The 72,089-nt window shown below is 42.5% G+C and overlaps 1 protein-coding gene across 1 annotated transcript; it reads right to left on the bottom strand.

Moving 5' to 3' along the window:
- Window positions 1–23,955: 23,955 nt before the first annotated feature.
- LOC124789422 (mucin-5AC-like) lies at window positions 23,956–39,787 on the bottom strand. The gene is made up of 2 exons (XM_047256767.1): window positions 37,543–39,787; window positions 23,956–24,346 (listed from the first exon to the last, which is right to left on the bottom strand). The coding sequence occupies exon 1, from the start codon at window positions 39,385–39,387 to the stop codon at window positions 37,567–37,569; it is 1,821 nt and encodes a 606-aa protein (XP_047112723.1). The 5' UTR covers window positions 39,388–39,787; the 3' UTR covers window positions 23,956–24,346; window positions 37,543–37,566.
- Between the last annotated feature and the right edge of the window lie 32,302 nt (window positions 39,788–72,089).

The following is a 72,089-nucleotide window of genomic DNA, read 5'->3' on the forward strand; positions in this document are numbered from 1 at the left end:
GGCGTCTCGTGCGCAGAACGATAGAGAATCTCATAATTATAATTGGCCAGGATAAGCACTAATAGTTGGAGTTTTGTGCAGTCTGGATGGGCACAGGATTCGCAAGGCGGAATAAACTTGTGACAGGCTTGTGGTCCGTTAGCAGGAAGAGTTTTCGTCCATAAAGACACTGATGAAATAGCAAACGATATGGACGATTGCCAAGGCCTCCCTCTCTAGTTAACCGTGATGTATCCGCGCAACTGGGCGCTCTGTGGCGCCATTCTTGTGGGACAGCACAACTCCAGCGCTGTAGGAGGAGGCATCCATCGTGAGGACCATAGGTTTTGCAGGATCAGAGGGGACTGAACTTCGGTCGTTATGCAAGTCTGTAAAGCCTTTCCTTGCTCAGGTGACTAGATTCCCTCCGGGGTGTTTTCTCGAGGAGAGCACATACGTGTGAGACGGTCTGAGCAGCGTACAGGTATGAGGCGAAGATAATACGAGATCTTGGCGAGAACAGCCTGTAGTTTGGCGAGATTCTTCAGGGAAGGGTAAACACTGTGGGAGTCAGTAACATAATCTACGTGTTCGATTTTTGTACAGACCAAGTTGCATTTCTTCTGGTTGCATCTGAGGCCTGTTTTGGTGAGGGTTTGGAACACACATTCCAGCATCTGGAGATGCTCCTCTGGAGTACTGCCTGGGATAAAGATGTCATCCAGATATTTGGAGCAGGAAGGCAACTGCGACGTCACTTGCTCTGAAAAACGTTGGGAGATGGTTGGAGAAGAAGCGCTGCCAATGGGTAGACGCTGATATTAGAACAATCCGATATGATTGCTGATGACGAGCTAGGATTTCACTGCATCATCCAAGAGAGGTTTATCTTCGAGAAGAGCTTGCCCCCTTGTAATGTGTCCATTAACTGTTTGGGGCGAGGGAGAGGATACGATTCCGTGACAGAATGGGCACTGATGATGGACTAAAAATCGGCTCAAAGGCGTTGGGTTTTCCTGCTGTGACGAGGGGCGACACCCATTGATCGGTGTAGACCGGCGTGATAAGACCTAGATACTGCATATGCCTCAACTCTGCCGCTCCGTCCTCCTGAATGGCACGGAAGACCTCTCGAGCTTTGACAAACCGCCGGTGGGGAGTATCTTTCAAATTAATGTGGATGGAAAAATATTTCGCCACATCCCCAGTCATCAAAAAGCTGACAGTATTTGTCATAAAGCTTTATGGCGCTGTTTTGCAGAAATGGGAACTGATCGTTGCTACATAATCTGAAATTAGGAGGCCGAAGATATCAAATGCGTCGGGGCCAGGAATCTTAGGTTGTGTAAGAGTGAACTACCGTAACTGGAGTTGTGTTATACACTAAAGAGCCAAAGAAACTGGTGCACCTGCCTAATATCATGTAGGGCCCAAGCAAGCACAAAGAAGTACCGCAAACGACGTGTCATGGACTCGACTAATGTCTGAGGTAGTGCTGGAGGGAACTGACACCGTGAATCCTGCAGGGCTGTCCATAAATCTGTAAGAATATACAGGGAGTGGAGATCTCCGCTGAACAGCACGCTGCTAGGCATCCCAGACATGCTAAATAATGTCCATGTCTGGGGAGTTTGGTGGCCAGCGGAAGTGTTTAAACTCAGAAGAGTGTTCATGGAGCCACTCTGTAACAATTCTGGGGTGTCGCATTGTCCTACTGGGATTGCCCAAGTCCGTCGGAATGCACAATGGACATGAGTGGATGCAGGTGATCTTACAGGATGCTTACGTGTCACCTATCAGAATTGCGTCTAGACGTATCAGGGGTCCCGTATCACTTAAACTGAACACGCCCCATACCATTACAGAGCCTCCTCCAGCTTCAACAGTTCACTGCTGACATGCAGGGTCCGTGGATTCATGCGGTTGTGCGGATAAATCATCGTCAACTAGAGAAGGAGGCTTTGGCAGTCACCCATGACATTTACTGTTTCATCGGTGTCGTTATGGAAGAAAACTTTTTCCTGCTAACGGACTACAAGCCTCTTACAAGATTATTCCACCTTGTAAATCTTGTGCCCATCCAGACAGCGCAAAAACTCCAACGATGAGTGCTTACCCCGGGCAACTATAATTATGAGATTCTCTAGCGTTCCGCGGCATGCCACGCCAATATGGATACTTGATCCCATCTTATTGTCGGATCAGATGCGGAATTCGATTCTTCTAAAGAATCTGGCTTTCAGATTGACCATATCGACGAAGCTACAGCGGTTACCTTTCCGACTGACCATCATCGAATTACCATCGCCATGGAGCAAGATGGCACCCGCCAACTCCTCCGCCAGTTCATTCAGGCAGTGAGTCTCTTTGGCGTTGGTTTTTCCCGTGGCACATCTTTTCGGTCCAAAATGTGCTCATACACACACAAAACAAACAGACCTGTGTATTATTCCTAGTATCCCTGCAGCAGTAGGTGTTCGAATTATTTCCTAAGGGACTTTGGGGCATCGTCCATATGAAACAATTGACCAGGCATCACTGCATGTGGCTGGCTATGGACAAGGTCATTGGCCACACGCACTGATAGGAATACTTTGAGAATCTTTCCGCTCCTCACCAACAGTTTTTTGAGTGATACCGACCAAGCGCCCCTGGCAATGAATTCACATCTAATTCAGGGGACCATTTTGGGCATCGTAGATGCTTAACGTCGTGGACTTGCTACCAACTTTCCTCTTGTAATCTCTTTGAATTCAACAACATCGACCGGCATGATTCGAGTTTTAGCAACTATTTTCCATTTAGAAGTATTACCAACTAACACTGTACCTGAGAGTGGCTCACGACTGACTTCAAAAGAATTCGTAGATTTCTGTAAGGCCAACAACATCACCCACGTCTGATCAGCACCTTTCTCACCACAGTTTGACGTTGCAACAGAACCATGTTCCTGTCTTCAAATCACAAATATCGAAGTCAAGGCAGCCCACTTCAAGGAAAATTCTGTGCTTCTGTTCTTATCGACATAAGATTTGACGCCTCTGCGAGATTAGTCACCAGCTGAACTTCTGCATGGCAGGTCTCATTAGGCTATACCGCATGTTCTACATCCATCACATTCCCATGTGCTCCTCCAGTCCCCTCAAAATTCCAAGCCAATGCCATGTTGTATTGCGTGTGGGTGTAGAAACCTTTGTTGCGATGGGTCAGGACGCTTTCATCATGGACACGAGAATCAGCTGCGCTCTCGCACTGTCGCCGATCCTGTTGCCTACCTTTCTGTTTCAGAGCATGCTCAGGTAGTTGGTGCCTCCCCCAGCAGTTATCCATGGAGGATTTTGTACCAGGTGCCCGGCATTGCCACATCACGATCACCAGCACCTCAGCCGAAGCCCTTCTAGTCTGGGTCACCTCAGCAACAGCCACCACTCCCTCCATTGCTGAAATCCCAGCCGTCATAGCGCTAGCATCGTAGCCTCTGTCGTCGCAGCCCGCAGTGCCATTGGCCTATGGTAACCATAATGCACGCTGCACCTCCTACTGTCCCAACCGCTGCCACTGTCTTCTTCGCTGTCGTTTACGGAGACGCCCATGTACCTGGACTCACCTATGCCATCTGGACATTGCTCACACCAGGAAGCATATGAGGTGCATTCTGCCTCAAGTTTTCATGCAGTTTTTCCTGGAGCCTACATAATGAATGCTGGAATACAGATCAGCCATATCTAGACTCAGCTCCTGGACTGACCGTTGCTTTGCTGCCAACAGGGGACCTCCTACCATGGCCTGACCTCTCACAGTACACTACCATCGTGAGACATTTTTATGGGGAGGGGAGGGAGAGTGTGGTGTCATCAATGCCTGCACCATGGCACTGTCGCCTGGTGGCCACAGGTCACATGTCACACTGGCCATGGCCACCCACCCATAGTGAGACGTTTTTATGGGCAGGGGGTGGGAGAGTGTGGTATCATCAAAGCAATGGTCACTTACCCATGGTGAGACATTTTTTTATGGGGAGGGGGTGGGAGAGTGTGATATCATCGATGCCTGCACCATGGCACTGTCACCTGGTGGCCACAGGTCACATGTCACACTGGCCATGGCCACCCACTTATGGTGAGACATTTTTTTTATGGAGAGGGGGTGGGAGAGTGTGGTATCATCAAAGCCATGGCCACTCACCCATGGTGAGACATTTTTTATGGGGAGGGGTGGGAGAGTGTGGTGTCATCAATGCCTGCACCATGGCACTGTCGCCTGGTGGCCACAGGTCACATGTCACACTGGCCATGGCCACCCACCCATGGTGAGACGTTTTTATGGGGAGGGGGTGGGAGAGTGTGGTATCATAAAAGCCATGGCCACTCACCCATGGTGAGACATTTTTTTATGGGGAGGGGGTGGGAGAGTGTGGTATCATCGATGCCTGCACCATGGCACTGTCACCTGGTGGCCACAGGTCACATGTCACACTGCCCATGGCCACTCCCCCCCTCCCCCCACCATGGTGAGACTTTTTTATGGGCAGGGTTGGGAGAGTGTGGTGTCATCAATGCCTGCGCCATGGCACTGTCACCTGGTGGCCACAGGACACATGTCACACTGGCCATGGCCACTCACCCCCTCCCCCCACCATGGTGAGACTTTTTTATGGGCGGGGTTGGGAGAGTGTGGTGTCATCAATGCCTGCGCCATGGCACTGTCACCTGGTGGCCACAGGACACATGTCACACTGGCCATGGCCACTCACCCAGTGTGAGACGTTTTTATGGGGAAGGGGATGGTGAGTGTGGTATCATCAATGCCTGCACCATGGCACCATCGCCTCTACGCCACAGGTCACATGTCACACCGGCCATGGCTGGCCATTACTGGCTCTTGTACAGCGTCACACAGCTAGACAGCACAGGCACGGCCCATGCATACAGTTACCTCCTGGTCAGTGTACCCTCATCAAATAGCTGCAGATAGTAACTTATCAATCGGCCGATGCCATGCCATTGTAGATTCATCGGCAGTGGGCATATTCCTACGCCGCCAGGGCACCTCACGCAGCAGTCTCTTCTTGTACTTCACTACCGCAGATACCTAGACGCCACACCATTCGGTTCACCATCATCCAGATTTCGAGTAAGGTTTTAATTGGACTATTCAGGGATTTCTACTAATTGGCAGACCAGACACCATATTCATCCACAGACTTTGCTGATTGCTGTCCCAGTAACAGCACTAGTTCGGTCATTGAACATTGGTATTAGTCAGTTTCCTATCTTCACTTGTAGAGGAATAAACAGTAATGATTACTCACTCCTTCCATTCCTAGTTGTTCCGGCATTTACAGAAAGGATAAGGATACATTTAGTTAACTCTCAGACTTTTGTCATTCTTGCAAACTGCTGGTAATAATTATATATACAAGGATAAAAGAAAAAAATGGAGATCCACTTTACGAAGATCAATTTTGCTTCTTGAATGCAAATGATACCATGGTATCGTAGAAGCAATTTTGGCATTGTGATTAGTGATGCAAAGCAGACTGAAGAAATATCAGGATATCTTCGTAACATTTATGGAACTAGAGAGAGCTTACCACAATGTGAGGTGAAAGTCGAATTTCCTAATTGTTGCAAGATTGGGACTAATGTATAGAAAAGACGAGTAATAGAGAACACTTAGAAAACGCGTATGTGAGCTATGAAAGTCTTTCACAGCAAGGAAAACAAATGAATGTTAAGAAGGGGTAAGGTAGGTTTTAAGCTTATCACGACAGTTGTTTAACGTGTACGTCGAAGAATCAATTACGGAAGTTTGAAAGGAAAATTTTCCGTTGTTAAGGTCTGGAGAGGACACAGCCCTTCTTGTCGGATGAGAAGAAGACTACATAACAAAAGTGTTTAATATTTCTAGAGTTAATGATCCTAAAACTCAATAAAGCTATTTTGCCATTACAGAAAGCTTCAAAGAATTCGCAAGTGTGTTCATGTGTGGGAATGTGAAATTATGATTTCTAGTTTTTTAAACAATTGTGCAAAATAGTGAGCGAGCACGTGGTGGGTAGGCAGAGGTCATATATCAGATCGGGGATTGCGATGATGATGGTTGTGTCCTGCATGAGGACAGTCGATGTAACAAGTCACAAGGACACTCACTAGGCATTGTGACTACGTCCACCAAGCTACCGCATGAGCTGGAGGAAACGATGATGATGATGTTTGGTTTGTCGGGTGCTCAACTGCGCGGTTATCAGCGCCCATACAAATTCACAAGATTTATTTATTTTATTTATTTACACGTCAAGTTCCGTAGGACCAAATTGAGAAGCAAATCTCCAAGGTCATGGAAAATGTCAGTGCATGAAATTACAACATAAAAGTAATAACAGATAAAAATAAATGTTCATAAACCCGAAAAAAGTCAGACCATAAGTGTAAGTAAACGCTATCAGCAATACAATAAGAATCAGTCTAATTTTTCAAGGAACTCCTCGACAGAATAGAAGGAGTGACCCATGAGGAAACTCTTCAGTTTCGATTTGAAAGCGCGTGGATTACTGCTAAGATTTTTGAATTCGAGTGGCAGCTTATTGAAAATGGATGCAGCAGTATACTGCACACCTTTTTGCACAAGAGTTAAGGAAGTCCGATCCAAATGCAGGTTTGATTTCTGCCGAGTATTAACTGAGTGAAAGCTGCTTATTCTTGGGATTAAACTAATATTCGTAACAAGAAACGACATTAAGAAATATACATATTGAGAGGCCAATGTCAAAATAGCCAGACTCGTGAACAGAGGTCGAGAAGAGGTTCGTGAACCCACTTATTGCCCGAACCGCCCGTTTCTGAGGCAAAAATATCCTTTTAGAATGGGAAGAGTTATTCCAAAATATAATACCATACGACATAAGCAAATTAAAATAAGCAAAGTAGACTAATTTTCGTGTCGAAGTATCACTCACATCTGATACCGTTCGAATAGTGAAAATGGCAGTATGAAGTCTTTGAACAAGATCCTGGACGTGGGCTTTCCACGATAGCTTACTATTTATCTGAACACTTAGAAATTTGGACTGTTCAGCTTCACTTATCATATGCCCATTCTGTGAAATTAAAACGTCAGGTTTTGTTGAATTGTGTGTTAGAAACTGTAAGAACTGAGACTTACTGTGATTTAACGTTAGTTTATTTTCTACAAGCCATGAACTGAGGTCATGTACTGCACTATTTGAAACCGAGTCAATGTTGCACACAACAGCCTTTACGACCAAGTTAGTGTCATCAGCAAACAGAAATATTTTAGTCACCCGTAACACTAGAGGGCATATCATTTATACAAATAAGGAACAGAAGTAGCTCCAACACTGATCCTTGGTACACCTCCCACTTGACAGTACCCCACTTAGATCCCACATCACAGCCGTTACCAACATTGTGAATAATGACCTTTTCCTGCCTGTTGCTAAAGTAAGAGATCAACAAATTGTGAGCTATTCCCTGTATTCCGCAATGGTCCAACTTCTGGAGCAATATTTTGTGATCAACACAATCAAATGCGTTAGTTAAATCAAAAATATGCCAAACGTTCGAAACTTTTTGTTTAGTCCATCCAGCACCTCACAGAGAAAAGAGAATTTAGCATTTTCAGTTGTTAAACGACTTCTAAAGCCGAACTGTACATTTGATAGCAAGTCGTATGATATAAACCGATCAATTATGCTTACGTACATAGCCTTTCCAATAACTTTTGCAAACACTGATGGCATAGAAATAGGTCTAAAATTATCTACATTATCCCCTTCTCTCTTTTTATAAAGTGGCTTTACTAGTGAGTACTTTAATCGCTCAGGAAACTGACCATTCCTAAAGGAAAAATTAGAAATATGGCTAAATACAGAGCTAACATGTGCAGCACAGTACTTTAATATTCTGCTAGATACTCCATCATAACCATGAGAGTCCTCAGTCTTCAGTGATACAATTATTGACTCAATCTACCTCTTGTCTGTATCACAGAGGAGTATTTCAGACATCAATCTCAGAAAGGCATTTGCTGTTCAATCTCACCACTTTCATGAATGATTATGAAATGATGAAAAAAACACAAACACCCAGTCATCTCGAGGCAGGTGAAAATCACGGACCCTGGCGAGAATCGAACCCGGGACCCCGTGCCGCGTGACCGCGAGACCACGAGCTGCGTACTGGAAGATACTCATAACACGCGACTATATATAACAAGGTCGGGGCCAGTGAGATTTCACTGCATGTTTTTATCTCGCTGCGTTTACTTAATTAGAGCACTGAGCACTGGTTACACTCGCTAGGAATCAATTGTCGAATATATACTAACTTCGCTGTTCGTAGTTTATGGACCTGGCATTCAGCTAAGAATACCTTAGCTATTTCTGTTGGCTACCACACAGGTCCTGATAAGTGTGGTCACCTCTGTAGAGGCTGATTTTTTTCCATCATTTACAAACTCTAGAGATTGATCGATGAAAAGATACGGAACAAAAAAGGTCTAATGAACTTACTTCCTGAAATGCATGGTTTCATGCTAGAGACCATTTATTCAGTCAAACATTTTTACAGAAACTGCGGACTAATACGCGCTATACTCGGCAGCCACAGTCACAGTGTGTGTTGAAAATGGTTTACATGTACCTCAACGTTGCGTGTACAAGCAGTAGAATTTTCTGTCTCACTCGTTCTCATCGGTCTGGTTGCATCCGAAGAGTGTCAAAGGCAGCATGAATACGGTGCTCCATTGTCTCCACATTTGGATGGGCTCTGCGTACATAATACTTTTGAAATGGCCGCATAACCAGAAATCGAACGGGTTGAGATCCGGTGAACGTGCGGGCCATGCAACTGGACCGCCTCGTCCGATCCATCGACCAGGCAAGACACGATTGAGATGGGTCCGGACGATAATGGGAAGGTAGGCTCGAGTTCCATCATGTAGGACCCACATAATCCTTCGTATCATCAACGGCACTTCTTCCAACAGGGGAGGCAAAGTCACCTGCAAGGAACGCCAAAAATTCGGGCCTGTTAGGCGACGTGGAAGGAAGACAGGTCCCGAAATACCGTCGCAATTTATCCCGGCCCGCACATTCCAGCTGCACCGATGCTGATGATTCACTATCACCACACCATGGGTATTCTGCACACCAGCCCAGGATGGCTGTAATGAAAGTTGAAGATACCACTCTACGTAAAGGTGACCTCATCTGTGAACAGGATGGATAACTCAAACCCCGGAATCGTGGTTGCCTGGTGAAGAAACCAGTGACAAAACCACTCTCGATGTGGAAAGTCTGTCGCTAGATAGCCCCGCACACGCTGTAAGTGCTAAAGATAGTAACAACCGTCATAGAAAATGTTCCACACGGTCGTCTGGCTTGGCCTATACTGGCGGGCCAACTGCCAGGTACTGACACGGCGGTCGACTTCTGCAGTGTTAATCACATTTTCCTCCAAGTCCAGTGTCCGAACATTTCGGGTAAGTCTTTCATGATTCCCTGGTTCCTCAAAAGACCCTGTCCCAGACCAACGGCGAAAATACTGTTGCAAACATTGAATGCTGTGGGTGCTGTTGGTGTAACCTTGCTGCCCGCCGCCCGTTCTCGTTTGCCTTTCGTTAAGTAAACACCATGTCGGCTAGCTCTCGATTCGAATACGGAACCACTGTGTACAACGCTTTATCACATCCACTATAAAGTGAGTCAGCAAGAGAAGTGAACCGAACATCACATTACCAATTACTATGGCAGGAGAGGGCGCTAGCGCATGACGTATGAGGAACAGTACCACCTTCTAGGAAGTAACCATGCATATTGTAATTCTGGCTGCAAGGTACAGCGCGTGGTAGAACGCAGCGTCTGTAACAAAGTATGATTGAATATACGATCTGTACCATGGAAACCACGCATTTCCGGACGTAAGTTTATTAGGCATTTTTTGTTCCGTATCCTATCGATCAATCCCTAGAGTTTGTACAAGGTGGAAAAAACCAGCTTGCAGATCCCGATAAAAATTGTAGCACAGCTAGAAACACACTAAAGCTGCTTAGCGCCTATTGCTATCCAGTTTGTATTGGAAAGTACACTGTACACTGTGACCCATTTATTTGGTGTTACAATATGCAGTTGTCAATAAAGACCCTTGCTATTAACAGGTTGTTGCCAACAATAGCAAATTGAATTGCCCACTTCGCTAGTTTAATGCAGCAGACACGGAACGCCCAGTGCATCAACAATGTCAGACATAGAATGTCTACTTCTACACCTAATTTCGTAGTCTGCATACCACCGTGAAGTGCGTGACAGAGGGTGCTCAACAATCATGGTAGCACTTGTCAGGGTTACTTCACATTCTATTCAAGTATTGAGCGTGGGAAGAGTGACTGCTTATATTCCTCTGTTCGTGCTGTAATATTCTATAATTTGGTCTTCAAGATCCGTATAGGAGCGATATGTAGGAGGCTGAAAAATATCTCTAGATTCTTTGCTTAATTTCGATAGTGTCCTATGGCCAAGCTGTCAAACCTTGACCATCAAATATCTGCTGAAGGCCATGAAGAAGAACACTTGCACATCACGTGGCCCCTATCCATAGCGTCATAAGCCACATCCTCTTCACGTGACAAGGCATACCTCTAACTAGCACCACAAACAAGTGTGACACGAAGCCACGGCACTCTCCTATAATTACAATTCGGTATTTTGGTGATCATTAAAATGAAGCAGCAAATCATACTGTAACCCCAGAATAGCCATCTTGGCTGTGCTCGAAAGTTTGCGAACGACAAGAATTTTTTGCGCCATGTTCAAAAGTAGTTCTCCGAAAAATAACGTAAATAGTGCAATGTGTAGTATTTCTATATCCAAAATACGTGAGGAAAACACGCACATACAAAATACATCAAACTGACCAAACTCTATTTTAGGAAGGGCAGAAGAAGGTATTTTGATGATATCTTTATTACCGTGTATCACATAAACAACATATTTTTGTTTCACACAAGGCGAACTCTCTAATATGAAATGTTTATTTGTAACACAGCTCGACCAAAGGTGGTGATGAAACAAAACAGATATGAAAAGTCAGTATCTCAAAATTACAATCCTTGCTACGAAAATAAAACTATTTTTCATAATAAGCAATGATTTTAAGTACAACATAGCATGCATACACATAGGTTGCTTATTGTGTAAATGAAATGATCGTATGACATTTTTGGTTGGGAGACCCAGTCTTCCGCTGACTGCAAGTCTTACATGTCGATAATGATGAGGACAACGCAACATCCAGTCCCCGAGTGGATAAATCTCTGGCGTGGCCGCTATTCTAATCCAGGGCCCCTGTATGGCAGTGAGCTGCAATGACTACTCAGCTACGGAGATAGATTGCTTCCTGTATGCACAGGAATAATTACAGTTCTGTGATCATGAACAAAAATTCAAACTTTGCTCCTAAATGAAATTGTAGTATTTCTCAAAAGGTCTGAGATTTAGAGCACAACACTCAAGTGACGCTACGGTTGTAACTTAATTGTCTATAAGACTGCGAAAAATACGCGATGTTTGTATATTGCCACTATTAATAAGACTTGCAGGCTAGGCAGCATTTGTTGATGGCCAAAATTTGTTTGTTGTACCACAATTTGCACGGACAATGAATCCTCAAATTAAATATTTCCAAATACAAATTGCCTGTATCATTTATTACGATTCACATGGCTCGCTTATTTTAACTGTTGAAGTGTGTTAGAGGATGATAGTGGTTTGATCTTTGTACCATCCATTAACATTACGTATTAAATGCATCAAACTACATAAAAGTTGACTTCTCATGGTCAGCTTTCACTGTATTTCTACAGGGAAAACTCTAATCCTTGCATGTTGGAGAATTTTAAAGTCTGATATGTGCTGAAGCAAAATCTTTTGCGGTACCACTTGAAGTTAGTCCAAAGACGGTAACTGCAATTGCGAAATAAATAATTTCTACAGTGAATGGCAAATATAATTTGTGTTAGAAAAACATAAAAACTGCATCGAAAAACGCCGGTGGTGTAACTCACAGCTCTAAGTGCACCTTCAGACTAGAATTACCCAAGTAAGCAATGTCATTGCTACATATTGGCACTGATAACATCTCAATGTCACAAGGAGGGTTTCATCTAGTTCGCCATTCATCCATACGTCTTCCGACCGTGAATAGTTTTCAGTACTTCCTAGTTTCTACAATTCAAGTGGTCTTACAGCAAGTGACGTAACTTGAAAGTGTGTGTGCCAGAACTTAACGGTGGATGTCAGCTAGTGGATCTCAAAACTGTGTTATTACACTAGTTGGTGGCAGTGCGTTTGTACGGCGTGTGTCAGATACTGAGGATGTCAGCCACCAGGGTGATAGCTGTTGGGAAGCTGTCAGCTACACACTTAAACTGTAAAAAGTCACTCGAAGGTGTAACAGCTTGGTCCAAGACTGTAAGGATATGCCCAGAAACTGTAACATATTGCCACCATTACTCACCTCCCCCAACTATTATTGGGTGGGGCAGCGACGGTCTGCTTTGGGTCGCATTTTATTGTTTTGAAGCAAGCTACTACATTTTCAGAGATGGTTCGTACAGTTTCAGAGGAAATTGTTACAGTTTCGGTATCAGGTGGCTCTCAAGTAGCTGACAATCCCATAGCTGAAACCTCCAATACTTCACATCTCCACATCCCCAACAGCTGACACCCAGCAGCTGAGACCCCCTAGTAGCTGAAACGCCTCCCCTCCCCCCTATGTCTTGTGTAAAACATATTACATCGTTCAGATCGTTCCCATTCCCCCTCGATAGTGGGTAGGAAACTAAAACAGCTCTCTAGTCGCTATTTGTGGAAGTATCACAGTTTTCGATTGCGAAACGAGGTGGTTGCACGTGCGCACTCTCTCGGGCATTTGGGACTTTCCGATATTTGTTCGGTGTACGGTGTTGACTATCTCTCACACAATCCACCATTCACGTCTCGGTTATCTTACTGTCTGCGGACGGGCAGTCCTGATACGTCTGTAGATGTTGCTCGAGTAAGTTTCCAGTTAAAACATGTCCGGGAATTGTCCGTTATTTCGAGGAAGATAATGCAAAATTGCTGCATGAAGAATGTGAAGAAATCGAGAAACAAATTATTCTCGGAAGGGCTGGCTCAGCGTAGAAAAGTCAAAACAACTTTCGGTGAAATTAAATACAAAGCATGCAACGGTGATTCCATTGTTAAATGCAGAGGAGACGGTGGATGGGTAGAAATAGTACATTGAAGGTCTCTATGAGGAGGACGATTCGTCCGATGTGATAGAAGAAGAATCAGGAGTAGATTTAGAAGAGATAGGGGATCCAGTATTACAATCAGAATTTTAACGAGCTTTGTATAGCTTAAGATCAAATAAGGCAGAAGGGATAGCTAACGCTGCATCGGAGATTCTAAAATGGATGGGGAAAGTGGCAACAAAACGACTACTCACTTTGGCTTATAGAGTGTATGGATGTGACGATATACCACCTGACTTTCGGAAAAACATCATCTACACAGTTCCGAAGATAGGAAGAGCTGGCAAGTGCGAGAATTATCGCACAATCATCTTAACAGCCCATGTATCCAAGGTGCTAACAAGAATATACAAAAGAATGGAAAATAAAGATGAGAATGTGTTTGATGACGATCAGTTTGGCTTTAGGAAATGTAAAGGCGCCAGAGAGACAATTCTGGCGCTCCGACTGATAATGGAAAGAACACTGTAGAAAAATCAAGGCACATTCATTGGATTTGTTGATCTGGAAAAAACGTTCGACAGTGTCAAATGGAGCAAGATGTTCGAAATGGTGAGAAAAATAGGTGTATACTATAGAAAAAGACGTGTAATATACAACATATACCCAGAGCCAAGATGGAATAATAAGTGTGGCAGACGAAGAACGAAGGCCTCGGATTAAAAGGGTATACGGCAGGTTTGTAGTCTTTCGCCTATACTGTTCAATCTATACATCGAATAACCAATGACCGAAATAAAAGAAAAGGCGCAAGAGAGTAATTAAAATACAAGGCGAGAGGATATCAATGACAAGATTCACTGATGTCATTGCTATCCTCCTGCTGATAGTGAAGATGAATTACAGGATAGGATCTGTTGAACGGAGTTACTATAGATGGAGAGCAAATCGAGGAAAGACGAAAGTAATAGGAAGTAGCAGAAATGAGAACAGCGATAAACTTAACATCGCAGTTGATGACCACAAAGTAGGTGAAGTTAAGGAATTCTGCTACCTGCAGCAAAACAACGCATTATAGAATGACCAAGGAGAACATCAAAAACATACTAGCACTGGAGACAAGGGCATTCCTGACCAAGAGAAGTCTACTAGTATCAATCATAGTGCTTCATTTGAGGAAGGTATTTCTGAGAATGTGCATTTGGAGCACAGTATTATTTGGTAGTGAAACATGGACTGCGGGAAAAACCGTACAGAAGAGAATGGAAGCATCTGAGATATGGTATTACAGACGGGAGTTGAAAATTACGTGGTCTGATAAGGTAAGGAATTAAGATGTTGCCTGCAGAATCGGCGAGGAACTGACTATATGGAAAACACGACAAGAAGAAGGAACAGAATGATAGGAGATCTGCTGAGAATTAGTGAATGACTTCCATGGTACTAGAGAGAGCTGTGGAGGGTAAGACTGTTGTGGAAGTCAGAGATTGGAATACGTCCAGCAAATAATTGAGGACACAGATTGCAAGTGCAACTCTGAGATAGAGTGGTTGGCACAAAAGAGGAATTCCTGATGGACTGCAGAAGACTGTCGACTAAAAAAAGGTTATGGCACATACATGTCGCCACAGATTTGTCATATGCTAGTCACAAACATTGTGACACTGGCAGTCACCATGTCAGGTTGCCACCATTGCCCCAGTAGCATCCAACAAGCAGCTGCAGCATGTGCTGCTGTTTTATTGTAACACGGTGGGCAAATTTTTACAGTTCTGTTGCAACATGGAAGGCAACATGTTACAGTTTCCCTGTAACTTGCAGGGGAGCTTAATAGAGTTCAGCTTGTTTAGTCGACTTCATGATTGACTTACTGATGTTTACACATGTGCACTGGTGCAGTCTCCGAGTATCTTATATTTCCGGAGTCGCAATAAATGCATGTGCAGGGTAACAACAGTAACCATGTCAGCTGACTATCAGTGCTCCAATGTTCTATCCAAAAATACGTACGCAGTGACAATGGAAAATGGTTACACTGGAAATTGCTGAAAGACGGGTCAATTGATTACAATGTTGTGGTAACGATGAGGGCTACTTATTACAGTTTTGCTGTAACATAGGCAGTTTGCTGCAGCAGGAGGATTGCTTGTTACTTCTTTTGCTATATAACATGGGGCACCTCTTTACAATTGTAATGTAACATAGAGGGATATCTCAGTGGCTGATATCTCTATTAGTTGACACCCACTAGTAGGTCCCCGCTCCCCCTCGTCATCCCGGAGTTGACACCCTTGCGTAGGTACAAAATGAGGATTATTGTTTTACCAACTACCGAGTTTCACTTTCTTTCCATGATCACTGATCTACCCACTTCTGGCTGCTATGCAAGGTCATACAAACTGCTGGTGGGAGTGTCATCTTGTACAATACAGTTTTAACAATTTTTCGACCAAGCTCGAGCACAGCTCGTACCACAATGCTCTGTTGTAAAGACTGTACTCGAATACAGCTCAGACTGCGATTTTCTCAATGGGCGATCCATCTATCGCTCAAAAACTGGGCTCAGTTCATATGAGAACAATGTATAGACGTCTCGCTACCTGTCCCTTCTGTAATCAATTTTTAGTATTCTGATTTGATCCATTATAAATGGTTCTGAAAGTCTGCGACAGTGAAAACAATAGGTTTGTTTATAAATAACTCATCTGCTACCAGTCACGATTTTCTTTATTCTATTTTTCGCACGAGACGTTTCGAGAAATGATTGCCATTTTCAAGTGCGTTTTTGTTTTTGTTATGTCATTCCTATGTGATGTCGATGTGTGAGATTATGCTTCATTTCGTTGACTTTACTGCAATATATAAGAAAACACGCGATTTTTAGTTGGTTGTCGATCTTTTTGTGAAGTTAGTGACGAAATTTAACAGAATTTGTACTTACAGTCCCCTTATAGTCCATTTGTGCAGAGGCTCACACACGCTAAACATCACACGCAACTTGTTGTACACTTTTAAACATCGAAAACATTTTACATAAACAAAACAGTTACACAGATTCTCCTACAAGTAGTCAACAGAGTCTCCTACAGAGTATGATATGCTTTTGTACAGAGGTTATTTATCTTAACATATTGGATCATAATTTACTTATTTCCATTTTACAATTGTGCTTATTTCTATGTGTTACTATTTTTATTTAAGTATACTATCGAAACATCTGAAGAAATTCACTGTTTCACTTTCAAGTTTTTCGTTTAATATTTTATCTTCATATTTTCTGTAATGTGAATATATCTCCAGTTCTTCTACCAAATTCATTGTATGTCCTTTATTTAGTCGGTGGAGTACTTTGACATTTTGATCTATTTTTAAAAATGGGTGTCCTGTATTATGTACATGTGTTGTATGGCTGGTGTAGTGTGTCTGTTGTGTGTGTGGGCTTTTATGTGTTCTGTGTACCTGGTGTTGAAATTTCGGCCTGTTTGTCCTAGGTAGGACATGGAGAATTCCTGGAATGTAACCTTGAATATTCCAGAGTCTGCGTATGGATCATGGTTACACTTTATATTGTGTATTAGTTTTTGTTGTAGTTTATTAGATGTAGAAAACCCAATTTTTACTTTGTGATGTTTGAAAATATTTACAACCTTCTGTGATACATTGCCAATGTATGGGATACTAGATATACATTTGTTTTTCTCTTTTTCTTCTGTAGTGTAATTTGTACCTAGGTCTTTCTTCACTTTGGCTAGAATCGTGTCAATCATGGATACCCATTGGCAACTGCAATCTTTTTCACTGTGTTTATTTCTTCTTGCATGTTTTCTTGGTTTAGTGGTATTTTAGTTGCCCTATGTAGCATTGTCCTGTATGCTGCCTGTTTATGGATATTTGGGTGACATGAGGTTGCAGGGATTGTGTTGTCATTCATTGTGTTTTTCCTATGAATTCTGAACGTGCATTTGTTGTTGTGTCTTGTAATATTTAGGTCCAGAAAGTTGATGCTTTCATTTTTCTCATGTTCCACTGTAAATTTGGTTTTCTCATGTAGATTATTGAAGTAATTTAGAATCTCTGTGATGTCTTTGGTATCCCCTTTCACTAACAGTCGTGTGTCATCTACATACCTCCTATGAAATTCAATTTTCTTTAGGTAAGGTTCTTGGCTGTTAAATAATTTTTGTTGTAAGTGATTTATGTATATGTCAGCTATGGTACCAGATATACATGACCCCATTGCTAGGCCATATGGCTGTTTATATATGTTGCCATTAAAAGTGAAGTAGTTGTAACTTAGGGTTAGCTGAAGGAGTTCCATAAATTCAACAGTTTCTGTGTATGAAAGTTTCTTGTGTTTCATAAGGTTCTTTTGTTTGGAAATAAACATTAGCAAACACAACAGCTGCTGTCACGAATGGCTGAACCAACATGTGACTACGTTGACGTAATTTCGTGTGTGTACTCATCACATTTTTAGTTTCTTGTAATACTGCTGCAAATACGTCACGTTTTTGAATGAGCACGAAATTTCAGAAACTCAAGAGAAAGAAATTGCTCAATAATTCATCACGACTTTTTTTGAAGGGTAATTACACATTCTGTCATCATTATTTTAAAATTTGTACTCTATCAAAAAAGTAAAGCGCGAGGTGTGATTAAAAAGTAACGGTAATTTTTAATGTCACGGGCTTTATACATTCGTTTTCAATTTTTTTTATCTTTTTGGTGTACATGTTCCTGGTGTAGGTTTGCATTTTCATCTGTTTTAGATATTTAGTCTACTGTTGGCGATCGAAAAAGTTATACATATTTTCGAATTTTTGCTTCAGAAAAATTTTGCTTGAAAAATGGAGTAAAGTGTGGCACCGTACTCAAAGTGTTGACTGCGGCTTTTGGTGAAACTACTATGAGTAAGATAGAAGTTTACAGGTGGTGTAAACGTTTCGAAGGAAACTACCACTATTGCGACAAAAATCAGTCGCAAAAATTCTATCAAGACACTGCTCTCTATAACTCGTCAGTGCTCGTTCGTGTTCTTTTGGCAAAAAAACAAAATCGTTATGTTACCTTAGCCATAATTTTCGCCGGACTTGTCCCCTGTGACTTCTTTCTATTCCAGAGCATGAAGACAACCATGGAAGGAAGTCGTTCTCCCACCACTAATGAGATAAAACAGAATCGCTAAAGAAGTTGGACGCCATAACGAAAAGAGAGTTCCAGAAGGACTTCCGAGATTGGAAAAAGCGCAGCCGTAAGTGCATCACATCTGAGGAGGGTTTCTTTTAAGAGGACAAAGTTGTTGTTACTAAATAAATAAAGATTCTTAAAGAAATTAAAAAATTCCAGTTTTTTTTATCACATATCGTATATATGAAAAATAAATCGTGAAGCTTGGTCTTTTTTAGTATGTATTACTCATTAATATGCATCAATTACATACACGCCAGTAACGCTTCAAATGATGGCATAAATGGCTGGTTCTCTAGGCCCAAAATTCTACTAAGTGGTTGTCTTCAGAGTGTTAAGATCCAGTAACTGACGCACCCAGTGGATGATGCAGCCAGCAGCTGTTGGGTAACTGAGTACACCTTGAAAAGTTGTTGAAACTAGGCAGATGGAAGCACAGCAACCCTTATTTCGAAGCAATGTGAAACGCAAAGATACAGCATACAGATTTGAGATTGAGTTTCCTTGATGACTTATACCTAAAACTGTGGATCCCGCTGCTATCATGTTCCTCAGAAATTTGGAAAGTAATTTTGATACTTGTGTCATAAAGACATGACTTACCGATTAATGGAATTTTTTGCCTGTTTGAAGTTTTTGGCTCAGCATTACCGTGTATTATATAAGGTGAATATTCGCGGCAGGTAGCCTGTTATTGTTGCTGCACCACAGTCTTAGCCATCATTCAGTTTTTTCTTCTGTTTGCACGGAAAATGTTCATATGAAATGCACTCCATGCTGCTTCTACAACCAGAATTTATCTTTTGCTTATCAACTTTTGTTGTAATACAGGAGGGCAGGTATTCTTCTACTTGCGTGTTATAGAGCTTGAGGCGCCTGAACACAGATGGAAGCACAATATGCACTGAAATAATATAAGCGTTGCAGAAGGGTTATCACCATCCAGTATTGAACGCGAGATGTGTCAACAACAAATCTGGAGCAACGATGTTGCTTTATCAGAAAGACTGCAAAATACATCTGCTTTCAAGATGTTTGACTATCAGTGTTGGTGAACTTGTCTTTCTCAGCAATGCTATCAAGTGGATGATATATTGTAAAAGAATGTACCAAATTTATTTTAAAAAATCGTGATATGAATCAATATATTTTTTTTCTTATGTATCTAGCAGAGTGGCATTGTGTATAAAATATTAGCTCCTACTCACACAATGTCACGCTATGGAACTATAAGAGAAATTAATATTTGCTCTCCAAAAGCAGGGTTATTGTGGTTTCATGTTTCATTCATAAGAGGTTTGATTCTCACATACAAATTCATTACTTTTGGTTTTGATCTACACTCTTTTTCAGAAATGAATGCGAAAATAATGCACTTATTTGAGAAGTAGTGCTTTAAAGATACTGTACACTTTCTTGCATTTTAATTGTGTGATATGTATGAATGTATTTATTGACTGAACTCTTTCTGTTCAGGTATGACAAACTGGTTGGTTGTTACATTAAGGACATATTATTCATACCGTATACAGTTTGCTCATGAACTGCAGTTCAGTGCCATTTCGATTTTATTAATGCAGACAAACCAGACAAAAATTGGCTGTTTAGTGGAGTTATCTCAAATAAGTATTCAGATTGTGAAAACCCCTCTGTTTGCAATAAACGAAAAGTTTTGAAGATGATGATGAAATGTATTTTCACCGCGTGTGACACAATTAAATGCCAAACGATCTGTGCTCCAAGCCAAATTTCGCAGTAATTTATTATACTAACATGTAAAAAAGTTTAATAACAATAAAATTGTCATGTGTAGTATTTTTTGTTTGGTTAGTTTTTCGTTTTATTCCAGGTGTAGCAAATTACAAGATTATTTCCTCATGCAAGTAATGATTACAGATAGATGAAAAAATAAATGGACATGATCGCATCGCATCGTTGGCCGGGAGGCCCCTAATCGGGCAAGTTCGGCCGCCACGTGCACGTCTTATTCCATTCGATGCCACACTGGGCGACTTGCGCGCCGGTGATGAGGATGCAGTGATGACGAGAACAACACAACACCCAGTCCCTGACCGGAGAAAAATCTGCCACCCGGTCGGGAACCTAGGTCCGCTTGCATGGGAGGCGAGCACGTTACCACCCAGAGAGACGAAATTTATTGGTTATGATGTGTAAATACTGTATGTAATTGTTTGATGTGTGTCTACGTGTGCGGTGAAGTTTTATTATAAGACCGTACAGAACGTACAGATGTGAATCATTATGCTGATGTGTAAATACTGTATGTAATTTTTTGATGTGTGTCTACGTGTGCGGTGAAGTTTTATTATAAGACAGTACAGAATGTACAGATGTGAATCATTATGCTGTATGTGCGTGTGTGTGCGCGTGCGTGCCCTTGTGTGTGTGTGTGTGTGTGTGTGTGTGTGTGTGGTGTGTGTGTGTGTGTATGTGTTTGTGTGTGTGTGCGATGGTGAGCCCTTGTGTGTGTGTGTGTGTGTGTGTGTGTGTGTGTGTGTGTGTATGTGTTTGTGTGTGTGTGCGATGGTGACTTTTTCTAGTTACTTTACTTGCACCCACTTGCAGACACCAGTAATAAAAATTATCTTGAACTTTCTTTGATTTGATTAAAATGTGATCTTTACTTTCAGTAACTCGTGGATTCTACTACTGGGTTTGCAAAAAATACCGAATGTTATGCAAGCAAATTATGTTATGTGATTTCTCATAAGCCTTATTAGGTAAATTTAACTGCATGTATTACACTTACACTCTTATTATTACTCTATGAAATTATTTTATAACATGTTTTTTTTTATATAATGTCATGTTCTTGCTTTACTTAAGTTGAAACCAAAGATTGTTTTTCATTGACGTATTATCAGTAATTACTTCAAATAATTTGTGCTGTTAGTGTCAATGCACGTCTGTGGGCTGTTCTTCCAAGAGTTATCAAATGGTGTCACCTTCTTCCACACATTCATTACACAAATTCAGAAAATAATTTTACTTCTCTTGTGTGCTACGTTTCCAATAAATCTTTGCGCCATACTATGGTAGAATAGTTGAAGATAGCTGTCATGTGGAATAAGACGTATCAAACTCAAATAAGATTGCAATAACATGTTCTCAAAAGATGAAACTGAGACATAATTAGTTTTGAAAATTATTGGTGGAGTTCATAATAAAGACCCATTACCAAATCTTTTCTTTAGAAAAACAATGATTCATGTCTGTCCGTTCTTTGGTTCAACAGAAGCTGAAAATGGCAACGCGTTTCACTTATATAAGTTATGAACGTCATTAACAAAAACCTTTTCTCAGATTTTTGTCACGTTTTTCGTGACATTTTTGGTATTTTTTTCAGATACAGTTATAAGAAGTATGCGGACTTGTAGATGTGTTCCCACAAACTTGTGTTTGAGTGCGAAGGGAAATGATGGAGAAGAAGAAAAAAATCCAGGAATAGTATATTGTTTTTGAATGGAACTTATGGCGGCGTCTACTGTTTTCCATCTTCATGGCTTTTGTGAGTCGTTTGCAGTTGTCCAATAGTGCACAGGATTTACACTCTTTTTTGGGGGGGGGGGGCGGTGGGGGGGGGCATGGCAGGATTTGTCTTACGACTTGATAGAAGAATAAACAGGTGTAAAAAGGAATGAGATAGCAGATGCTGTATTAGAATCAGAATTTAAAAGAGGTTTAGACGATTTAAGATTAAATAAGGCAGAAGGAACAGATAATATTCTATCGGAATGTCTAAATTCATTAGGTGAAGTGGCAACAAAACGAATCTTCGCTTTGGAATGTAGAAGGTATGAGACTGGCGCTATACCATCTAACTTTCGCGAAACTATCATCCACAAAATTTCGAAGATAATGGTTCAAATGGCTCTGAGCACTATGGGACTTAACATCTGAGGTCATCAGTCCCCTAGAACTTAGACCTACTTAAACCTAACTAACCTAAAGACATCACACACATCCATGCTCGAGGCAGGATTCGAACCTGCGACCGTAGTGGTCGCGCGGTTCCTGACTCTAGCTGCTAGAACCGCTTGGCCACCCCGGCCGACGTTTCGAAGATAGTAAGGGCCGAGAAATGTGAGAATTATCGCACTATCAGCTTAACAGCTTATTCATCCAAGATGCTGACAAGAAAAATATACCGAAGAATAGAAAAGAAAAGTGAGAATCTGATAGATGACGATCAAATTGGGTTTAGGAAAAGTGAAGGTACAGAAGAGGCAGTTCTGACGTAGCGGTTGATAATGGAAGCAAGACTGAAGAAAAATCAAGACACGTTCGTAGGATTTATCGACCTAGAAGAAGTATTCGACAATTTCAAATGGTGCAAGGTGTTCGAAATTCTGAGATAAACAGGGATAATCTAGAAAGAAAGACGTATTATATACATTATGTACAAGAGCCAAGAGCGAACCGTAAGAGTGGAAGACAAAAACCGAAGTGCTCAAATTAAAAAGGATGTGAGACAGGACAGTCGTTTCTCGCCCCTACTATTAGTCTGTACATCGAAAACTAATAACAGAAATAAAAGAAAGGTTCAAAATGCAGGGTGAAAGGATATCAATGATAAGATTCGCTAATGACATTGCTACGTTGAGTAAAAGTGAAGGATCTGTTGAATGTCATGAACAGCTAAATGAGTACAAAATACGGACCGAGAGTAAATCGAAAGTAATGAATGAGAAGAAGAAATGAGAACAGAGAAAAACTTAACATCAGAATTAGGGATCACGATATTAAGGAATTTTGTTACATACGCAGCAAAATAAGCCCTGATAGACGGAGCAACGGGGACATAAAAAGCAGACTACCACTGGCGGAAAGGGCATTCCTGGACAAGAGAAATCCGCTAGTAGTATACATAGATCTTAAATTTACAAGAAATTTCTGAGAAATCTGCTTGTATCAAACATAAGTCCTTACTGTCCGAGGAAGAAGTTTCTGATAATATACGTTTGGAACACAGCACTGCATGGCAGTGAAACACTGTGGGAAAACAGGAACAAAAGAGATTAGAAGCATTTGAGATGTGGTGCTACGAACAGTGTTGAAAATTAGGTGTACAATGAGGAGGTTCTCCGTAGAATGGGCGAGGAAAGGAATATGTGGAAAATAGAAGAACGGACAGGATGATAGGATATCTGTTAAGACATAAGGGAATAATATATGTGGTTCTTGAGGGAGCTGTAGGGAGTAAAAACTACAGAGGAAATCAGAGATTGGAATGCAGCCAGCAAATAAGTGAGGACTTTAGTTCTAATTGCTACTCTGAGATGGAAAGATTGGCACAGGAGAGGATTTCGGCGTGGACAGCATCAAACCAGTCGGAAGACTGATGAGTCAAAAAAGAAAACACGAAGGTGGAATTGGGTGGTTGGGGCAGTAAAACTTAACTGTTTGGAAAATTACGTGTTGCTAAGATCCACACTATTGAGCATACACCAGTTACATGTGAACCTGTAAAGTACGAAAATAATGCTAGGAAAAATAAAGATAGTTGTTTGCTACCTAAATTACAGAAACATACATTTTTATTTTTGATTGTTTTTTAGGAAAAAAATCGTCACATAATACTGAGTGAGAGTTTGTGCACACGTGGGTGGTATCACCATTCCTCGCGGCAGCGGCCGGCGCCGTGCCGCTTGCCGCCGAGGCAGACCTCGCCCGGGTCCACGATGCGGTCCGGCGCGCGAATGATGTGTCCCTCGCGCACGTCCTCCTTGCGAAGCTGCCCCACCTGCAGCACCTTGGCGCGCCGCGCCTGCGCAGCCTGGCCCGGGGCTCGCACCAGCACGCGCCTCACAGCGTCCACGCTGGGTGGCAGCACCGTCAGCAGCAACAGCAACGACGCGAACGCGAGCGCCGCGGTGGCCGTCCCGCGCATGACGCTGCAGGCCTGTAAACAGTGGAAAGTGGCACAGGTGACGCGAATTATTATTTGAAAATAATGTCTTAAAAGTTTTTACTTCTCTCTGAGCTATAATTTACACTACTGGCCATTAAAATTGCTACACCACGAAGATGATGTGCTACAGACGCGAAATTTAACCGACAGGAAGAAGAAGCTGTGATACCAACACCCAGGCGATCATTGTAGGCAAAACCACCCCTTCTTCCGCCTCCTTGATTTCTATCTCACCATCTATGGCCGTCCTATCGCCCTCACCCCCACCTTTAAGTACCTTGGCGTCACCCTCGACCGTCGACTCTCCGGACAATCCAAACCAAGGCACGCTCCCGACTCCATCTCCTCTTCCTGTTTTTCCTCCTTTGGGCACCCTCCCTCCCTTCTCTCCCTCGTCCCTCCCTCCTCCATTTCTCCCCACTCCTCCCCCGGGCTTCCCCTCCACTGTCCATCTCCTCCTCCCCCCATCTTCTCAGCCATTGGCATCCTTATACTCCCCTCTCCCCCACCTCACCCTTATTCACCTCTTGGCAGGTCCCCGGACTCGCACACGCTAAGTGGACATTCGTGCGCCGGAGATCATCGCCATCAGTCTCTCGTGTGTGCTGTCGTGTTTAGTGTTCAGTGTTCACCGTCACACTCCATAGTTCACCAGTGCTGTCGACATCTTCAGTGTTTGTGCTTCGTGTCAACAGTTTGTAGTGTGGATTGTCATCGAGTGTGAACGGCTTCATGTTTTTTTTTATGTTCATGTGTCTACTGCATTTTCCCCGCCGTTTTGTTCCAACTCATGTGTCTTCTCTGTTTTTATCATTGTACTATATTTGGCTGAAGTGCGGCGTATTGTGCTGCTGCCAGCCTACCTGTTCTACAGGTTTTAAAATCACAATAAAGAAAAAAGAAAAAAAGTAGCTGTGATATGCAAATGATTAGCTGTTCAGAACATTCACACAAGATTGACGCCAGTGGCAACACCTACAACGTACTGACATGAGGAAAGTTTACAAACAATTTCTCATACACAAACAGCAGCTGACCGGCGTTGCCTGGTAAAACGTTGTTGTGATACCTCGTGTAAGGAGGAGAAATGCGTACCAACACGTTTCCGACGTTGATAAAGGTCGGATTGTATCCTATCGCGATTGCGGTTTATCGTATCGCGACATTGCTGCTCGTGTTGGCCGAGATCCAATGACTGTGAGCAGAATATGGAATCGGTTGGTTGAGGAGAGTAATACGGAACGCCGTGCTGGATCCCAACGGCCTCGTATCACTAGCAGTTGAGATAACAGGCATCTTATCCACATGGCTGTAACGGATCGTGCAGCCACGTCTCGATTCCAGAGTCAACAAATGGTTACGTTTGCAAGACATCAACCATCTGCACGAACAGTTCGACGACGTTTGCAGCAGTATGGACTATGAGCTCAGAGACCATGACTGCGGTTATCCTTGACGCTGCATCCCAGACACCACCACCTGCGATGGTGTACTCAACGACGAACCTGGGTGCACGAATGGGAAAATGTCATTTTTTCGGATGAATCCAAGTTCTGTTTACAGCATCATGATGGTCACAACCGTGTTTGGCGATATCGCGGCGAACGCGCATTGGAAGCGTGTATTCCTCATCGCCATACTGGCGTATCACCCGGCGTTATGGTATGGGGTGCCATTGGTTACACGTCTCGGTCACCTCTTGTTCACACTGACCGCACTTTGAACGGTGGACATTACATTTCAGATGTGTAACGACCTGTGGCTCTACCCTTCATTCGATCCCTGCGAAACCCTACATTTCAGCAGGATAATGCACGGCCTCATGTTGCAGGTCCTGTACGGGCCTTCCTAGATACAGAAAATGTTCGACTGCTGCCCTGGCCAGCACATCCTCCACATCTCTCACCAACTGAAAACGTCTGGTCAATGGTGGTCGAGCAACTGCCTTGTCACAATACGCCACTCACTACTCTTGATGAACTGCGGTATCATGATGAAGCTGCATGGGCAGCTGTACCTGTACACGCCATCCAAGCTCTGTTCGACCCATTGCCCAGGCGTATCAAGGCCTATGGGACTTAACATCTGAGGTCATCAGTTCCCTAGACTTAGAACTACTTAAAGCTAACTAACCTAAGGACATCTCACACATCCATGCCCGAGGCAGGATTCGAACCTGCGACCCACCCTCAAAATGGTTCAAATGAATCTAAGCACTATGGGACCTAACATCTGAGGTCATCAGTCCCCTAGAACTTAGAACTACTTAAACCTAACTAACCTAAGGACATCACACACATCCATGCCCGAGGCAGGATTCGAACCTGCGACCGTAGCGGTCGCGCGGTTCCAGACTGTAGCGCCTAGAACCTCTCGGCCACCTCGACCGGCGCTGCTCTTCAGTGCAGATGCACCACAGGCTCAACTCTTACGGGAATCGGGGAAATGCTGTGATTAACAAGGATAAGGGGAAAGGAACACTACATTAGTAGTGTGTGGATAAGATGAAAATCTGTGTGTGACGGGAGGCGTGCTAGAGTAGTACATGCAGTTGTGATGCCCACATCGCGATGCGACGAGCACTTGCATTTTAAATGGACCTTCTCCTAAGGAGGAAAAGTCAAGACGAAGAGAGAATACCCGAAGCAGCCACACCCGCATTGTTGCACATGGTTTGGGAGACGAGGTAAATATCAAGCTGTTCACCAAAACTCAAAGGAATTTATCTTCAATGAACGTTCCAGAAATGCCACAAAGTCTCTTAACGCGCATGCATCCACGCCTGCGTGCATTTCTAGGCTTTCAAATCCTGTTTCGGCTAAAAGTGCATTAGCACAACTACATCAGCTCTAAACAATTCGCATTATCTCTCTCCCTAACCACCATATCTGGAGATCTATACTAGGACGTCGTCATCGAGAGAGAGTTAGCACGTTTGTAAAAATTTAAAATAATTACATAATTTTGTAAGTTCTGTATTATACTAATTGTTGTCTTTCTCTGTTTCATGAGAGTGATACTATATTATCGCAACGAGGATGGAAATCACACGATGTGCAAAAGATTAAACACAATCAGTTGGGGAATTAATTCCGGGAGGAGCGAGAAAAACCAACGAAAAGGCAGGAAAGTACACGATCCATTGCGTACGTGACTGCGCTTCGTAGCGTCTCTGTCAACAGTGATCGTAGTACCTTTCCTAATTCAATCCCCAGCATTCGCATAACATACGTAGACATTTGGATAGAAAATTAATTTTGAGGAGGGAAACCTGTGCATGCAATTGAGTTACGCCGAAAATGTATTTTGATACATGTTAGCGAGGCACCGTTGAATAGATTTCGTAGTGGTATCTTCACTATTACAAACAGAATATTTGATTTTCAGAAGTATTCTTTATTTTGTAATTTTTTTAAATTATCAAAAAATGAGTACACAAAATAGGCACATTATTGCCAATCAATTGCTGGATAGCCTGGCACAAGATGTCGCCGACATGGACATTGCAACAAATGAAATCGAAACAGAACATGTCGGTAGCAGTGATAACGACCAGTTACATTTGTCAATTGACATGGATACATATCACAGGAACATTATCATTCGAAATGATACTATGATGGCAACAGATGTGACAGGGTCACGGTTTTCTCCAGGGAAGATTTTTTTCTCTTGGCGAAAATGTATCGCGCGTCAGCGCGGACATGTTAAATCTTTCTTTACCTGCTACACTTACGCCTAGTGCAAACGTGATTGGACAGCGTGCATTTCGCACACCGGAAACCCCGAACAAGATGCAAATGCTACAACAGTTATGTAAACAAAGCTTCAGTGATTTCAATAACGACTTTAAGGAAGAACAAAAACATTCAAACAAAGTATTGATGAAAAATTTAATAGTTTTTTCAAAACAACAGACATACACAAAAGGAATAACTTGGAGAGCAAAAGCGAGACCTTGATGCTTTCAAAACCGACATAGAACAACAGTTCAATGACTTGACAAATGAATTACCGGATAATCATGTAGGTATGGGGGAAATCCTAAACACACAATTTCTCACCGATATGTCACAAAATATAAATAATTTAAGCCAAAAACTGCCATCAGTAGGCGATACTTAAGAGCAGCCGGCCGCGGTGGCCATGCGGTTCTAGGCGCTGTAGTCCGGAACCGCGCGACTGCTACGGTCGCAGGTTCGAATCCTGCCTCGGGCATGGATGTGTGTGATGTTCTTAGGTTCGTTAGGTTTAAGTAGTTCTAAGTTCTAGGGGACTGATGACCTCAGATGTTAAGTCCCATAGTGCTCAGAGCCATTTGAACCATTTTTGAACACAAGAGCACTTCACGGAAAAGGTGAAAGACGTATCTGAGGCTCAGACAAAAGTGCCACAGGAGCAGTCACAATTGTAAGAGAATGTAAACACAGTCGCAGGTACCGTTGACGGGTTGCAAAAAGCGTACAAAGGTCTACCTGAGAAGTTGAAACACCTGTCGTTGCAACTGGGTAGCATAATATTAAGTACTCAGTTCATGAGAAAGCAGCAAGAGAGGATAGATAAAGACATTAAGGAAGTAAAGGAAGATAATACACTGGCGTAGGAGGTAGTCCAGGAAAACATGGTTTATATAGACGTGATTCAGAAATCGATGTATATCAGAGATTGAAAGCAGTGGAGGAAAAATTGCGGACTAACGTCGTTAGTAACACTGAAAAGGAAAGGGAACATTCAACCCCAGGCTATAAGATGTTAACAGACGAGACAGATCATCCATCCGCACTTGAACCCTAACCTGTCAGGTCTAGAAGAGCGTAGCGTTCCAAAAGGTTGGAAAAGGGCACAGGTCATCCCCGTTTTCAAGAAGGTTTAAATTGGTTCAAATGGCTCTGAGCACTATGAGACTTAACATCTCAGATCATCAGTCCCCTAGAACTTAGAACTACTTAAACCTAACTAACCTAAGGACATCACACACATCCATTCCCGAGGCAGGATTCGAACCTGCGACCGTAGCAGTCCCGTGGTTCCGGACTGTAGCGCCTGGAACCGCATGGCCACCGCGGCCGGCCTTTCAAGAAGGGACGTCGAATAGATGCGCTCTACAGCACGAATAAATACGCCTGCACTGACTTTTAAAGCAAAAGAGAGAACACCGAACTCATAGCTTCTGCCCCTGTATAAAAAGCACTGTACTTAACGGCTCTCTTCATGTTATGGTTCGAAATGGTTCAAATTGCTCTGAGCACTATGGGACTTAACTTCTGAGGTCATCAGTCCCCTAGAACTTAGAACTACCTAAACCTAACTAACCTAAGAACATCACACACATCCATGCCCGAGGCAGGATTCGAACCTACGACCGTAGCGGTCGCGCGGTTCCAGACTGTAACGCCTAGAACCGCTCGGCCACTCCGGCCGGCAGGGTTTTGTTGATTAAAGATAAAACACAACAGAAATACTACGTTAAGACGAGTAAAACTATGGAGTAACTACAGCAGTACATTCTCACAGTGTTTGGAGACACTATGGTGTCTCCAACTGCCTTAGTAAGAAATCACTTATTGTTACTATCCAAATTTAAGAAGGGAAGCTCTGCAGGTAATACGGAAATGTATAGTGTGCCAGAAGGCTAAGCATACAAATAAGTCAAAACTAATTGAAATACACCCGATAATGCCTGAAATACCCTTGGAGATAGCTTCCTAGGACGCGATTTGACGATCTCACAAGGGAAAGGGGGTGTAAGATACGTTGTTGCTCTATACGACATTTTCTGCAAGTACGTCAAATAATATGCTGTGCGGTCAGTGACTGGGGGCACCATCATCATAAGAATGACTGCGGATTATCTACCAATAGTAGGCAAGCCAGAAATACTGATAACGGGCAATGTATCATACTTTACAGGCAACCGTTAGAAAGAGTTCGTGAATACTCACAACATTAGACATACGCTTGTATCCAGATTTCACCCAGATGTAAGTCCCAGAGTGATGATATTTAAGGAATTTAACAGGTTTATCTGGACTTTCACCTCCCATAAACACACAAAGTGGATCGATACGTAACTTCAAGTTATGAACAATATCCCACATAGCACAAACGGTTTTACATGTACGGAATTGCTGTTTGACAAAAGAGAAACAGACGATTGGGAAAACCTCTATCCAAGGTCCCTATAAAGGAAGCATCGCTTGAGGAGAAAATACGTCGGGCACTGGTTAGCATTGACGAAAGGCCAGAATACAGAAAACAATTGTATCCTAAGAAATTAGGATGCACTGTACAACACCATGTAGGAGAAAAAGTACTCCTCAGGACTCAGCCAAAATCGACAAAGGATGGTAATTTGATTCGGAAGTGGCAACTGCTGTACACAGGGCCATTCGTTATATCAAGAGTCCCTCATCCAGGAGCCTAAAAGTTAGTATACTTAAGCAGTGGTAAGAAAAAAGGACTCTATCCACACAAAGATTTACGTGAATTTCGGCACTAAACAGAATTTGAAACTGATCAAGCACGGCTTGGAGTTATGTGTGTAAATGTATACAAGAGACGACACTCTATCCACTTCAATATACTTATTACGATTGATGTTTAGTCTTAAGGAATGAATTTTTTTGCCATTTTGATGTGTGTTGCCTTACTACTAAGTAAGATTTAATTATGCAAGATTTTCATAGTGTGTTTACGGGCCAGATAAGCTCAGAAAATATTACCCTCGCTGAGGGCGAGAAATTATTCAACTTGACACCGGACCGTTTAAACACACAGAAGGCGTGCGATTGATATGCAGCACGTGGGAGTGGCGAAGTGGAGAGAGAACAGAACTGCGCGCGCGCAGTAGCTAGCTTTAAGGTTGACAACCTTCGCGCATGCGGGCTGTACAGCGTAGGCCGACGGATCGCCGCCATACGACGATAGCTTGGCAAAGAAACGCCAAGTAGTCTACACTTATAGAAACCTTATGGGTTGACTAGTAATGAAATAAAACGTCTACACTACAGAAGAAAACTAAGATTAAGAAATTAGGAAGAACTAAGCTAAGGAATATATATATATAAGGGTATATATATAAGGGTATATATATATAAGGGTATATATATATATAAGGGTGAGTCAAATGAAAACCTTAAATTTGTAATAACAAATCGAAATTTCGCGCCGTTATCCTGTAAGTTGGTAAACGTGCTACAAACAGCGTGGCGTGCATAATGGCCTGTAGATGGCAGCATAGTGCAGATGCACACTTACCGTCGTGGTATCAGTATAAAGATGGCCGCCCCACTTGTGACTTGCACCAGGGAAGAAAAGTGTTCTGTTATTCGGTTTTTGTGTAGCGAAGGTGTGAAACCTATTGAAATTAATCGACGAATGAAGGTTCAGTACGGTGATGCATATTTGTCACAGCAGCAAGTCTACGAATGGAGTAGGAAGTTTGCAAATGGTGTAACTTCAGTGGAAGATGCTCCTCGTCCCAGTCAGGCAAAACGAGTTGTGACTCCACAGAACATTGCAGCAGTTGAAGCCATAGTGAAGGAAATCAGCCGAGTGATACTCAATGACATTGCAGCATGTTTACAGATTAGCCATGGGTCAGCACACTACATTGTGCATGATGTGCTCCAGATTCACAAAGTGTCTGCAAGATGGGTGCCACCTCAGCTGACTCCTGAAATGAGAGAACGACGTGTTGATGCTTGTGAAGTACTTCTTCGGCGCTTCGAACGAGAAGGTGACGGCTTCCTTGCAAGAATCGTTACTGGGGACGAAACCTGGGTTCACTTCCACCAACCGGAAACGAAGAGAGCAAGCAAGGAATGGCGTCATTCCTCATCACCAAAACCATGACAGTTTCGAACAGAACCATCAGCAGGGAAGGTTATCCTGACTCTCTTTTGGGACGAAAAAGGCGTCATTTTGGAGCATTACATGCTTAGAGGGACCACTGTCAGCAGGGCCTCATACACAGATCTCCTAAAAAATCGACTGCGGCATGCAATCAAATCATAGCACGTGGATTGCTGTCAGCAGTGTCCTTTTGCAACATGACAATGCAAGGCCCCACACTGCCCGTACAATAGTTGCAACAATCACAGACCTGCATTTTGAGTGTCTTCCTCATCCACATACTCACCAGACCTTGCCCCAAGTGATTTCCATATGTTTGGACCACTCAAACACGAAATGGGAGGGAAAAAGTTCCGTTCTGATGAAGAGGTACGCCACGCGGTGCATGAGTGGTTGCGCGGACTACCAAAAGAATTTTTTTCTAAAGGAATTTAGGCACTTTGTAAGCGCTGGAGGACTTGCATTGAGCGTGGGGGAGATTATGTTGAAAAGTGATACAGCTTTTTACCACTTCTGCACAACAAATAATATTTAAAAACATATTTATGGTTTTCATTTGACTCACCATCATATATATATATATATATATATATATATATATATATATATATATATAGAGAGAGAGAGAGAGAGAGAGAGAGAGAGAGAGAGAGAGAGAGAGAGCGAAAGGAGTTATTTACATGAGGAATGAAGGGACATATACTAAGTCTTGAATGTACTACGAGAGATAGGATGTGCCCCGCCAACAACAACACTTTTCTTTCGAGGTGAAAAAACTAAGTCAAAACGACAACCGTAGTACGAACAAGTGCGCTCTTACAACTCATAAAAACTGATAAAGAATGAACTGCGTACTGATAGAAACCGAACATATGAATACTGACAACGATGCAAAGTCAGGCCCTGGGTAAAACAGGAAACACAGTAGTTGGGTGTTTGGTACCAAAACATAAGGGCCGTACCGAAAATAAATAATCGTATGTATAAAAGTACGTGTGAGTGTGATAGTGTGAATGTGTGCATGAAAGAGCTACAGTAAGCCAGATGTATAAAAATGTTGAACTTAGGTCTTTTGCTACCAAATTAAGAGAGCTCAGACCAAGCACTAGAAGTCCGTGTGACTCAGAAGAGCGCCAAGCAAGAGTTATTACCGTGCATTTGCGCACGAACACAAGTTGTTTCAACATTGTTTTACACTTGTCCATTGGCACAATTCTGGCAGAAATATATTCACGCACATCATAATACACAAGAGTGATATCATGTAGCAAAAAGAAGTTTACGTCACCGGCATTGAAGTATACTGTTTACAACAGATGACGACAGTTGTATAACACAATATTCTTCTGTCAGAATGTATCGGTAGGTAGTAAGTGGATTAACACGAGTAGATAGACATGAAATCATGTACTCAATAGTTTTCTCGTGATGATGAAGGACTGCAGTAGTAGAGTAAAAATGAATGCATCTTCCTGTCCATAACATTTCCTGTAGACCAGTAAGAAACATCCCACTAAACTTGGCAAAGGCGTAGCTAAACGTAGTTATGTAGGTTTACAGCGTTTTCTTGTTGTGAAGCTTCTTTCCTCGGCATTTGTAACGAGGGATACTCCCGTCAGGTACGATGTATAAACACAAATCTAATGCACGTCGTGAGATAACGTTGTATGCAAATATTTTGTCAATTCTGGAAAATGAGACTGAAAAAAAATAACAGCCTGATAAATGTTAAAGTAAACTGAGATTATGATTATAGATTGTTCACAAATGAACATTCAAAGAGGTAATGCCCGAGAGGAAAATGTGATAAAAATGGTAATGTAAAACTCGAAAAATGTTACGTGACATAAAATCACAAGAAATGTATGTAATATTAACTGTCTCGTATGGATAATTTCTCTACAGTGTTTATGCAAATTTTTGTACAATATTTATGTACAGACACGTAAATTTCATATGAGTTGGGTTGGTCGGGGAGGAAACTAGACAGTGTGGTCATCGGTTTCATCGGATTGCGGAAAGACGGCGAAGGAAATCGGCAATTCCCTTTCAAATAAACCATCCCGGCATCCGCCTGGAGTGATCTGGGGAAATCACGGAAAACCTAAATCAGGATGGTCGGACGCGGGATTGAATCGTCGTCCTCCCGAATGCGAGTCCAGTGTGCTAGCTACTGCACCACCTCGCTCGGTAAATGTCATATGAAAATGTATATGTGCGGAGTAATAAATACGCAAACCTGGCGTGTCAATATATTTTAAAATGTAAAGACCTAGGCTATCGTAACAATGATGAAACGTAAAAACTACGTATTTGACGCAGTATCAGGCGGAATATGTTTTCCAGGACTGCATATATGAACTAATAACTGTAAATGTGCTACGAACATTTTGTGAAGGTTTGACACACGTAATTCCGTGTGTTCCCGTAAAAAAAAAAATAAAAATAAAAAAAAACGTGTTTAAGTGCTGGGCGGTAACGAACATTCATATCCTCAGTGGACTCGGGTATCAACAAGACATTCTACCACTGAGAGAATATGGAAACGAATAAAGGCATTGGAGAGTTACCTTGAACCCATTCAGATGTCTTCGGGATGCTGATAGCGTGAGCCTGGTTCAACGACTGAAACATGTGGCTAAGACAAGAACAAATGCCTGGGCCGTAAATCATGAACCTCCTCGCTTCGGCATCGATGGTTCCAACATACAAACCCTCAGCACATCACGTTGCAGCAGTAGGTTGAACACTTTTATTTACTTTGTGTAAATAATTGAAATTGTAGCACACTCATGGACAGCTCAACAAACTACAGCGTTAACAAACTCAAGTCAGCGCCCAGCACATGTCACGTGTGGTGCACGCGCTAAACAATGCCGCAATAGCAGCTATTAGATTTCAGAAATCAAACTACAGACTCTTAATTCGAATGTGCCTGTTGATGCAACCTTTAAAACTTTTGTAAGTAGTGGTAGTAATAATTTGTTAAGTGTACATTAAACAAAATTAGATATGTATGTTATGTAATGACACGTTCTGGGAGCAACCGAGGTAAACTTGGCCACGAATAAAGGTCTCAGTACCCAGATGCCCCAAGAGTTTAAAGTACAAGAAAGGTGCAATTATTGTAATGCACCACCACTATGTACTGACGTCCAGTGATATGGATCACGCCAGTATTCAGGGGAGGGGAGGGGGCAGTTGTCAAGGTTCCTTAGATGGCTTACACGTATAAATATTTGCAATGATTCTTATTCGCGCTGTCCTCGTAAGGCAAAGATATCGTGGGGAGGTGCGATTCTATCTGAGTAATCTGACAAAAAATTTAAAGCTATACTATCAATTTTTATATACCTTAATTGTTTTTTTTTCTCGCCGATCTCGTTGGTGCGATAAAGAAGTATGTACTTGAACTCTCTCACTATTGTGTCAATTAAAAGTTATAATATATGGAAGTCGCAAGTTTTCATTCTTCTACCGAGCTACGCCCTAATGTCCACATCCTGATGCGATGAGGACTTGCATTTTTAAATGGACCTTTAAGGAGAAGAAGTCATGACGAAGAGAGAATAGCCGACGCAGCAACGACGGCATTGTTGTACATCGTTGGGGACATGAGGTAAATATCAAGCCGTACACCAAAATTCAAATGAATTTATCTTCCAGAACGGCCACAAAGTTTCTTAGCCTGCACGCATCCATACCTGCGTGCATTAGCATAACTACGTCAGCTCTGAACAGTTCACATTGTCTCGCTCCCGAACCACCATAGTGCGCTTGTTCACATGGATGTAGGCTGCAATAGTTATGCAAAGATGAAGAGGTTTGTATAGAGTGAATTAGTCATCCAGCTGCTTCAAAACAGTTTTTAGGACAGAAGAAGACAAAAACAACAACAAACCGCTGAGGACGCATAAGAAATAATTGTGATGCTAGAGCGTTTTAAATGTGAAGCACTGAAAACTGGAGACACCATCGTTCCATTACCCTACTCCCATTCTGCCAGTAACACCGAATCACTCTAAATGATGACATAAAAATCATAAGCAGAACATTGTGAAATAATTTCAGGGAACAATAGATAGCAGATAGTCAAGTAATGGTCAAGCGCAAATTTTCATATATATATATATATAATGAAATTACGGTCCAGCTAGCTAAACAAGTCAGTTTCAATCGATAAATGTCGGCGCCCCAGTTTGTTTTTCACATAAAAAAGCATACAAAGGCAATATGGTCGAGCCAAAAGTCTGTAAGAAACAAAAAAATCATATATCTATTCATCTGGTCATACATAATCAATCACGTGGAGCTGAAAACTATTCCTGAAACTTTTCAAACAAGTCTGCACTTGCGTACAATTATTGTTGTTACCATAAAACATTATTTTCCGACTAGGCAAGTAAGAAGTGCCAAACAACTTTTGTGAGTGAGGAGAGGTCGATTACATTCTGATCGGTTGCTTGTACAAGAAGCTGCACTCAGATACCAATTTTTTTCTTTTGTGAAGAGTCATAGACCTAGACCGCACGTTACTTTCAAACTGAGTGGCCGTACTGCCTATAAATGAACGAGGAGAAGTCGATTACATTATTCAAACTTTCTAAATATCCATTATAACATAATTTACATAAGTGGATTTAAATTTGCTGGTGCTTTACCAAACAAAGTTCTGTAAATGTCAGTTGTTTAGAAGAGGGTGGAAGGATTCGAAAATTAGCTTACGAGGACAAGGATATTTAAAGACTATTTGCTATATCATCTTGACTAGTATTCTATTCACATACACAAGTGTTTAACAACGTCCAGAAATGCTGGGCTGGTTCCAAATACCCGATTCAAACATACAGCGCGTAGTTTACACAATTTATTTATGGTAAACAGTATCTCTCCACAGCCTTTCCAGTTTCTCTACTCAAGTTCAATGAAGCGTCGGTGAGGTTACAAGGTCAGTATATATAAAAAATGTAAAATATAGGATAAAAAATGGAACCTCCGCGCCATAGGGACTAATGCAGGAAAAGACAAAGTTCTCTTTTCAGTCTCTTTAATTTTCACTATAGCTACACAATTTTATTATCTAATTAATTAAGTAACAAAAATGATTGCTAATTAATTATCCAACGTATTCAGTACTCGCGTAGTTAGATGTAATCGTAGAAAGTGGGGCGAGATATTATTAATATGATTAAAACCATTAACATCAAAATAAGTAAATTCATAAATCACATTCCGGATTGATAGCCTGTTCCGTAGACGTTGTTATAGCTGTATCGTTAAAGTACCGTCATAATCATTAACTGTTAACTCTGAGCTATGTTCTTTAAGCTTACCTGATGATATGCCACCTTGTCACATCATTCTGGATCCGGATCAAAATTAGGAGTAGTTCTCTCAGTCGAAGTTGTTGGAACAGCTGTAGTTGTCGGGGAAGCTGATGAAGTTGTTGTTTGTATAGTGGCAGCAGTGGTCGTAGGGGCTAAAGTAGTGCTCGTGGTGCTTGTTGTTGTAGGGGTAGTGGTGGTCGAGGTCGACGCCGGTGAAGTAGTAGCTGTAGTAGTTTGTAGTGTGGTAGAGGTGGTCGTTGGCACTGTAGCAATAGTTGTGGTCGTTTGCAGAGGGGTGGTGGTCGTCGGCAATGAAGTTGTAGTTGTCTGTAGGGTGGAAGTGAAGGTAGCTGGAGATGAAGCAGCATCTGCAGTTGCTGTTTGTTCGGTGGTGATTGTTGGTATCGAAGCTGCAGTCGTATTCTCAGATGTCACCTCTCCAACAGGTGACGTGGTCAGTGACGTAGCAGTGGCGGTCGGAGCTGACGGTTCTTCGGAGGAGACTGTAGAGGTCGTCGTCGTCGTAGTAGTAGTCCGTCTCCGCCTCTTTGTTGTTCTAGGGAGCCTGGTGCTCGTTATAGGAGCAGATGGAGTCGGGAAGGAACTTGATGCGGTGGAGAGCGTCTCCAGATCTGTTGCGTTTGCTGGCAGGGTTGTAGTTGCTGAAGGTCGGCTTATTCCACTCTCAGTACTTGCAGTAATTGTCGATGTAGCGCCGGATGCAATCGTTTGATGAGTTGTGTTGTTGTTCCCCGCAGCGGTTTGCGACGTGACTGTAACAAGCAACGAAGTGGAACCAGTGTCAGCAGCAGTTGCGATGCTCGGAGTCGACGTCTGTTCGGTGGGGACTGTAGTGGTGGTGGTGGTCGTCGTCGTCCGTCTTCTTCTTTTTGTTGTTCTAGGACGCCTGGTGCTCGTTATAGGAGCAGGTGGAGTCGGGAAGGAACTTCTTGATGCGGTGGTGAGCGTCTCAAGTTCTGTTACATTTGCTGGTAGGCTTGTGGTTCCTGAAGGTAGGCTTGTTCCACTCTCGGTACTTGCCGTAACTGCCGATGTGGCGTCTGATGCAGTGGTTTGATGAGTGGTGTTGTTGTTACCCGCAGCCGTTTGCGCCGTGGTTGTAGCTATTGGCGTGACAGTGCTTGTGAATCCCACTGTACTGGGTGACATCGTAGGTTTTTCAGTGTTCGCTGCTCCTGTGCCTGAAGTGGAAGTAGTTGTTACTGCCAGAGTACTAATTACGGTATTTCTCGCTGTGGTAGTTGTCAGTTGAGAAGCAGTTGTTCCAGCTGTAGAGGAAATCGCTTCCGTCGTAGTTATTGGGACTGAAGCAACGGTTGTCGTTGTAGACTTGGTGGTTCTAGACTCTGTCGTGGAGACTGGCGTGGAAGTAGTTGTAGGTGCTGCAGTTGTCGTTTGCTGACTGATCGTGGTAGTGGTAGCTGCTGGATTTGTTGGCGAGGAGTACTCCACTGTTGTTGTTGTTTTAAACGACGTAAGTGTTGTTTCTGGTGTTGTGCTCCTGACTGTAGTTCTTGGCGGTGTCAAATCAGTAGGAGTTGGCTGTGAAGCAGACTCGGTCGGCGGCCTTGTCTTAGGAACAAAAGTCGTGGTGGAAACTGTGTCACGATCAGTTGTTGCATGCTGTGTTGTAGCTGACTGAGTCACTTCTGCATTTTCGCACTCGTAGCAGAAGACGTAGTAACCGTAGGAAAGACACGGTCCTGGGACAACTACACCGTCTGGCATCATGTACATGCACATGATCGGCTGAGCAGACGCATACATGCTCAGAAGTAGGTTACACACCACAAGTATAACACACGTATTTACAACTGTGAAAACACTCATTTTTAAGTGATACTTCTGCCTTACTAACTTCTGTATAGATAACTAACGACGATGATTGGAGTCAACTGCGTCCACACTATAAATGATAACCACGTTACGGGAAACACACGTCGCAATACACAGTCTGGTAAAATTACCGTACATTCGGTCTGACCAAAGTCGGTAAGTTAACACGAACATTTCCACAAAATAAATCATTCCTCCTTAGACCATTGTCACAGAGTCGTCAACGACACTTCTGTTTAAGCGTACTAACACGCAAAACCTTATTCTTCAGATGCTGTGTTATCTGGTCTACTTTCACGCCGTCACCGCGCAAATAAAATCACAAACTATCTAGAAAAATTAAAACGTACAGTAAGGTAGTTTTGAAACGACACGACTGCTTCGAAAACTTTCGCTTGCTTCAGAGGAGGATGGTTGTTTATTCGGAACATCTTGGCACACTAAAGGTTTATCGGAAGAGCTGAACTTTAGCGATATTTTTTTTTCTTACTGACCCGCTTTCCTCTTTGAACGCACGATAACAAGAGAACTAACAGCTAATCTATTTGCAGCGCCAGAATCCTTTGAATTTTTATGGCCGTTATTTATTTTTAGTGCCGGCCGCGGTGGCCAAGCGGTTCTAGGCGCCTCAGTCCGGAACTGCGCGACTGCTACGGTCGCAGGTTCGAATCCTCCCTCGGGCATGGATGTGTGTGATGTCCTTAGGTTAATTAGGCTTAAGTAGTTCTAAGTTCTAGGGGACTGATGACCTCAGATGTTAAGCCCCATAGTGCTCAGAGCCATTATATTTTTAGCATTACGAGTGTATGTATCAGATAATTATTTTTATGATACAGCTTCTCTCATGGCTGATTGAATTTGTCAAGAATCCTGGTGACGTGCTCTCACGTAATTGCTAATCTGTGGGAATTTAATACACATTTCTAAAGACGGGTTGAAAGTGAGTGAAGTAAACGTGTAGATAATTTTATATAGCGTCTTCTAGACATAATTTGGCAACGAAAATTTCTCTATAAATTGTCAGCAGTAACAACTCCCTTGTTCAAATAACTGCCGAACTGTTGAAACCCCTCAGAATAGAGAGCACCATGTAGATCATAGAAATCATCAACATCTTAAAGAGTGGTGTCATCCCGTATTCGCAAAGGTAAATAAGTACACTAGAATACACTTCTCTAGAACATTTTTATGTTTGCTGAAGTTGTGGAGGAATCAAACTTATATCATACAAGTAAAAGATATCTGGAAATCTTCTTCCCTCTTTCACACTGTTCGTCCTGGCGTTCGCAGTCCGCTGTTTACGTGACTTGACAAATTGATTTTACTTTTATCTTTGTAGCTGGATGCCATTCTTATCATCCCTACGGAAAGGAAATCATGCACACCATCTGTCAGTGCATCGTGTAAACTTTGGTCTGTGTGTATTTTAACTGTTTGGGTGCTGCATTTTTCTGAGTTGGCGATTGGGAACCAATTCCACTTTTGATTCCACCGCGAGTATTCGATCCGGATCTGGCTCACCTCTCCGTCTCGTAAACTAGCGTCGTGCGCGTTAAGCTACACCAGCATGTCAAATGAATGCCTTCTCGTAAGTGAAAATCTGTTTTGATTAATCCCTGCCAAAGCCCATTATGGTGGAAAATGGATGTCACAAATCACTGAATTAATGGTAAGTACTTCTTGTACTAAATAAAGAAATCATTCGTGCGTGGAACGCTTCGAAGGTACATAATATACCTGAGTATTACGTAAACGGCCGGCCGGAGTGGCCGAGCGGTTCTAGGCGCTACAGTCTGGAACCGCGCGACCGCTACGGTCGCAGGTTCGAATCCTGCCTCGGGCATGGATGTGTGTGATGTCCTTATGTTAGTTAGGTTTAAGTAGTTCTAAGTTCTAGGGGACTGATGACCTCAGCAGTTAAGTCCCATAGTGCTCAGAACCATTTGAACCATTTTTTTATTACGTAAACATTATTATATACTCTTTTAATCTTGCTCAAATACGTGTGAGGAATCAGTTCCGATAATGGAGGCCTTCGATATAAATATTAGCGTACATCACCCAATCTCTCATTTTGCTCAAAATTTTCGTGAGTTACGTGACTAAAAATTTCTAGTATCTCAATTATTTTAACCATCAGGGATGTATTTCTATGGGCAGAGGACAATAGTGTAATTTGAAGAAAATTTTGAATCAGCGGAGGAACAAGTTAGCATCAGCTTGTCTGTCAGTAGGACTTAAACCCATTAATTTTGACAATTAATGCATTTCCAGTTATTGCAAGCTTGAACTGGTCCATAAATGCATAATTCAGTTCGTAGAGGATGAAAATTCACATGGTAGCTTCAGTTTTTCATTAAACTTCATTCGTAGACTGCTTTTGTAAATTTATGTTTTCCGTCGTCAATATTGTGTAATGGCATGAAGGCATTCTGACGCATCAATAGTAGTGGTAATGGAAATACAAATTTCCGAAGCAGGTCTGCGAATAAAGTTGAAAGTAAAACTGTCGTGTTCGGTGCATCTTCTTCGTCTATAAAATAACTTTGACCCGCAAATACGTCAGAGTAATGAAATCAAAATACCAGGACATCAAGTATACATTCCAGCTTCAGTAGTGCCATACACTGGATAAGTATACAGTACAGTGCAGTAATCGGCCCATTCTCACTTGAGTCATGTGCGATAGAAAAATGACTATCAGAACCAAAGGCAAAGTATAGGAAATCTGAAACTTCCTGGCAGATTAAAACTGTGTGCCGGACCGAGACTCGAACTCGGGACCTTTGCCTTTCGCGAGGAAGTGCTCTACCATCTGAGCTACCCGAGCATGACTCACGCCCCGCGTTCACCGCTTTACTTCTGCCAGTGCATCGTCTCCTACCTTCCAAATTTTGCAGAAGCTCTCCTGCGAACCTTGCAGAACTAGCACTCCTGAAAGAAAGGATATTGCGGAGACATGGCTTAGCCACAGCCTTGGGGATGTTTCCAGAATGAGACTTTCATTCTGCAGCGGAGAGTGCGCTGATATGAAACTTCCTGGCAGGTTAAAACTGTGCCGGACTGAGACTCGAACTCGGGACCTGTGTCTTTCGCGGGGAAGTGCTCTACCATCTGAGCTACGCAAGCACGACTCTCGTCCCGTCCTCACAGGAGTCGCCCCGTCCTCATAAAGAGTGTGGGGTAAATTAAAAAAATGAAAATTTCGTTAATCGTTGTTGTCTTTTACTTACAACATAATTTTCAAAGAGATATTGTTGTCTAAGTAAGATCATCAAACTGAAAATACTGAATATGATATTCATTGGGAAAAGTGACGTCTACCATTGAGACTTAAATTTTTAGGTTAAATTTAACTGAAAAACGTAAAACATTTATGGAATCTGGTACAAGAAATCAACGGAAACGATAATTATTTTTTCGAAAATTTTAAAATGTAAAGTAACTGCAACACTATATTCACAAATTAGGCACAGAGTTTCCCCCGCCCCTTCCCCCCCCCCCCCCCCCTTCTTGGTATTGCTGCGAGGGTTGAATGTGTTCCTACAAATGATCATTTCTCTCGTATCCCTTAACACGGGGTGAGTTACAAAGGACTTTACAACTTTGGAATTGTATAGAAATTTGTGAAGATAACGTATATAACGCTATTTACAATTTGTACAGAAACCAGATGGCAGTTATAAGAGTCGAGGGACATGAAAGGGAAGCAGTGGTTGGGAAGGGAGTAAGACAGGGTTGTAGCCTCTCCCCGATGTTGTTCAATCTGTATATTGAGCAAGCAGTAAAGGAAACAAAAGAAAAATTCGGAGTAGGTATTAAAATTCATGGAGAAGAAATAAAAACTTTGAGGTTCGCCGATGACATTGTAATTCTGTCAGAGACAGCAAAGGACTTGGAAGAGCAGTTGAATGGAATGGACAGTGTCTTGAAAGAAGGATATAAGATGAACGTCAACAAAAGCAAAACAAGGATAATGGAATGTAGTCTAATTAAGTCGGGTGATGCTGAGGGAATTAGATTAGGAAATGAGGCACTTAAAGCAGTTAAAGAGTTTTGCTATTTGGGGAGCAAAATAACTGATGATGGTCGAAGTAGAGAGGATATAAAATGTAGGCTGGCAATGGCAAGGAAAGCGTTCCTGAAGAAGAGAAATTTGTTAACATCCAGTATTGATTTAAGTGTCAGGAAGTCATTTCTGAAAGTATTCGTATGGAGTGTAGCCATGTATGGAAGTGAAACATGGACGATAAATAGTTTGGACAAGAAGAGAATAGAAGCTTTCGAAATGTGGTGCTATAGGAGAATGCTGAAGATTAGATGGGTAGGTCACATAACTAATGAGGAAGTATTGAATAGGATTGGGGAGAAGAGAAGTTTGTGGCACAACTTGACCAGAAGAAGGGATCGGTTGGTAGGACATGTTCTGAGGCATCAAGGGATCACCAATTTAGTATTGGAGGGCAGCGTGGAGGGTAAAAATCGTAGAGGGAGACCAAGAGATGAATACACTAAGCAGATTCAGAAGGATGTACGTTGCAGTAGGTACTGGGAGATGAAAAAGCTTGCACAGGATAGGGTAGCATGGAGAGCTGCATCAAACCAGTCTCAGGATTGAAGACCACAACAACAACAACAACGTATATAACGAGTAGAGATGGCATTTTGCAGCAAACAACCTCAAGTTAGAGCATCGCAGTGCATCAGTATCCAATCCGCCACCATGAGCGCCAGTGTAGTACACAGTTAAAATGGCTACTTTGAGTGGTGGGGAGCGTGCTCGCTGTGTGTTTTGGTTTCATGAAACGAACTCTCCCTGAAAAGTTTTTAATTCCACAGATCGATGGAGACGACCAAGATGGGATTGTTTACAACCAGCAAGACGGTGCACCACCCCATTTCGTGAGAGAACTTCGAGGTTTCCTCTTTAATCGCTTCACAGCGCGTTGGGTTGGCCGTGAAGGGCCAATCGCATGACCACCTCGCTCCCCAGACCTGACACCACTGGATTTCTCTCTCTGGGGTTTTGTTAAAATTCGTATGTCTGTTCCTCCCCTACCAAACAGTTTATGCGACCTGAAAAATCGAATCTACGCTGCCGTTGCCCAAGTTACTACCGATTTGCTGTTACGAGTGTGGGAAGAAATTGATTTACCACACGGCAAATGGTAGTCACATCGAACCAAAATGACACTTGAAACTTGAGGTTGTTTGCTACCAAATGACACACCTACCGATTCTGTAAGTTATCTCAATAAATTTCTACCTCATTCGAAAGTTGTAAAGTCCTTTTTGACTCACATTGTATTGGCCATACTCCCCGGGATACCCAGTATAACTGTTATAAAGTATTCTCCACTGGACGAGGTTGTCATCAAGTTTTGCCTCATAAATTGGGATTTGGAATCCACGGTACATCACTTCACCTGGCCCACCTAGGCGGCCACGGCGACACAGTCTTTATCCAGACGACGCGGCCAGCGGCGTTCGTGCTGTGCCTAGCACCGCGCCGAGGTGAGTTGGGGCCATGGAGGTATAAGGAGAGGAGATGCCATGACGTCACAAACTTGAAGCCGACAGAAACCGAGCTCCGCCATTGCAGTTTGGTCAGAACACTCGTTTCCGATTCTGCTACTGTGTAGAGCTGCTGAAGGTTTTTCCATTTTAAAATGCCGGTTTGCGTTGTTTACGGGTGTACTATCCGTTGGAATAGTGCTACCAAGTTAAAAGGAATCACGTTCCATGCGTAAGTGACCCCGTTCGTAAAATATTGTCGTTTATATTCGTGAGATGTGCGGCCTTGTTTACGTTTTGTGAAACTGTTTTCTTCTTATTTTATTTCAGATTTCCGATCAATGAAGCTCGTAGGGCTCTGGGGGTTCATACGCTTATTTTTCTTGACAAAGCACAAACGATGTTTGTATTTACAAATGAAATTTTGTATAAGTGTGTAAACGAGTAAGAAATATCATCCGGTATGCAAACTAGCATAGCCTTCGGGTTCTGCTTTCAGTTTACATCGACACAAATACAGTAAAAGGTGATTTGAGTTTGAAAAGAGCTTTGTACACTGTTATTTTCCATCATTCGAAGTTCGTATCCAAAAGAAACACTTAAGTTAACGAGACCAAATCAGTTGTATTGCTGGGGCAAAAACGCATTAAAAACAAAACGAAAACACCTGAAAAAGCTATTCTGACGCTGTGTTATGCATGTAAACATTGAAACACTCATCATCTGAAATTATTTCGCAGACATAACGTTAAATATGAAGAACACGCAATTCTAACAAGAGCTCTGTCACTGTTTTGACCAATCAAACATGGCGGCCCACCGGCTTCAAACAGACGTACAGCAGACGGTCATAGTGCCATCTCCCCTCCTTATACCTCCATGGTTGGGGCAGCACGGGGCGGTGGGTGTTCAGTTACCCGCTCCGCTCGCAACGCGTAACACTCATCTCAAACCACTCCCTGCGATCTTGGCGTCATTTTGACGTCACCCACACGAGAGACCCAGTGCAATGTCCACAATCGTTGCGTCAGCGCCGTATTTATTTTGGCATATTTAGCTGTTATGTATTATAAGTTACAGTAGGCGTTTTCAAGGCAACGGCATATTGAAAATGTATCACAAACAAGTCACATTTACCATTAAATGTCAGTTAATAACGTATCCACTATATAAGCCTTCAAACCGAGCGAGGTGCTACAGTGGCTAGCGCAATAGACTCGCTTTCAGGAGGACGACGGTTCAAACCCACGTCCGGCCATCCAGATTTAGGTTTTCTGTGATTTTCTAAATTGATCCAGGCAAATGTCGGGATGGTTCCCTTCAAAGAGCGTGGCCTTTATCCTTCCCCATCCTTGACAATCCGCGCTTGTGCACCGTCTCTAATGACCTCGTTGTCGACTGGTCTATAAACCAAATCTTCCTTCCTTCCCTCATATAGGTGTGTTGCAGTGTGACGCGACAGTAGCAGCAGAGGCAGCAAAGGCAAAACATTCAGCGCAGACAGCGATCTAAAAATCAAGAGTACATGGGAGTTAGGAGAGAGTGCTCAGAAGTGAAAAGCAGTCACACATATGTTCTTAGATCGTGAAGAAAAACGAGCGTATAACATTTTAGTAGCAAAATAGTTGCTCGACGATGCAGTGGAACGCCACTTCCGACTGGCTTGTAACGGAGACGTATCAGAAATTAATGAACTCCTCAAAGACAACATCCACAGCTCGTGGTCTTGCGGTAGCGTTCACGCTTCCCACGCATGGGGTCCCGGGTTCCATTCCCGGAGGGGTCAGGGATTTTCCCTGCCTCAAGATGAGTGGGTGTTGTTGTGTCGTCTTCATCATCATCATTCATCCTCATTACGGTCGGAGGAAGGCAATGGCAAACCACCTCCGCTATCACCTTGCCGGGTCTCCCGCATCGTCCCTACGTTCCTTGGAGTCTGGGACCGCATCATCAAAGACAACATAATACACTTGGTAGGTGTCGGCTGTTAGGCCAGAGCTGAGAGCTCCACTCTGAGGAACACGTTCACTGATTACTTCAACGAGCCGAATTTTAATCGTCGTTCACAGTAATGATCACTATAACAACAACATCCAACTCACTATAACTATGTTAAAGTCTCAGTACAGATATTATTTACAAATGTATTACACTGGACAGAACCAAAGACATTTCTTTTTACATGTTTCACTCATTTTTCTATCGGTTTCTATCCGAATGAACTCCTTTTACATTTAGTTCTTCAACTGGGCGCCAGTTATTGGGATACCAAACCGATAAGCTCCTCATCCTCTGAGGCAGATAAGCGGTCAGCTGACATTCCTGGTGAATGTGTCAATAATTAGACCGGAAGGATTACTTACTCTGGTGCTGCCTGTACGCGCGAAACAAATACTGCTGTCGGCTAGTAATCCCTGGTGCTCAGTTCCACTTCCTCCTCTCCTCCAACCATGCAAATTCCTGCACCGTGCGATACAGACTTCTCGTGAAGCACGCAAACTTTTCCCGCAGGTAGAGCCCACAGCAGCGCTGCCTTGTCCGCACTCTAAGAAAACAGTCTGGTATGTTTGTATTGTGCGAGTGAAGAGCGCAGTCTCACACGTGTTTTGTGCAGCATGTTGCGAGAAATTCCCGCAGCTAGGAAAACATAATGAGATGTCACTATGGGCAGTTGATGCCTCGAGGGTGAAGACAACTTGGAGACACTGGGTGGAAAACGATCTGGAAGTAAGTAACTGCGAGCTGTTGGGCTATGGTGCCGAGACTTTTGTAATCACGAGCAGCCGACAAAGGACTGACCGAGCTGTGTGGACTAGAACCGCTGATATTTTTAAAAATATCCGTAAACCAATACATCGATATGTAATATATCATCATTATCTGCTCTCTATACATCGAAGAAAAGTATCGATATATATACGAAATAAAAATCGATTTACGGGCTTATAAAAATATCGTCTGCGCATTATAAATACTCGTATAATGCCAACCTTAAAGCTGTATATTTAAGTACTGATATATTACAACAAGCTAGCAATCTACTTATCCATCTTAGAGAAAGACTTGAGATCCCTTATAACGCAGTATAGTAGCAATTCTGGTTGGCATGTATTTGACAAGTCCTTGGATGGCGCGGCTGCTCCCGCCGAAGGTTCGAGTCCTCCCTCGGGCATGGGTGTGTGTGTGTGTGTGTGTGTGTGTGTGTGTGTGTGTGTGTGTGGTCCTTAGCATAAACTAGTTTAAGTTAGTTTAAGTAGTGTTAAGTCTAGGGACCGATGACAGCAGTTTGGTCACTTAGGAATTAACGCACCAGCGACTGACAAGTCCTTGGTAGACTTCCGCTTCGCGATAATGGCTTTGCTAACAATGGTAAGTGCATGTGAGTGGCATAATAGAAGGCGTCCAATGTCTCCATCGTTCGGTTTCGTCACATATAGGATTTCTCCAGAACACTTCAAGTCGACTTCCCTGTTTTTTCATTTCTGCTAACGCCAGAAATCTAACAGCTATAGTGTCAAAATCGTTTGGTGAAGCCAAACGTTGCAGTTTCTGTTGGAAGCACCAAGCGTCGACCACGTCAGTATTTTCTCTCACACGTCTCCGTCCACTGCAATCCAATGTCATCATCTTTTTTAAGAATGTCGATGTATATAAATCGCACAGTAGTTGTGCTGAAAATTCTTCATATCGGAAATCTTGTAATTCCATTGATACTGCCATCCCAGAGCAACCGGACGAGGTGAAAGCTCATAAAGTAGTCAGACTTCTTCACACAGTGAAAGTAAAACGATGTTCTACTACAATTTCAAAAGAACAACTTCGAATATTTACCGAAAAATTGTGAAAAAAATTCAATGTAAAATAAAAATATCTGAACTCGGTACTCTCGTGTTGTTATCGACTTATCATCTGCTTAAACATTGCCGATATTTATCCATATCTATAGTAAAAGATATCGATAATTTGGCAACGACCTTAGTGTGAGCATAACAGACCAGGAGGCACTAGTGTCTTTCCCGATTCCTATCCCACCATGATAGTACCTTGGATCAATGAAAATGTGTGACCTTGTCACGTTTCTCGTTGCACAAGGTCGATGGTCGCGTCCAGTTACGCCGCCATCCAGGTGAACGACTGCTCGAAACCTGCACTGTGCCCCTGGCGCTGGCTGGTGAGGGAGGGCAGTATTATATTACAGGGGTGGGGGAGGGGCAGTGGGGGAGGTCACTCACTTGGCTTTGTATCTACGTGAAAATTATTGCGGATAATTTACGTCCCTTTACGCTTGGCGTCTTCCCTGAAAGGTATGGCGTCGCCCAATAGAGTGCAATCCGGGTCACAAGGGCAGGCTAGTGACTCGGTGGTTTGACAAGAATGACAGTTAACTCACGGTGATATATCGGCCAACAAATTCGCCTCATTTGAACCCGATGAAACACACAGGGGATGGTGTGGGGTGTTAGCTCCGCACCCGCAAACCGCTGGCCCGTAATTTACGAGATCTGTGTGAGCTGTCCATAGACATCTGATGCCACATAGTTCGGAAGCCTACCAAATACTTGTCAAATACATGCCAACCAGAATCGTTACTATAGTGCGTCCTAAAGGTGGATAGAAACGTTATTGAGTAGATTTTCATAATGGTTTGGATTATCACTCAAAGTTGAAACATCCGGCGAATATAGAGAAAAGTGAGGCAAACATTGCCCATGTGTAAGCTCCAAATCTGAACTACATCTGTTGCAAGCACGCCTGTAGCAGTTGGAGCATTGCTAGGCAAATAAAATTTTCAAACGGCTAAGGTATGTCGCTATGACACTGCACTATATATATATATATTTGTTGAAGGGACCAAAAGGTTTACTGACTTTGAAAGAAATAAATACTACACAATTGAAAAGGATTGTTCCAGAAATAACAGGAAAACAATAATGTTCCTCCTGCCTGAATGCAGCGTTCGGTCCATCAGCGTGATCGTAGTTTCTGGAGATAAACTGATGCAAAATGATTAACATTCAAGTAATGAGGAGAACGAGAAACTTAAGAATAATTTGTCTACATAACCACACTTCATATATAACACACGTTTTCCAATACTACGTACCATTTTATATTACAGTTACAATAGCTGGTGCGTATTAAGAAAAGCTTTGCACATCGCAGGCAGTACTTCAAATTAATGTCCTCTTGGTGGTGCCTGCTCGTAATTAATTACATAAAACTATGTTTTCTGATTGACAATTAGCACATTTACAGACTATTTTGCACAAATTATAAAATACAGATTGCGGAACGGAGTAAGTCCGCGTCCGCCTTTCAGGGAATAGAAACAGTAAAAGGCGAAGCGCTCAAACCCTCATTTGTCTTTAAAAAACAGAACTCATTAATCGATACGTGTACATAGAGATTTATAGCTTCTGCGCAGGAGCGGCAAAGATAAAGAATAATAGATTCTGTCGTTGCCATGCGACGGTTCATTTGTTTTACATTACAGTTATTTGATAACTTTATGCCTCCAGACATTTACTATTGAGCATATACTAATGTTTGTGAGGCGAAAATTACCAATATTACAATTCGTAAAATTCACCAAAAAAATGGTTCAAATGGCTCTGAGCACTATGGGTCTTAACATCTGAGGTCATCAGTCCCCTAGAACTCAGAACTACTTAAACTTAACTAACCTAAGGACATCACACACATCCATGCCCGAGGCAGGATTCGAACCTGCAACCGTAGCGGTCGCGCGGTGCCAGACTGTAGTGCCTAGAACCGCTCGGCCACTCCGGCCGGCTTAAAATTCACACATTTCGTGTTAATCTTACTATCGTAATATACTCTAAACTTGAACTACCTGTCTGAAGTGTTCATTTTCCTTCAGTTATTTCCATCTAACCAGATATTTTCGGAAAGCTATCAAGTACGATTACAATGACATAACTTAATTTGCATGATATCTGCCGGAGATTGAGAGCAACCTGGCCAGCTTCTGAATTTCAAGTAGAAAAATGGACAGACCGTTCTAAACAAACATTTTTTGGTGTATAAAGTTGTATTTTTTTCCTAGTGCATACTTAAAAATTCATTTTGCCATTGTGTAGATGAAAAACCTTTTACTAAAAAAAAATATTCGTTTTATCCGCTAAGAAATATGTGGTTTTTGAATATGAAATACTGTTTGTATTTGGAATGGATTGCAAAATAATATACTTGTTTTGTTCACAGTATACGCGGCTGTTTTAAACAGTTCGTTGAGAAAAGATACCTGAATCTCTCGAAAATTGTAATTGTAAGCATAGGGGAATCGGCTTAAACTTGTCTCCCTTTAAGAATCAACTGGTGAGTTGTCGGAACTATACATTTTTGTAAAGTGCAAGAAATTTTGAAAATAACTATATAGCAGTGGTATTAACTAAAATGATCAGTATCTACATTAGATGAGTAAAAGGTTGTCGTGCTTGAAAAATAAAACAAAAAATGGAAAACAAATCTGGCAGATGATATCTGTTCGTACTGTAATACATTGACGGAAAAAAATCGCAACGCCAAGAAGGAGTTGTGCGACATAAATAGAAGTTGGTAGGGATGTTTCCACATCTGAAAGATGATATCTATTCAGATTTCGCACCAGCCGCTTAAGAATGGCACCAGTTGCGGCACTATGAGAATGAAAACCAGGTTTGCTTTAAACACATCCTGTAACGGTTCTGTGCGCTAGTTACCTTTCAGACTGGATATGGTGAGTTGATGTTAGTGAATAATGCTTTAAGGTGACAAAGACCCATTATCGAGTCTCACTGAGTTTGAACGTGGTCGTGTTAGAGGTATGCGAGAAGCTGGATATTCCTCCTGCGACCCTGCACAAAGACTTGGCACGAATGATTGCTGGCAGCGGTGATCACGAGGACGTTCGGTAGCAAAAAGATTGGGCTCCAGATGGCCAAGTGGCACTGCCGAGAGGGAAGACCATCGTGTCCGGCGTATGGCTCTGGTACATCGTACTGCATCTGCAGCAGGAATTTGAGCAGCAGTTGGTATCAGAGTGACACAAGGAATTGTTACAAATAGATTACTTCAAGGAAAGCTCCGAGCCAGAAGGCTTGTAGGGTCTATTTCACTGACCCTTAACCACCTTCATTTTCGACTTCAGTGGTGTCAAGCAAGAGCTCATTGTACGACAATATGGAGGTCTGCTGCGTTTTCTGACGGAAGCTGGTTCTGCCCCACTGCCAGTGATGGTCACAGGGAGGCCAGTCGATGGCTTGCAACCGACCTGTCTACGTGTCAAACACACTGGACCTACACCTACAGTAATGGTCTGGGGTAGGATTTCGTATGACAGCTGGAGCACTCTCGTGGTTATGCCAAGCACTCTGACTGCAAAATTTGCACGTCAGTCTGGTGATTCGGCCTGCTTTGCCGCCATTCATGGACAGCATTCCGCAGGGTGTTTTCCAACAGGATATCGCTCGCGCACACACCGCTGTTGTAACCCAAGATACTCTGTAGAGTGTCGACATGCTATAACATGCACGGTCACACGACCTGTCACCAATCGAGCACATTTAGGAGATTATCGGACGACAAAAAAATGGCTCTGAACACTATGGAGTTTAACTTCTGAGGTCATCAGTCCCCTAGAACTTAGAACTACTTAAACCTAACTGACCTAAGGACATCAGACACATCCGTGCCCGAGGCAGGATTCGAACCTGCGATCGTAGCGGTCGCGCGGTTCCAGACTGTAGCGCCTAGAACCGCTTGGCCACCCCGGCCGGCATCGTACGACAACTCCAGTTTCATCCACAAACAGCATTAACCATCTCTTTATTGGCCGACCAAGTGCAACAGGCATGTATTCAACATTCTGGCGGCTACACAAGTTACTGAAGTACCAGCATTTCGCATTTTCAATGACTTATCTTGCGCTTACATTAATTTGTGACCGTGTTAATCACTTAAATGGTTTTACCTCTCGACAAATGTATTCCCGAAATTTCGATATCCTGTATTAATTATTTTTTGGTCTTGCAATTTTTTTCGTCAGTATATAATGAGACATACTTGAGAAATAAAACTCACACTTACAATATGAATTACATGAGGGGTCTCAATTATGTCCGTCAGTGAGAAAAATATAATTTCAAGAGCTTCATATCATTTCAAGCACATAAAAGAAAAGAATACAGAAACTGGTAACCTCTTGAGTGGGAATTTTCCGTGTAATCCCCTTTAACATGTTAATAAAGAACTGAAAATGTCAGTGAGCCCGAAATCACTACAGCACGTCCTGTCGCCTTTCTCTCGTTCTTGACATTAATTAGTTGCAGCCCATTGCCACTCTGATTCAAAGCGAAGAAACAATCGCGTCTAAACCTACGTATGACGCTACGGTTAAGGCTCTTGCTTGTTAGCGCAGTAGCTGCGATATTTCGTACGACTCTTACCTCCGATAGAACAAAAGTACGTTCGTACTCTACCGAAAATTCCTTCCTTAGTGCAGGAGTTGCAGTTGACTGGCAAAAGTAACTAATGTCCTCCTTCGGTTCACGGACAACACTTAGGATTTTCAGATATATAAACTGCTTTGAAACACCGACATAATTTGCTGGAATAAACTGCTTTACTTACCTGTAGTGAAACTTTTTCCGACTTTGGTGCAGATCACACTGTCGATACAGGAGGCACGTATGACGCCATTCCTATCTCCTGCTGTCGAATGACGTCTGCGCAGATAGGAGACGTAATCTTATCTCCTTGTAGAGCTCTTGGAGAGACATTCCTCCAGATGAGCTGCAGAGCGACACGGCATTGGTCTCTAATGCTAAGGACTGCCGTCATAACTGCTCGTACAGCTTAAAGCGGGTCGCGCTAACTTCGAGAGATGGAAACGTTAACCACATCTGGGTCGAATCCGGTAGTCTGTCTTGAGGTTGCAGCTCACTCATGTTTCGGTGTTTTCTTATAAATAAAAACGTTTTTGTATAGGCTCCGCCGTGTGCAAACCATTATTTTTTCTTTTCTAATACTGAACTTACAGCTTCATCAGTAGGTTTTATATTTACAGTCTATTAAATGACCGGAAAAATAGATTTCCAGTTATTAGTTAAATATTCACAAATCTGGCAATAGAATTTCTTATGCGCACCTGTTTGACACAAGCCTTGCATTTTGTGGCAGGCTATACTTAGCGTGATAGCTGTTTTTCTTTCACAGTTTCTCATCCGCATTTTACAGGTTTCCACATAGTTTTGACTGCGAAACTGCACCTTTAGCTTTTATTGTGTCTCTTGTTTTCGTACTTCGTAAACAGTGACACAGTGCAAGTTTAAAGCAGACTTTCGCAGTCTAAACAAGGTGGCAACCTGTAAAACTATGTGTAAACATATTCCTTGCACACACACACACACACACACACACACACACACACACACACACACACATACACATACACACTCACACACAGTGTTTCTCGTACAATAAAATAATTTTAACCACAAACAATAATGAAAAATACCCTCTCGTAAATTTTCAATGTAAAAATAGTTTCAATATCAAGTTCTCTACGGCTGAAAATGGTAACCAGTGAAGGAAAAACAGCTATGACGCAGTGTACGGTAAGTCACAGAAATGACTGCATTTGTCAACCATGTAATTATATAACAAAACCGTTTTCAAATTTGTGAATACTTTACTACAGCATTCATAAATTTGGACAACATGGTCCAGAGGAGTAACAACGATTTGGGCACCCAATTGGTTTAAAACAAGAGTCTAGATTGCAATAACATTTTATAAATCCCCGGATTCGTCTTCATGTAGAGTCATCTTTAGAAAATGTGCACAGTAAGAACAATAACAGCAAAGTTACAGCAAGTTTGATGATTACAATGTCAGTGGAAAATATTGTCGTAGCGATTTAGCATTTACCCATCTGGCTGCTGCCGGCGGTTCCTTGGACGCTCAAGCGACGTGCTTGTAAACTGCTGACTGATGGCTGCGGACCCATGAGTCAGACAGTGTGCAAATTTCGCGGCGAGGACGGGTTACGTCAGATCCAGCCATTGGTAAACGCTTCACAAAATGTGAGGTATTGATGTTATATGGAATTTACAAAATAATTTATCGGAAACTAGGTAAACAGTTACATATCATGTGACAAGTAGTTTTTTATGTTAAAATAAGTGAGCTTACACCGTGGGAGAAGATGAAGTGCCACCTAGTGGCACTGGCGTGAGTTAAAAAGACCTTGTTCCTAATAGTTTACAACCAACAAGCAAAAGAACAAACCAAAAATGTTTATTTCCTATATATATGCAATTAATTGCCAAGCGTACGTCATGTAATGCCAGCACGTTTTGTTCTTTTACTTATCCGCAGAAAACTATTAAACGATATCCTCGTAATTCCTGCCAGTGCCACTATGCGTACCTTCATCTTCTCTCAAGCTGTAAGCTTACTTCTTTTAACACAAAAAATATTACTTGTCAGATCATCTGTCAATATTTACATATTTTTACACTGAGGTGAAAAAAGTCATGGGATACCTCCTAATATCAGGTTGAATTTCTATTCGCCCGGCATAGTGCAGCAACTCGACGTGGCATAGACTCAAAAAGTCCCTTGCAGAAATACTGAGCTACGCCGCCTCTATAGCCGTCCATAACTGCGAAAGTGTTGCCGTCGTAGGATTTTGTGTACGAATTGACTTCTCGATTATGTCTCATAAATGTTCGATGTGATTCATGCCGGTCGATCTAGGTGGCCAAACCAATCTCTCAAATTGTCCAGACTGTTCTTCAAACAAATCGCGAACAACTGTGGCCCGATGACATGGCATTGTCATTCATAAAAATTCGATGTTGTTTGGAACATTGTAAGTAGCCTATTTGTATGTTGGCAGCGCTGTAGGCTGTGTTAATATCGCTGACAGCGCTCTGCGCCCTCCGCAAGAGATTCTGTGATTGGACGGACTAGCGGTTAGCTAGTGGATAGGGAAGTGTGTGGACATGTTTTTCTTAATGAAGACTCTGTATTAGTAGGACATGCAATGTAAAGTGAGATGAAATTTCTTACAAGAAAGTATGCAAGGAAAGGTACGACAATGGGTGTATGGTTGATAATGTTTGTGTAGTGGAATTATTGACAACTATATAATTTTTGGAACTGGATGTCACACAAATAAGGTAAAATTTTCTAAATACATTGTTTGCACTTCAGCAAAATCTTTCTTTTGCTAACCATATGCCTCCAAGTAGTTAGAGTCTATTGTAGTTAGAATCCTTTTATGTAGCTGGCTGTTGTTGCTATTTGCTGCAATTGCTGTAGATAGTGTTATGAAGATTTTCTGTGAGTTAAGTGATCTATGAAAAATAATGGGGTTTCCACTATCGGGATTCGCGACTGAAATTAGTTTGGGCAATCAACAGAGCTGGAGGTAGTTTCATATTTCCTTAATTTCATATTTTTTGGTTTTGTATTATTGTTAGGGTTTCTTGCAATTCAGGACTATTCCTTTGTGTTAATTATTGGCAGTCATGTTGTCAATGTGTAGCAGTCAGATTGCGTTGGGCTTGTGCATTGTTTGTAATAAATGAATAGGTTAAGTTTGAGTTGTCTTTGTCAGGAAAAATTCTGTCGGCCAGTGCTCAATAAAAAAAATAATAATGCCATAGTTTCATCATGAAGTCCACAAATGACTGAAAATGATCTCCAGGTAAATGAACATAACAATTTATATTCAATGATCGGTTCAGTTGGACCAGACGACCCACTCAATTATGTGTAAACACTGTCCACGCCATTATGGAGCCACCACCAGCTGCAAAGTTTTCTAGTCATCCAAGGTTCAACCGACATGGTCACGAGCTGAGGCGCTGCAGACGATGCAGTGCTCGCGTCGGTCGTTTGCTGCCATAGCCCATTAACGCCAAATTTCGCCGCACTGTAGCAACGCACACGTTCGTCGTACGTTCAACATTGATTTCTTCGGTTATTTCAAGTAGCGTTGCTTACCTGTTAGCACTGACAAATCTACGCAAACGCCTCTGCTCTCGGTCGTTACGTGAAGGCTGTCGGTCACTTCGTTGTCCATAGTGAGTGGTAATGCCTGAAATTTGGTATTCTCGGCACACTCTTGTCACTGTGGATCTCGTAATATTAAGGTCTCTATTTCCGGAATGGAATGTCCCATGTTTCTAGCTCAAACTACTATCACGCGTTCAATGGCTGTTAATTCCCGTCAGAAACCTGTTCACACGAATCACCTGAGTAGAAATGACAGTTTCGCCAATGCATTGCACTGTTATGCCTTGTGTACTCGATACCACAGCCATCTGTATATGTGCATATCGCTATCCCATGTTCAGTATCTCACGAAGTTGTCACCTCAGTGTGTATTCATACTTGGTTTACGAGAACTAATTTTGTAATTTCCATACAACGTTAATATCTCAAATTTTGTGAAACGTTTACCATTCACATCGGCTGACGCAATCCGCGAAATTTACTCGCTACTTAATATTTTGTTCTGCAGTCATCATCATCAGTTGTCGAGTCAGCATCTGAAGAGCCGCCAGCAGCAGCCAAACGGATAAATGCTAAATCACGATCTCACTATACTCATCAAACTTTCTATAACCCTGCTGTTCTTGTTCTTAAAGTGCTCATTTTCTGAAGATGATTTCTAAGTAAAGTCGAAACAGTTCATTAATAAAATACTATTGCGATCTAGACTCTTGTTTTAACCCACTGTACTAAAAACTGTAAGTCTGTATGTATAGATAGTAAAAACTAATTCTTTCTGTCATTTAGTGGACAGTTAATATAAAACCCGTTGAAATGCTGTAACTTCAGCGAAACATTTCTGGGTAGAAAAAAAAAAAAAGATTCCTGTTTTCTCAAGGGCGAACTTATCCAAAAAAAATTATTTCCTGAGTTCGGTTCACTACCATTGGTCTCCCTATCCAAAAAAATAAATTATTTCCTGAGTCCGGTTCACTACCATTGGTCTGATGTTTCGATCAACTCTCGTATGGTTTGTAGGCAGTTTCCCAAGCTCGTTTGAATACATCCTGGGCTGGTTCCCAATTTCTGCCTCGCAAGACACGGTACACAAACAACTCGTAATACAAGAGAAAGAAGACAGTTCATAAGACTGCTGTCGTACTATTGACTGACGTCTCACAGCCGTCTGTACTCTGCCGTTCTAGACCGGTGTGCTGGTGCTTGACGTTACGCCGGAACATTCCTCCCTCCGAAAACGACGGACCGTCGTCGTATAGGGAGCTCGGCAACGGCAGGGGTGGCAGAAGTGCGGATACTGTGGTAGACCGGAAGCTGTGGCTGCAGGGGACACTACACTTCCGGTCGTACCCCGCCATTCGGCGGGCGCTCTGGCGGAAACGTCCCCTGGAAAACGACGAGAAGGTTACGCGTCCACCCCCTGTGGCCCATAACCAAATGTAGAAGACGTCGGCTGCTGCGATGTTGGCAGGTCCAGTTCCATCGGTAGGACGAAATGAGGCGGAGAAGGCGAAGGCTTCGTCTCCATGGGGTCGTCCCACAGTGTCGTGATGACACCCTCTGGCGACTGCTGTGGCCACGCTGTCCTCGGGATCCGTGAATCTGAGGAAGAGACACAGAAGGATCACCGTACACATGACAGAACCAATTTGGTTGTGATGTCAGCGCTGCAATCCGTCTCGGCCTGAAATGAGATACACGCAATCGCCACGTCGATGAAGAATTTCTCTTCGCGCCAACCGTCTGCAGCCGCTAAAAACCCTGTAAAACACAATATCATGATGCATGTAGCGATATATGCGGCTTTCCTTCGGCGCCGGATGCTGAGGATGGTGGAGCAGGTTTAACAGTGTCTGATGGCGGCGGCCGTGAAGCAATTCCGCCGGCGATGGTCCATCTCGTGGATGCCAACGATTGGAAGCGAGAAACAGTTGCAATGCTTGATCACTGATGTGTGCGGTGCGGAGCTTTGCTATCTGCTGCTTGAATGTTCTGACTAAACTTTCCGCTTCGCCGTTTGACTGAGGATGGAACGGTGTACTACACTCATGCTCATAGATTAAGGATAATGCTGATACATGGTGAAACAACGCCCTGGTGGGCGGTTTGCAGGTTTACATCACCTCCGGGTATGACCATGCGGTGCATTTAACCTGCGGTCGTCGCACGGTGGCGCTGGCAGCAGTCCACATACGCCGAGGTGTGTTGGTGCATGACAGAGTATGGTGCAGCGAGTAAGTGTGCAGACGTTTTCAGACATCCTAATGGAGACTGTGTATTTAAAATGGCTCAAAGAACACATATTGATGACGTTATGACGGGTAGAATACTAGGGCGAATGGAGGCTGGTCAAACACAGCAGGTCGAAACACGGGCCCTCTGTGTGCCACAAAGTGTAATCTCAAGATTATGGCAACGATTCCAGCAGACGGGAAACGTGTCCAGGCGCTACAGTACGGGACGTCCACAGTGTACAACATCACAAGAAGACCGATATCCCACCATCAGTGCCCGCAGACGGCCATGGAGTACTGCAGGTAGCCTTGTCTGGACCTAACCGCAACCACTGGAACAGTTGTCTGCAGACACACAGTCTACATACGACTGAACAGACATGGTTTATTTACCCGGAGACCTGCAAGGTGCAAGCCACTGACCCCTGGTCACAGGAGAGCCCGTAAAGCCTGGTGTCAAGAACACAGTACAATGGTCGTTGGCACAGTGGTCTCAGGTTATGTTCACGGACGAGTCCAGGTATAGTCTAAACAGTGATTCTCGCCGGGTTTTCATCTGGTGTGAACCAGGAACCAGGTACCAACCCCTTAATATCCTTGAAAGGGACCTCTATGGAGGTCGTGGTTTGATGCTGTGGGATGGGATTATGACTGGTGCACGTACAGCCCTGTATGTCTTTGACAGAGGAACTGTAACACGTCAGGTGTATTGGGACGTCATTTTGCACTAGTATGTCCGCCTTTTCAGGGGTGCAGTGGGTCCCACCTTCCTCCTGATGGATGATAACGCACGGCCCCACCGAGCTGCCGTCGTGGAGGAGTACCTTGAAATAGAATATACGAGGCGAATGGAGTAGCCTGCCTATTCTCCAGACCTAAGCCCCATCGAGCACGTCTGGGATGCTCTCGGTCGACGTATCTCTGTACGTCTTCCAATCCCTACGACACTTCAGAAGCTCCGATAGGCACTGGTGCAAGAATGGGAGCTATACCCAGCAGCTGCTCGACCTCCTGATTCATAGAATTCCTACCCGTTGTGCGGCCTGTGTGCGTGTGCATGGTGATCATATCCCATATTGATATTGGGGTACATGCCCAGGAAACAGTGGCGTTCTGTAGCACGTTGCGTGGCACCACATTCTGCAGTTATCCTTAATTTATGAGCATGAGTATAGTTAGATGCTGTATGCCACTGCGTTCACAGAATGCTTCAAATTCATTTAATGTGAACTGAGGGCCGTTGTCCGACACTATGACTTCAGGAAAACCTTCGGGCAAGAAATGGAGGACAACGACTGAATAGTGCTACGTGACGTTGTCTAGCTCATTGCCACAGCAAAAGGAAACTTGGTGTAAGCGCCTACCACAATCACCCAACGAGTATTCCAAAAAGGTCCCGCAAAGTCTATATGCATACGTTGCCATGGTGACTGCGTCTTAGGACAAGCAGAGAGCTGATTTTCCGCACTTGCGTGACACTGTGACGTCATCTCTTCTATTTGGGTCTCCATACCCTACCAATCACAGTGTGGACGCGTTAACTGTTTCGTACGAACAATCCCACATTGTCCTTCGTGAAGTAACTGCAGCACTTCTTTCTGCAAAGCTTTGGAGATAAACACATGGGACTGTCTACCGTCATTCTGAACAAGAATCACACCTTTCTGTGCAGCGTGGCTATGCCGACGTGCGAAGTATCGGCGCACTACAGAGTTCTTTATGCTGTGCAATGAGCGAGGCCAAGATGTGCGAATGTATTTTAGCAAAATATGCAAATCTGAATCAGCTTCTGTGGCCTGTGCAATTTACCTATAGTTCAGAGGGAAGGATTGAAGCAATTCAGAATACTGAGCACCGATTTTACAACAAGATGCAGCAAAAGCGTCGAAGTCTGTATCAGGGCCAATCGGGATACGTGAAAGTGCGTCCGTATTACCATGTTGAGCTGTCGGACGATACACAATCTCATACTGGTATTGAGAGAACAACAAAGCCCATCTTTGCAATTTTTGAGCGGTTCGTGCAGGAACCGGCTTTGTCAGATGAAACAAGGATTGCTATGGCTTGTGATCAGTTACTAAGTAGAATTTTGTACCATACAAATAGTGGTGGAATTTGGAGACATCATACACAATAGCCAATGCCTCTTTCTCTACTTGTATATAGTTAAACTGAGCTTCGGACAACACTTTTGATGCGAAAGTAGTAGGCCTGTCTTTATCACCAATTCTGTGCGAAAGCACTGCACCAATTCCGTAAGAGGAAGCGTCAGCTTGCAATACAAATATTTTGTCAGGATAAAAGTGAACTAAGCACCGATCAGTGAGCAATGCATCTTTGAGTTTTTGAAAAGGTTCTTGGCACTCTGCTTGCCAAACAAAGGAGACATTCTTGCAACGCAAGCGATGTAATGGAGCTGTTATTTGTGCATTATTCGATATGAACCGAAGATACTAGTTCAGTTTTCTTAAAACTGATTGCAATTCTGTGACATTGCGAGGAACTGGAAAATCTCGTACGGCTAACAAATGTGACTGAAGAGGATGTACACCATGACTGTTTATGACATGACAAAGATACTGTAACTCAGGTTTACAAAAATCGCACTTGTCCAGTCTACACTTTAGTCCTGAGGAAAATGGCGGGCGCGGAAGCACTGCCGAAAGGCAAACGCAGATATTTAAACAAACCCAAATGAGTGTTCATAACACACACATAAAATACACATTGTAAGAGATTTATACTTCCACACAGGTTTATTTATTTTTCGATTCTTAACACCACTGGCACACACAACTAACGTCCATAACCAATCAGCTGATGTATAAGTAAATGTATACTGCACCTGATGATCACAGCGTGATGCCGTAATGAATTGTGCTAGTAAAATATTAGCAGAAAGTGACTGCAGCAGTATAAATTATTCCACGTACCCTCTTAATACAGTCGCAGACCTCAAACAACATCCATGTAACACAGATAAGTTTAAATTTAACATGCCAAGCGAGGCAAAGAGGTTAATATATAGTTACAAAAACATGAAAATGAAGCTCCTCAAAACTACAGCTAACTTACAGTTCAACAAGGAATGCAAACAACTAAACATCACTCCCAGATACATCAAGAATAATATTGGCAACAACACCTCTACAACAGGCCGAAAACCAAAACAAAAAGCTGAGAAATACTGGCTGTAAACTGAAATCAAGCATCTTCACAAAAAGAAAGACCTATGCTACAGCAAACTTATGACCATACACCTAGAATTAGCTAATTATTTTAACAACTACGCTCTGTTAATAATTATAGATGAAATAACCATTCCTGTAACTAATTAATATATGAAGATCACTCGTAAAAAGTCCCAAAAGTATCGAAAAATCAAAAAAGGAGCAGTTACACAGGCACAACAAAAGTAATAATGCAATGCACTCACATAATGTTTTCGATAGAGTTATCAGTGAGACAGAGATAATATTCACATACAGAGAAAACCACTTGCTAAACAAAGGGCTCAAATATAATGTACAACCTGAACTAAACCCCCAAAACATAAAAGATATTATTGTTGCAGCAAAAAATGCCACAGATATAGCAAAGTTAAACACTAACGAAAAAACAGTTACAGCTCAGAAGGCTATGAAAGCCATAAACAATGAACGTAACAGACAAAAAACAAGTTATAAAGCTCACCAAGAGGGCAGAACAACACTCAGAGATATAGATAGAAAGCTAAGTAACCATAACGCTATAATAACTAAATCAGACACAGGCAATACATTATGTATATTGAAAGAAGCAAAATACGTAAGTAAAACCTTACATTTCTTTACTGAAAATGGCATCACTGAAATACAATAAGACCCAACCAAAGCATTCCAGACAAAAACACAATTCACATCTAAAAACGCACACTTCCTGTTAAGTGAAAGTGTAAAGAAATAGAGCACTAACATGAATCTTCAGGTACCAAAGCGAAGATCACAACCAAAGATACATAAAGAAGGGCGCCCAGTGCGCCCAATTGTGAACTCAAGAAACAGACCAAGTTAATACATTACAAACAACCTTAACCAAATTCTAATTAAGACATACACATACACTAAAAACTGCTCAGTAAAAACCAATCAGCAGCTAATAGACGAAATTAAAAAGATCAACATTTCCCAGTAAACCCACCTTGTATCATTTGACAATATAGACCTATTCACTAACATCCTCAAACCGGAAGAACTCAAAATCATCAGGCCAAACATCACAAAACATCAAAAACTATCATTGCCCGAAATTATTGAATTCATGGACCTCCTTGAACTGCTACTAAACTCAACTGTTTTATAATTAATGATAAAATCTACATGCAACATAGAGTTCTTGCAATCGGCTCAAGCATAGCTGGTACAATTGCCAATATATATATTAACCACCTTGAGCAAAAAACTCTTGCTAAAAAATCAAGCTTTATGGATAAAATTATTTACTATAAACGTTATGTTCATGATACCTTACTCCTGGTAGATGGTGACACAAATTATATTAACAACATACTCGACACACTCAATAAACAAGACAGAAATATAAAATTCACATTGGAATATGAGAGCAATGGTAGCATCAACTTCCTTGATCTAAGCATCAGTAAAGAAAACAACTCACACATCTCCAAAGTTCACTGAATGGCAACAGCAACAGATACAACCATACACAGCTCATCCTGTCACCCCACAAAACACAAACTTGCTGCATATGCAGCACTACTTAACAGAGCCAACAATATACCAATGGATAAATATACACATCTTGATGAGCTCAGCATAATAAAACGAATAGCTTCAGCAAATGGCTATGATGAAGCATTAATTTACAACCTTATGCAAAAAAGGAAAAACAATAATAAACCACTTTCCATACATGAAATGAAAAAGAAACCCACGACTTGCATATCTTTGACAGGCAAACTCTCCTACAAAATAGCAAACATTCTCAGATCTCACGACATTAACATTGCCTCTACAACACACAACAAACTGCAACACACAGTGAGACACAATATATACACACAGATGGATATACACTCAGAATCAGGCATCTACAAAATAGTATGTAATACCTGCAGATCCCTCTATATAGGCCAAACTAGGAGAGACTTCCAAACAAGATATAATGAACACATAAATGATTACCCCACTCACAATTAAAATAGATCAGTAATAGCCACCCACAGAAAGAAAATTTATTTCATTGACAGACTAGTTTTCATTATGTATCCATATAACATTCCCCATATTGCCAATACATCTAGATAAAAGTCCTCATCTTCACTACAGATATATATTACTGTATTTGGTGAAAATGCTAACTTGTGATTTACCTGTTACTGTGCTCTGTGCGCCAGCAAAATGAAATTTCCAACAGAAATGTAACTAAACGTATTAATATATATTACCTAATCATGCTATTCACATAATGTACACACTGTAACTGTTTTATCCTTCCACAGAGGTTTATTTATTTTTCGATTCTTAACCCCCCTGGCACACACAGCTTATGTGCATAAGCAATCAGCTGATGTATAAGTAACTGTATAATGCACCTGATGATGGCAGCATGCTGCCACAATGCATTGTGCTAATAAAATATTAGTAAAAAGTGACTGCAGCAGTATAAATTACTCCACATAATCTTATAATACAGTGGCAGACCTCAAACAACATCTATATAACATGGATAAATTTAAAGAAAGTAAGTAAATATAATGTTATTGCAACATAAATTTGAGTCTCTACCACTGCTTTTATAAGTGGTTTGCAAAAGAAATGACTGTGGCTGTACGTAGTTTTGATACAAAATTTATTAAATTTGAGGCTCATTTTTGCTTGGTTTTTAGAGCTATAATTAGTTTTAGAATTTACAAGTTCATGTAAGTTTCGAGTTGTGGTATTTTGTCGAGGGAAAACGCGAAATTGCTTTTAAATACGACAGGAAAAAATCGGGTATACCTAACAATAATTAATGTAGAATAATGAAATGTCGGTAATACATTTGCCTAGGTAACGTACTCCAGTGATTAACACTACAGGAATACAGGTCAATGTACGCGCGAGATATGCCAGTGATAATGTGAAATTCTGATACATTAATGTTGAGCGTAAACATATGTGCATACTGTTGAACAGATGCCGGATGTCGTTTGTGATATGGAATTCCATGACTGTTGCACTAGGTAGGTCAATACAAGGACGCTTAATGCTGTTTGTGGATGACGCTAGAGTTGCCGTCAATTGACGTCCCATATGTGCTCGATTGGAGACAGAACTGGTGATCGAGCAGGTCAAGGCAACGTAAAGCATGTTGGTTTGCAATAACGGTATATTGCGAGCGTTATCGTGTTCTAAAACACTCCGGCGGATGCTGTTCACGAATGTCGGTGCGACAGTTCGAATTACTTGACTGACGTACAGATTTTCAGTCAGGGTGAGTGGGATAACCATGAGAGAACTCCTGCTGTCATTAGAAATTGCACTCCAGACCATAACTCCAGGTGTACGTCCAGTGCGCCTAGCACGTAGAGAGGTTGGTTGCAGGTCCTCAACTGCCCTCCTTCTAACGAACACATGGCCATCAGTGCCACAGAGACAGAACCAGGATTCATCACAAGACACAACAGTCGTCCATCGTCCCTCGGCCACAGAAGTCGGAAATGTCGGTAGTTTAGGGTCAGTGGAATGCACGCTACAGGGCGTCTGGTTCTGAGCTGTCAACGAAGTAACCAGTTTGTAACAGTTTGTTGTGTCATTGTGAATCCCATTTCTGCTCAAATTGCTGCTGCAGATGCAGTAGGATGCTCCAGAACCATGCATCGAGCACCATGGCCTTCCCTCTTGGTCGTGCCACGTGGTCATCCGGAGCCGAATCTTCTTGCGACCGAACATTCTGGTGACCGCTGCTTCCAGCAATCATATACGGAGCCTATATTCCTACCAAATCTTTGTGCAGTGCCGCAGGAGGAATATCCATCTTCTCGTAGTCCTATTACACTACCTCGTTCAAACTCAGTGAGGTGTAGACAATGGATCTTTGCCACCTTAAAGCATACTTCACTAACATCAACCCACCATGTCCAGTCTGAAAGGTAGCTAACGCTCACAACCGTTATAGCGTGTATTTAAAGCAAACCTGATTTCCATCCTCTTAGTGGCACTACTAGTGCCACTCTTACGCGACTGGTGTAAAAACTTGAATAGACTTTATCTTTCGGATGTAGAAACACGCATATCAATTTTTGTTTATGTCATACAAATTCTTCTGTGTGTTGTGATTTTTTTTTCCGTCAGTGTATATCTCATGAAATAATGGATTGTTGAAAACTGTATGTCCCAGAGGTTCGAAAGGGGAACATTTATGTGTTCGTTGCTTACTGTGATAATGAAGATTAATTTCAAGAAAAATTAAAAAAAATTATTGGTATTTGAAAGGTTAAATACATGCAATTTATAAAATCAAGTGTCCCAAGCAATACAGATATGACATAATTTTCTGGGTACATGACTTTACTGATGGTATGCAACTACTTGTGTGTACACTGATCTAAATCGTGCAGGATCGCCTACTTCACATTGTAAAGCTGTACACAATTTTTCGTACATGATATCTGAAGTGATACATTGCCTCCAAACTCTTCTGTTGTGACTCCGGTTAACAGAGACAGTCACAACTAATTCGGCAGTGTATTTCTCTCAACAGGACATCAAAAATCGAGTTTTCACGTCTCGTATACTTTGACAACAGAAGCACTAGTACAGAATAAAAACCCGTAAGATCAGTGCTTCTTCCTAATAATGTTTATCTCACTTCTACGTTCTTACTCGATGTCTAGCTTCACATTGTATAGTTTTCTTCCTATTGACAACTTCTGTGATTGTAGATGTGGAAACACTCAGCCAGCCTATAGCTTTATTAAAGACTTTTGGAAATGTCGTTAGTCGCACCAACTGTCCAACTATCAAAGGATGCAAACACGTTTAATTGAGAGAGATGACCTTTTCTTGGTGGCGGGGGGGGGGGGGGGGGGTCGTCAGTCTTCTGGCTGGTTTGATGTGGCCAGCCACGGATTCCACTCATGTGCCAACTTCTTCTTCTCAGAGCAGCACTTGCAACCTGCGTCCTGAATAATTTGCTGCATGTATTAGTTTCTGTCTTCCTCTACAGTTTTTACCCTCTACAGCTCCATGTAGTACTGTAAAAGTTATTCTCTTTTGATTTAACAGATGTCCTAGCATCCTATCCCTTCTTCTTGCCAGTTTCTCCACACATTCTTTTCCTTTCAAATTCTGCGCATAACCTTCTCATTCCTTACATTATCAGTCCACCTAATTTTCAACATTCAACTGTACCACCACATCTCAAATGCTTCGATTCTCCTCTGTTTCGGTTTTCCCACAGTCCAAGTTTCACTACCATACATTACTGTTCTCCAAATGCACATTCTCAGAAATTTCTTCGTTAAATTAAGTCCCTTATTTGACTTTATTAGGCTTCTGTTGGCCAGGAATGCCCTTCTGCCAGTGCTTTAGATGTTCTCCTTGCTCCGTCCGTCGTTGGTTATTTTGCTGCCTAGGTAATAGAATTCTTTAACTTCATCTACTTCGTCACCATCAGTCCTGATCTTAAGCTCCTCGCAGATCTCATGTCTGCTACTTTTCATTACTTTTGTTTTTCTTCGATTTGCTCTCAGTTCACATTCTGTACTCATTAGACTGTTCATTCCGCACGGCACATCCTGTAATTCTTATTCACTTTCACTAAGTATACCAACAACATCACCGAACAGTATCATTGATACCTTTTCACCTTGAATTTTAATTCCACTCCAGAACCTTTTCTTTATTCCCATCACTACTTCTTCGATGTATAGACTGACCAGTAGGCTCGAAACACTACATCCATTCCTTACAGCCTTTTGTAATCCGAGAACTTCGTTCTTTGTCTTCCGCTCCTATTATTCCCTTTTGGCTCATGTACATGTTGCATGTTACCCATTTGTCTCTGTAGCTTACCCCTATTTTTCTCAGAATTTCGCACACATTGCGCCATTGGACCCTGTCGACCGCTATCGACGAACCCTATGACAGTGTCTTGGTTTTTCTTTAGTCCTGCTTCCAAACGTCAGAACTGCCTCTCCGGTGCCTTTACATTTCCTAAAGCCAAACTAATCGTCATCTAACACATCCTCAACTTTCTTTTCCATTCTTCTGTACATGATTCTTGTCAGCACCTTGGATACATGAGCTGATAAGCTGATTGTGCGATAATTCTTGCACTTGTCAGCTCTTGCTATCTTCGGAACGTGTGGATGATATTTTTCTGAAAGTCAGATGGTATATCGCCAAACTCGTACATTCTACACACCATCGTGAATAGTCGCTTTGTTGCCACTTCCCCAATGGTTTTAGAAATTGTGATGTTATGTTCTCTATCCCTTCCGCCTTTTTTATGTTAAGTTTTCCTCAGCTCTTTTGTAATCTGATTGTAATACTGGGTTCCCTATCTCTTGTAAATCTCCTCCTGTTTCTTCTTCCATCACATCAGAGGAATCTTCCTCCTCATACGGGCTTCAATGCACTCTTTCTACTTATAAGCCCTCTCCTTTGCATTTAACAATCTTAATGTTACCACCCTTGCTTTTAATTTCACTGAAGGTTGTTTTCACTTTTCTACGTACTGAGTCAGTTCTTCCGACATTGGTATTTTTTCGACTTCTTCAGATTTTTCATGTAGCCATTTGGTCGTAGCTTCCCTGCTCTTTTTATTTAATTCCTCAGCGATTTGTATTTATGTATCCCTGAAGTTCCTTGAACATTACCGAGCGAGGTGGCGCAGTGGTTAGACACTGGACTCGCATTCGGGAGGACGACGGTTCAATCCCGCGTCCGGCCATCCTGATTTAGGTTTTCCGTGATTTCCCTAAATCGCTCCAGGCAAATGACGGGATGGTTCCTTTCAAAGGGCACGGCTGACTTCCTTCCCCGTCCTTCCCTAATCCGATGAGACCGATGACCTCGCTGTCTGGTCTCCTTCCCCAAAAACAACCAACCAACCAACCTTGAACATTTTTGTGCTTGTTTCTTCCATCAATCAACCGAAGTATTGTGACTTCGAAATTTTCCCGGCGTATTTCTTCTTCTAATAATTTCCGGGTATGCAGCCGGATCCCGTCGACATTCTGCCACGATATTTCGGCCCAGAGACGTCCGGCCATCATCAGGTGAGTACACAACTACTGAAGAGCCCAGGTGCAGTCGCGGTATTTATGCCGAATCTCGCGCATGCGAAATGTACTGGCATCCTACAGCGCATGCGTCAGGTGTTGACATGCGACGTTGAGGAGAGTATATGTTCAAACAAGCCCGTCATTTCTGCACTGAATAAGTTACCAATAAGATGTAATGATTCCATTAAAGTGAGACCACATCAAAGCTGACTAATAAATCCGAGCTGCTAAGCTTAACTTCCTTCAAGCGACTGACAAAATCCTCGGAATTACGTATATGGTGGCAACACTTACCCACATACGGCTTTAGTAATGAGGCCAGATATTTTGCTGTAGAATAGGCCGCAGCACCAATATTACTCACTATTAATCGTAGTGGGACACCATCCTTGTGTATCTTCGGAAGACCGTAGAGTCTTGGTGGTACTGCATTGTGTGGTCTCAATCTCTTGATAACTTGTTCAGGTAGAGAACAGTCGTTCAAAAGGGTAGTAGTTTTCCTTGATATTCGGCTTGTTGGGTACTTTTCAATTCTACGGTGCGTAGAATCATTTAGCTGACAATATATCTTTTCGTTGTCTGCTTCTCTTGTCAGAAGAACTGTGGCGTTACCCTTATCCGCAGGCAGTACGACTGTGCTAGTATCTTCTCTCAGGCAGCGGAGAGCAGCTCTTTCAGCTGGCGAGATGTTACTCCGTTGTGGCGCACATTTCAACAACGTTCGGCAAGATTCACGTCGAATTTCGTCTGCAGAATCCACAGGGAGACGTCTAATGGCTTCCTCAATGGAACTGATGAAATCCGTTAAAGGCAGTGAGGCAGGTGTAGGAGCGAAGTTTAAACCTTTCGCAAGCACTGACATCGTCGCATCGTCAAAAGATTTCTCCGTGAGGTTCACCACGGATCGTCCAGAGATAGCTTCTTGCGGCTTTCGTGTTACGAGTTGGCTAAACTTCGCACTTTGCCTGTTCGTACTGTCCCTGTTAGCCCAGTCTGCCTTGGCCCAGGATACACCGTCAATCCAGTCCCAACTAAGGGAAGAACATCTTGCTGCAATCTTCAGATGTAAATAATATAAATTCCTGGCGACAGCGTCTAACTCACGACGCGTAAAACGGATTCGTTCTCTTACTAAAGCCAGACTCGCCTTGCGTTTTATATTGTTGGCGGCCACACTATTAATAAAATGAACAACTCTGGCGAAAGTTGGAATCAAGTTAGCCCGCATCTCGTGGTCGTGCGGTAGCGTTCTCGCTTCCCACGCCCGGGTTCCCGGGTTCGATTCCCGGCGGGGTCAGGGATTTTCTCTGCCTCGTGATGGCTGGGTGTTGTGTGCTGTCGTTAGGTTTAAGTAGTTCTAAGTTCTAGGGGACTTATGACCACAGCAGTTGAGTCCCATAGTGCTCAGAGCCATTTTTGGAATCAAGTTATTATCTCTACATTCCAGTAAAAAATTTAGTGAACTCAGCAACCTGGCTCTTTTCTCACGTAATTTATCCAGTACGTGGATATCCTGAACCATCTCCCCGTAAAGGTATTTGATGTGACTTCTGAAATTTTCTCGGCGTATTTCTTCTTCTAATAATTTCCGGGTATGCAGCCGGATCCCGTCGACATTCTGCCACGATATTTCGGCCCAGAGACGTCCGGCCATCATCAGGTGAGTACGCAACTACTGAAGAGCCCAGGTGCAGTCGCGGTATTTATGCCGAATCTCGCGCATGCGAAATGTACTGGCATCCTACAGCGCATGCGTCAGGTGTTGACATGCGCAGCATAGCCGAGTTGTACGTGCTGCCCTCGGTGGCGAAAAAAAAAGGTTCATCTAAAAAGTACGTTGAGGAGAGTATATGTTCAAACAAGGCCGTCATTTCTGCACTGAATAAGTTACCAATAAGATATAATGATTCCATTAAAGGCACTTTGGTAAAAAGTGAGACCACATCAAAGCTGACTAATAAATCTAGACTCTACGGTCTTCCAAAGATACACAAGGATGGTGCCCCACTACGATTAATAGTGAGTAATATTGGTACTGCGACCTATTCTACAGCAAAATATCTGGCCTCATTACTAAAGCCGTATGTGGGTAAGTGTTGCCACCATATACATAATTCCGAGGATTTTGTCAGTCGCTTGAAGGAAGTTAAGCTTAGCACCTCGGATTTATTAGTCAGCTTTGATGTGGTCTCACTTTTTACCAAAGTGCCTTTAATGGAATCATTACATTTTATTGGTAACTTATTCAGTGCAGAAATGACGGCCTTGTTTGAACATATACTCTCCTCAACGTGCTTTTTAGATGAACCTTTTTTTCACCACCGAGGGCAGCACGTACAACTCGGCTATGCTGCGCATGTAACACCTGACGCATGCGCTGTAGGATGCCAGTACATTTCGCATGCGCGAGATTCGGCATAAATACCGCGACTACACCTGGGCTCTTCAGTAGTTGTGTACTCACCTGATGATGGCCGGACGTCTCTGGGCCGAAATATCGTGGCAGAATGTCGACGGGATCCGTCTGCATATCCGGAAATTATTAGAAGAAAAAAAAACACTGAAGTATTTTTTCTCTTACCCATGGTTTCTTCGCAGTTAATTCTTTGTTTTTCTTTCCAACTTCTGTGATTGCCCTTTTTAGAGATGCCCAT

This window comes from Schistocerca piceifrons, chromosome 3 (genome assembly GCF_021461385.2).
Source record: "Schistocerca piceifrons isolate TAMUIC-IGC-003096 chromosome 3, iqSchPice1.1, whole genome shotgun sequence".
Classification (NCBI taxonomy): domain Eukaryota; kingdom Metazoa; phylum Arthropoda; class Insecta; order Orthoptera; family Acrididae; genus Schistocerca; species Schistocerca piceifrons.

Excerpts from the sequence above, each read along its gene's own strand:
- LOC124789422 (XM_047256767.1), bottom strand. The coding sequence starts at position 39,387 with ATGAGTGTTTTCACAGTTGTAAATACGTGTGTTATACTTGTGGTGTGT.